Source organism: Centrocercus urophasianus, unplaced genomic scaffold (assembly GCF_019232065.1).
Source record: "Centrocercus urophasianus isolate 14NV4802_14NV808 unplaced genomic scaffold, USGS_Curo_1.0 seq_25, whole genome shotgun sequence".
Taxonomy (NCBI): Eukaryota; Metazoa; Chordata; class Aves; order Galliformes; family Phasianidae; genus Centrocercus; species Centrocercus urophasianus.
The window spans coordinates 8,874,306-8,946,394 of NW_024884811.1; the positions used below are offsets into that span (position 1 = coordinate 8,874,306).

The 72,089-nt window shown below is 37.3% G+C and overlaps 1 protein-coding gene and 1 long non-coding RNA gene across 2 annotated transcripts in view; one reads left to right on the forward strand and one right to left on the reverse strand.

Moving 5' to 3' along the window:
* Positions 1–19,570: 19,570 nt before the first annotated feature.
* LOC122164032 lies at positions 19,571–30,626 on the forward strand. Its single transcript, XR_006170113.1, has 4 exons — positions 19,571–23,094; positions 23,731–23,919; positions 25,227–26,231; positions 27,250–30,626. It is a non-coding gene; the product is annotated as an uncharacterized LOC122164032 (long non-coding RNA).
* Positions 30,627–38,632: 8,006 nt separating this feature from the next.
* The window catches only part of RAB3C (RAB3C, member RAS oncogene family), a 59,111-nt gene continuing 25,654 nt past the window's right edge, over positions 38,633–72,089 (reverse strand). Inside the window, exons 3-4 of the mRNA XM_042825997.1 lie at positions 40,679–40,797; positions 38,633–38,783 (exon numbers count right to left, since the gene is read on the reverse strand). Coding sequence (XP_042681931.1) covers positions 38,633–38,783; positions 40,679–40,797 — 270 coding nt within the window. The remainder of the gene's footprint in view (positions 38,784–40,678; positions 40,798–72,089) is intronic.

Consider the following 72,089-nt stretch of genomic DNA (forward strand, 5'->3'; position numbering starts at 1 on the left):
AGTAAGTGTGACAGAAGAGAATATCTAAAGATATAAAAGCTGATATTCTCAGTGTGTTTACTGTATTTTTTCTTATGCAGTTATCTTAGTGACAGTCTACTACCACTCTGTGGAAGAAATGTATACTAACTCAATTACATTCACTCTTGGGAATGCCCTGGGTCTGTGTTTAACACAATGCAATAAGAATTGGCATGTAATTCATAACTATATGATTCTGCATGGTGCCTAAGATGGGAGATAGGTGTCACTCGGGCTCGTCAATCAAAATTTTCTTTCTTTCTAATCAACCATTACTATCTGCTTACTATCTTTCCTATGGAAGTGCCTTCCCATCCAGAATCCTTTGCTGAATACTTAATCAAATTACATTTAATTTTTATTGTAATATACAAAAAATACTCTTAACAATACATGAATTAGTTTGCTTGTGTTTGTATGTACAGCGCTGTTACAAACAACAGCACTTAGTGTCTGTGGTCAGAAAAAGATTCATTTCTGACACTAAAATGCAAATCCACAAGATAACAGTAAATGATATCAAGTGAATATATTAAGGGTAAAAGATGGTCAGGTTCAAATTGTAATTTTTTTGTATTTCCATTAAAAGGACTAGAAACCCTCAGGGAATACTTAATTTGTATGAACCAGGTTGCAGATGTCCTTTGTTTTTTGCATCCTTGGCACGATCTCTGCATCCTGCTTTGTTCTCAGCTGTCAAACACACCTTGAAAGTATTTTCCAACACCAGAAGCACAACAGTACTTATTGCATTAAAAAAAAAGCAAAAAAAAAGCTATATGTCAGTACTATTCTATATCCTTCATCCCCAGTAACTGATTGCCATTTCTTTAGAAGAGAAGCCCACCAGCTCAAATGTTTTCCTGTACATACAGTGCCAGTGTTAGATGGTGTATTTCACTGTATATATTACATCAGGCAGACACTGCAAACCCTGGAGACCTTTTTTTCTTGGAGACAGATGACAGACAGATGCCCAGCTGCTCCTGGGCAATATGGACTTTGTCTGAAGGTGTGCGGATTTAATAAAAATATTTAATTCTCTATGAAAGCCAAGTGTAATTTCTTCATTTTTTTTGATGTGTAGTAGCACGCTGTTTGTTTTGAAAAGTTAAGCAGATGTTTACACAGAGTGGAGACTGTGTTAATGCATTAAGGGCAGAGAAATCTTCCAACCCACTTCTTATGTTTTGTATCATGACAAAATGATATAGATTTCAATATTTAGTTCTTATTTACAGGACTAAAAAATCATCTCCTACAACAAAGCTTACTTATGAGTAGACTAACTAATATGACACATTTTTCTCAGTGGGACTCAGTAACGGTACATGTTAATGAAGAGTACTTATGTCGTGTATAATGCTGCAAGCTGTGTCATACTGTGGGAGGTGATTTAGTAACTCACCACAGACAAAAGGCTGTACTTTTTAATTTTCTCCCCACTGAGAAACCTACCGTTAAGCTGTCATCCTTCAAAGCTACTATTTCTCATGCACAGTGCACACGATCAAAGATTAGGGTTTGAAAGGGGATGGAACAAAGTATTTATAGGGAAAATAATATCCATGGAAACAATAAAAGGCAACACACAGTCTGCACTCACGTATCTGTCCCCACGGTTTCATGTTCCAGATGCTTCGAAGCAAGTGATCCTGTTAATCACCACTTTATGCTGATTGCACAAACTGCCGCTGGAACTCTGATTAATGACCCTAATCAATACATCTGATCCAAACTTTTATATTTGAAAAAAATGGCTGTGAAAATATGGGAATACTGAAGGCATTACTAAACCAGCTACAGTGTCTGTTGGAGTACATTACACTACATATGTAAATGAGTGATTTGTTGTCACTCTAAAATATATTTATTTCTTTTGCCATTTTGTGTCCCTACATATATATGTAAAGAAGCAGATAGAAGTCCTGGTGTGTATGGGAACTGCTGAATGACGGCCTGAACCTCTGACTGATCACCTGAGGTGAGCCATGAGTCCGCCACGAGAGCAGAGCTGAAGGCAATTCACCTGCGCTGCCGGAAGGGGTGGAGCCTGGCTCCAGCTCTCCTAGACCCATTTAAGAGCTGGCTACCACCAGGGAAGGATCTCTTCTGGAGACCCTTCCTCTGTAGTTTTGCAGCAAGCCCAGGATATGGGTAAACTTTCTATCTATTCTCTCTTTCTCTCTATTCTCTTTTTATTATTATAATCTGTTTCACTAAACTCTCTTGTATATTTCATAATTATAACATCTTTATATTCATTGACTATACATGGTGCAATGCAATTAGCACTAATACTTCTCTCCTCACTGCATTACCAACAGTCTGTACAACCTTGGGTGGCCCTAATCCAGCAGTACCTGCAATCTCTTGCTCTTTTGGGCTTATCTGTTATCATTCTTCCACCAGTCCCACAAAACAGGACCATGGTGATGGTATTCTGGAGCTGGCAGATTTTTTTTTTTTCAGGTACAGTGAAGTTCTTTTGGTTTGTACATCATTGATAATCCTGTAACTGTAATTTAGGGCCTTAGAAAGTGATTTATTTTTCCTTTGTACTTTTTATCTTTTAAATAGAAAATCTAGATTTATATTGGCAATATATGGGAAATATTTAACAAGACTCCCTATTTTAGGAAATTTCCCATTAATCAATTCTTTGAAAATCTGGATTGACTCATGCTTTGTACTCTTCATGAAATTTGGTGCACATTTGTGGCCCTTAATCTCTTTCTGCCTATGTTGACAGGAATGCCTTCCAAGTTTCTTTTGCTTCTGAAGTTCATTCCATTTGATTTTATTTCCTTTATTATTTTTGCTTTCTTTTTCTTAAGTTTATAGGAATTCTTCTATTTTTTCTCCTGTATCTGATCTTATTAGAACTTTTGGTGCTATTTTTCTCATTCAGTGTTTGGCATAATCTTTTTCATAAGAACTAAGTCTTAATGTACATAAACAATGTTCTGAAATTTCTTGTCTTTTTTTTTTTTTTTTTTTTAATTAAAAGGATAAAAGAAAAACCAAGCTGGCCTAATTTTAATCACTGAAAAAGCTCAAAGGGTGACAGGAGTTGCTGTTGACAGATCATGGACTATCCTAGCAAGGATACATCCAGCATGCAAGCCATGTGTCAGGGCTGTGTTAAATGTGCTAAATTCATTAGACTTCTTGGTGATGAAATAGGTGGGATTATTCTACCAAAATATAAGGGATACACAACTTTCAAAATGCTGCATTTTACACCAAAGTATAGTAGTATAAACTCCACATATATTTTATCTCTAAAGTTACTTATCTTGTTCTGAAGGTAGAGCAAAACTCTATCTTTGTGAGTGAACCCTGAAGGCGCAAAACTGAGATTCCTTGCACAATGTCCGGAAGCAGTTTCCCCTTGTTGCTCTATGCTTGCTAGCACAAAGGGTTGAGCTCTGAATTCTGAGTCAGACTAGGCATGGCCTTCTCATACAGATACTTGAAATAGGATTGGCAAAATGGCAGCTGCCTTAATCCAGCTCCTAGCTGATACAGGTTAATCGATATTTTTATTTTGAGGCTTTGTAGGTATGTTTTTAACTACTATGGCCATGCTTTGCTTTTGGTACACTGCTTTTCAAAATTAATTTGTATGGATTCCGGGAGTAAAAGCAACCATTTGTCTATATCTTGCCAGGCACAGGGTGGCAGGATTGTCCTGTTGACTCATCCTACCAGCAAGGTTTGTATGTCAGGTTTATTTCTGCTGACTCACACAGCCAGATGGGAAGCATTAGGCTTTAGTTTTTGTTTCTAATATAAGAAATAAAACAAACAAGAGGCTTGTGTATTCAATCAGAAGGTCAGTAGTGCTACTGCCTGTGTAGATGTATACACTTGACTCTCAGTCCTTAGCTTTTGTGTATTTGAATTTTTGTTATCAGTCACAGTCCTTATACAAAAGCATCGTGCTTGTGCCTAATCTCAGAAGCCAGACATAAAAGAAATCCTGAATATGGTGGAAGCTACTGGCAATATACTCAAGCACGAATACTTAGCCGAGCACTGGAGATAAAATCTAAAACTTTTCAGAAGTTTTGAAAACTGAACACAGCGGGTATTTCAATACAATACGGTCTAAATTACCTAGGGATCCTAGGGATCATGTAGAATGGTCATAAATTAAAGCTTATCTTACACTGCCTCCATGAGCACTTTGAAACACACTGCTTAAACCACTTCAGACATTTTTAAGGCTATATCTTCTCTCCAGTGACAAAAACTAACTGTTGAAAATTGTCTTATGGACACATTGTCATTGACTTCCATGTGTAGAGACCACTTTCCAAGGACACGACTACGTGCAACAAACAGGTACTTTAGTAAGCAGAAATCTTAGGACAGAATGTTTAGAAAGGCTGGTGTGACAAAATGGGAAGCTCAGCAGTGAAACTGTTCTATATCCTCAGTGCAGTACAGGTCTACAAGAAGAAAGATTTCTGAAATAATGTACAAGAGAAAACAGAAGAATAAATTATTTCTTGTGCACTGTTCTGGAAGTGAAACTCTACTACTGAAAATCATTAAGGGTGAATGAACAAGTTGGACAGTAGGACATTACAAGGCATGGAGTACTGGCAATAACAGCAGCTGGACAGAAAGTATTTCCAGACTTAACTATGTCAACAAAACTGTATTTAATCTCAGGACTGTAACAAACTATCTTGCACTGCCAACTCTGGTCCGATAGGAAAACAAAATAAAGAAGTAAAACTTTTTCTCAATATAACTGCATCTCGATTACAGATTTCTCTTGGCAGAGCTAGACAGTTAGTCACAACTCTTCACAGCTCTGACAAAGATAGGCTGGCAGAGATCTTTTTGGGCGCAATTCATCTGGTCTATTCTAGACAACTATTTTAGAATGAGATGATTAATGAGCTAAAAGTGTCTGTTTCTTGCCATTGACTAAAAGGCACACATTTAATTTGGATATGGGTTTCTGCAATATATCAGCTAAATTTATTCCGAAGCTTTGGATGTTGTCAAGGTCTCCAAGGTTACAGAACTCACTAATAGACTGTAAGATTTGTCTATGGTATCAGGTGAAGGTTCCCCATAGACTTTTACTTCACAGATATAAACTAGCAAGCATCTCCAAATAGATTTATCTCATAACAGTGAAAGATTTCTGCAGAGCTGTAACACTCAGGAAACAGTTTTGTAAGCTTTACTGGTATGAAACATTTCTTAAGAAGCTGATTCTGAAAGGCATGTTTTCTACCTGTACCTCATGAAGAAAAAGCACAAGACCTGACTTGTGGCAGAGCATAGGAACTGCTGGATACATCTGTGGATGCGTTGCAGAATAGCAAAAGGGTTACAGACAGGGGTAAAATAGCTCCAAATCCTGCTGTCCAGGATGTTTACTTCATTGTTTTTGGTTGTACCGAGTCAATGACTGCTTCTCAAGATAGAGGGACTCCATCCACTGTTTTGGAATCTTTAATTTGCTATGCACAATCTCAGCATCTATTATTTCAGCATTCATTATTTTCTCACAAAGATAAAACTTCAGCCACTTTGGCATTTAAAACTACTGAAAATACAAATCCAGAAGTTATTAACAGAAAAGAAGAAATGTCAAGCAAGTGGTAGAGTCTCATTGTGGTTACACATGCAAATAATGACACTCAGATAAGTGGGCCATAAAAAGGAACATAAGTAATACAAGGTAAAGCGATGCATAGATGTGGAAGATTTCAGGGGGAAGAGCAGAAGAAATGACAGTGCATTTTTGTTCTTTTTTATGAGAGAGCCACAGAGCTCCTGGAGAGTGTGAAGAATGTTTCTAGAAAAGTGGGTCTTCCCATAGCAATCCCATGACTTCCAAGCATGCATTCATAGCTTCAGTCTTCCACAGAGCTGCACAGAGGAAAATCTGAACAAGATTTGAATCTATACTGCCATTTCTGATTCTTCACAGCAGTGCTGAATGGATCGATCATTTGGTAAACTAACTTCTGTCCTCTGGACATTTGCCGGGGTAGGAACTTAGAATGGGAAAGAGGATGTGGCTGAGAAGGAAATAATGAATTATCTGAAACCTGTCCAGTAAAGGAAAGTGGGGTATGCATGAACAGATGCTAAGTAATAATCAAATACATCTTCTGACATTTATGGCAGGTAATCTCAGAAGGTTCAAGTGCAACAATTTAACATAAGGTAAATCAGATTAAAAAAAGAGAAACCATAGAAAACAATACAAAAGGTACCATTAATATGTTGTCACCTGCATGTTACCTATTTATATATAATGCAGGGGCAAGTGAGCAAGTCTGAGTAAAAAAAAAAAACAACAAACGTCTCTAACTTCACTAAAACATAGAACAAAAATGCTATGTTTTTGTTAGTGGTAGCTAAATTTGAAATTCTTTCCTCCCTCTATTCAGTTTCGCCTTGAAGGTTTTCCTAAATGTGTTTGAACAGCACTCACTGATTCTAAACAATGGCTGCCTAAAGAGAAATCTGATGAATACCCAATACCAAACAAAAAGAAGTATCTAAATGCGAAAGACACTTATCAGTGATATAAATCCTTAATGTAACCAAAACACAGTTTGTTGATTCACTGCCCACGTATGCAGAACAAAAACAAATGCTAAAAAGCAGAATAAATTAAGAACATGCTCTCAATCAGCGTGAAAAGAACTTTAATATAAACAACTCACCTGAGGAGAAGAGATATATGAGAGGTAGGTAGCTGTTACATTACACATCAAAAAGCAGTTGGGCCTATAGCATACATAAGCAATATGCACAAAGCCATCTTTGGCTGCATTCAGAAGAAAGGCAGGAGTGTTGCAGGAAGATACCACAGAATCCTTATATGGAAAGAAGACAGCGTGGAGCAGCATGCAAAGCAGGATGAATTAAATGTGCTGATTAAATGAACAGCTTGCGTTTTGTACTTCAGTGAAGTTCAAAGCTTTCTGGCCAACCATTTTAAGCGCACACTGCAATCAAACAAATGACTTATGCTGTAAAACCGCCATGCAGAGAAACAGTAGGTGATGCAAAATTGATACCTTTCTGTGCTTCTATCTCTCACCTTTGTTCAGCACTTTAAAAATAATACATAATACTTTCTAATGTGGGTGCAAATGCTGAAGGTTGGAGAAAGGAAGTGACTCTTCACTATATGTCTGAGAAAGAATCTGAGGATATCCTCTCTATCCTGATACTTGTAAGGGGAGGCAGACAGGAATCCCTGAAATTATAGCTGAGGCATGCTGCAATCTCAGTCCTCGTGTTCAAATCTTTATCTAAAGAACTGGTGGTAAAATAGTCAAGTGTTGCCTGCCCAGTTAAGTGTATGCTTTTAAACAGCAGGACACCTGGGCTTTAATCCCGATTATAGGAGTATTTTATAGCTGACTGCAAATCTACAGAGGCAGCACAGGTGGCCCTGAGGACCCACTGTCAAGAGCAGGAGATATAACACCTTCAATTTCAAGACAGAAAGGAAAAGCAAAGATTTTCAGAACTTGAATTTTAACTCCTCTGACTGAAGACTAGGGGAAGATACGCATTTTCACTTGTACTCTGAAGTAATGACAACAAATCACTGACAGATAAGTGCAGCATTCTGTCGGGTTGTTGTTACGGCTTTTCCTTTTTCCTTTTTTTTTTTATTTTTAGCAGTATATTTTGTTCTGTAACACTTTAAATCTGTGAGAATAATTTTCAGGGAAATTACATTTAAAATTGGAAGTTATGCTGTTCTGAGCGTTGAATTCAAATGTTGAGTTCTGCTAAACCAGGCTTTTTGTTCAAGTACGTCAACGTGGATCTGCAAGCTTCTTTGCAGACTGCCATTTAAAAGAGTCACCAAATGGTTAGAGCAATGCTCTGCTGACAATTCGCAGATTAGCTGAATGATGTCTGCTCTATGCTGCTCTTCTTTCTGAGCTGTCCTAAAAGCAGTGAGAGAAAGCTTGAAAGACTCTCATTTTGAGTGCTTCCCAAACATCTCTAGGATAGTGCATGGGATTTGGACATCAGATAGCCACACATTTGATCTTGAGCTGAACTGGATCATTCTTTGACTACCAAATAAAACAAATGGGAGAAAGTTGCTCTTTGTTCTCTGAAGTCTCAGATTACTACTTCTGGTTAGAATGGTTCCGTACAAAGCACCTCATCTTTCCAGTATTTCATTGTGCAACCAAGCTCCATATCTGCTGTACTGGTAGCTCCAATTGCATGGCCAACATGTCACAATTTTTTCTACCAGCAACCTCCACACATTCTCCGAAGCTGATCTTTGAAAAAAGCTACATGCTATTATCCTCCTTTGTATCTCTTCTGAAAAAGCAACCTGTGTTGTGATGTCTATTTAATGAGGAACTGGCTGGGTTGCTGTGAGTGAAGTTATTACACTAATTCTCACTGTCATACTGGTGCACTGTGTATTTTTGTTTGTTTGTATCTTTATTCTTTACACTTTTGTTCATGCTTACTCTTGCTTTCTTTTTATTTTTTATTTTTATATTCATGCACATTAACATGCACGATTAACATGACTGAGTGTTGCCTACTCCTCCAGACTCAACAATAAAGTTGCAAACACTAAAAGAAAACCCCCAAAACTAAAGCCAGAGTGCAAGTTAGAATGAAGCATGTGGATTTACAGTATCGCTCCAAAAAACAGAACTAGATGAAGGAGGAAGACATGAAAATTTTATGGACTGATACATATGAGGACTTCTGCTCCTGCTTGTTTTTACTGAGTTCGGGTTAACACTAAACATGCATTTGTACATTAGTCACATTGTATTATATCTGAACAATAGAATCAATTTTTCCATTACAGAGAAACAGCAGTGCTAAAGGCTGACGGTCAGCTAACTGCATGGGACTAGAGGATACCAAGAATGATATTAGAAGAGCAATGCATTTATATGTAAAGCTACTCGTAATTATTGGTCCAGTGACAGTATGATGCAGGATGGTTTATAGGCATTGTGGAAGAACACTTTTCTCCTCACCTGTCTTGCACACAGACTTCATAGCGTTCTGATGCTTTGGTAACAGAATAAAAATATAATCTCTTGATGTTTACTGTACTTCCAAGGATATTACGTGTAATTCTACAAGGTCAAACAAAATAGCATTTATTTTGTCCAAGATATTAAGGACACATTTTACTCAGTTCAAGTGCTCTGAAATTTTCCATAAAACTTAGAAGTTGTTCTACTCATAGTTGAGAACTGTTTTGTTTGCTGGCCTGTTAAGAAGCCCATACAGAAGAGAATTTTGACACGTGAACTCCCAATGTCCTTTCTACTTTTACTGCCAGAATTTTAGTCCAGCAGATATTCACACCACCATAATCTGTACACTCATCTGCTGATGAACTGCTCCAAGCTGCGAGCTGGTTGATAGGCAGCTACATGTTTTGTTCTGCAGAGTTTTGTATAGGAGCAGTGAAATAGAGGAAAGCAGTCACAGATAGGCAAGGAAGGAAACTACCATTTAAGGCTCCCAGCTATTTTTCTAGTAAGCACAAGCGGAAAACTATTGTTCAAGACAAGCATTACAATGTCATTTTAGAAAAGGAACTAGTTAAGGGACTCAAACGGGAAAAAATCAACATTTAATTCAATGGGAAAAGTAGCAATGCCCACAATTTTTATGAAATGGTAGAAATAATAACATTCTGAAAAACAAGGTAAAATAGCACAGAGCCATGCCAGGATAGTAAGAAGTAAAAGCATCCAAATGCTAAAATGAAAAGACAGTCATGACTGGTTAAGATTCATGCTGATAAATTTAAAATGTGCAAATTGGAAGGGATAATCTGAACTACTCACCTTCTCTAATGAAGTCTAAATTAACCACAGTCGCTTAGGAAAAACCTCAAGTATCAGTGCAAGCTACTTAATGAAAACTAGTGCTCTATGTGCCACACAGTTAAATAATCAAGCAAAATGTTGTCTGGTATAACATGATAGAATACTAAAAATCTTCCTCCTGCCCAGTGTGGTTAGACAAAGTAAGGTTGTTCTAGACAGCGTTCTTCTTGTCCTTTTTCAATTTGTTTGTGTTTTGATTTTTTGTTGGAGAAACACTCCTATCTTTGATGCCGTTCTCCTAAATCCCCAAAACACACTAAAGGCTGAGGTCACAATGGAAATTAGTTAGGAGATAGTCATCTTTCTTATAGTTCCCAAACCTCATAAAACCAGCCTATTCCCCAAAGAAATCTTTGCAGAAAGAACTCCTTGCATCCTCTCTGAGGAACAGCTTTCACTATTTCTTCTCTTTTACCATTTGTCTTTAGGTACGTGGAATAGACTCCACAATATCTAACCTGAGATAGCTGCAGTATAAGTGCAATCTCTGATGACTTCAGAGAGCAATGTATTTCAGATGCCTGTTATAGGATGAGGCAAATCATCAATAGAACTGCCCAGTACTTTCACTGCCTGTAAAGTAAGCCTAGAGTAACTAGCACAGGGCTGAAACTGGCATGAGATCAGAACGCCAAACTTGCAGACTGTCAGCTGTCCTGATCTCACCAGCTCTAACAGAACTTGCAGCGATTTTCTTTCTTTTTTTTTTTTTTCTTTTTCTTGTTTTTTATTTTCCCCATAACACTATGAGAAACATATATTTTGGGTAGAAATGATGAATTTCTCAACAAGCTTGTTCCTTAAGAGTCATACTATTTTTCCATTGTTCTTAAAGACATATTGCCATCAAATCTGTAGCAGACTCTCACCTGACCCTCACCACAACAAACATATAACTCCAACATATAAATTGTTTGCAGGAGCCTGCTTAGAAGAAAATACTGAGTTCTAATTACTTGCACACAGAAATTCATGATATAAATAGGACATGAGAAAAAACGTGCTTTATAATACAAAAACCAAAATTTTTGTTCTCTGAATATTCAGTGCCCTGTGAACCTATCACAAACAATGGATTCATTTACATTTATTTTCGGTTCAGATAAGTGAATTAATTAGTTTCAGTGACAGAAGCATGTCTAATTCATTCTGCAAAACTATTCAGTTATTTTTGAAATTTTCAAAAAAAAAGTACTAAAAATTATTCAGTCCATGTCTGTGGACTGAATAAATAATACAGTATAGCAACCTAGCTCTTGGGTGAAAGCTCATCCTGGGATCTCAGGTTCATAGATGAAAGCTAGAATTATGATGAGTCTGGGGCATGTGAATGCAAGAAACTGGAATTCTTCATTCATTTTATTGTTACTCATGGACAGAAATAATAAAAAACCTTTATTTAATATGTAGCAGATGGAAGCCAAAACATAATAACTTTATTCCAGAAAAGAATATAAGACAAATCAAAAGCTTCTGAAAAAAAATAAAAAAAATCATAAGAAGAGTACTTAAAAATCTTTCCAGGCCTCAGCCTATTACATAAAATTAACTCCATTCTTCATGCTCAACATCTAATTTTTTACCATTAAATCCAATAATGATTTCCATACACAAATGGGTGATGTCTGCTTGGATACAGAACTGAGTCAATCAGGGTCTGCTGGTAAGTGTAGTTAATAGGGATGCTTTTAACTGTCCCTTAGCCAAGACAGAAGTTATAAAATAAAACAGCAACAACAACAAGCAAACAAAAGCACTGAAGGAAAAAGTCTGCAAAGAATTGTGGGTTAGTTTCTAAAAAATCTTTGAATTCACATTTAGCACAGATATCTGATGATGTCAGAAGATGTTACAAAGAACTTGAACAGTTTTCTGTGTCAGAAAATCTAGAGAGATGTAGTTAGTCAGTGCCTCATACAGATGACACACATGTTGGTATGAGTGGGAGTTATGGGAGTCAGGGAGACAGAATAAATCAGCCTTGCAGAGACTTTTGAGGGTCAGCTTATTTTTATGAAATTTTTACTCAAGTAAGTGGCATAGTGGGAAACGGTTTTTCTGATGTATTGTCTGTGTAAATAGATGAAGTATGACTTTTCTTTTTCCAGTTTTCCTTCCTTTTATATTTGTAATGAAGTTGTAAATTTTAAATATACCCATATCCTATTTTACAGTATTCTGATTTGAAACTGATTCAAAGCAGTCCAAAACCATCATAAAAGTTAATATAGTGGTGTCTCTCTACTTTACAGCTACACTTGCACTATTCCATATGAATTTTGGAAAATTTCATTTGTGTTCCGTATATAAAATCAGCAGATTTTACTCATTCCACCCTATTTTCCAGTTTTGACACAAGTGATTCACTGATTATATAAGGAACGAGGGAACAGACAAATGCATAAATAAAACAGATCTTCTGTGGGAAGACTGAGATATTTTGAAATCAGTATTTTGATGTAACATATGCAGTCTCTTTCCAAAATTATTTTGTTTAGGTTATAGCATTCCTACACTGAGAAACTGGAGGAGGTAGAATTGTGAAGCAGGATAAAGAGAGGTATGGCATCAACTTCAGATCTGTCATAATGGATATGTAAACAACTTCTGTCATACTGGCTGAATTATCTTCTTTAAAACAGAAATGGATGAAAAGATAAGCAGAGCAACAGAGGACTCAGAAGCATGAGCAAAGTGTGAGCAAAGTGTGAGTGAAACAGACAAGACAAGGCATTGCTGTCCTATCCATCTCAAACGTATATTCTTGTGCCAAGAATCTGAGTTCAAAGCATGGCCATTGTGAGTAGTCTTATTCAAAAATCAGTATTGTTACAAGCTTTTAACCCATTCATATTTTTTACGTTGAGAATATCTAATAATATAAATAACAATATTATTTATAAATAAAAAAACGTACTTAAAAAGTTGTACGTATGTTAGAAGGAACAGGGGAAATACAGACCTGCTGACTAGTGAAAAGAATCACGATGGCTTGAAAAAGCCCAAGCGTTCAATATCCTGTACTTGATTCCTTACTCAGTGTTTAGAATTTTCACTTGTAACAAAAGTTTAATAGCAGGAGAAAAGCGCATGCCGAAATAGAAAGAAAGATGTTAATGAATGTTCAGAAAATTTAGACATACTAAAAGTCAGCATAGACTGATAAAATGTGCCATAAGTAACTCGGGAAATAATCACTAAGCTGTTAGTGACAGGCAGGTCCAAAGAAGCTAAAGACAAGAATTGTTTAAAAACAAAGTGATACAAATGAAACCAAACAAAAGGCATATCAAGCAGGTGCTAGGAAATTATAAACTAGTGACTGCAAATCTTTTAAACCAGGTCAGCTTCCTGGCTTCTAAAGTGTAACAAGTTCTTAAGACATAGTCACAGTAGATGTCTCTCTGGCAATGAAAAGAATGTAAAACCAATCTAGTTGACTTCACTGATAGGCCAACTATTCTGGTAGGTACATTCAAGAAAGCGAATGTAAGGATAAAATGCAAGAAAAATTTTCTATACAGCAGCAAAGGAAATATGTGGAAGAGAAAAAGAGCCAAATTAAAATCTGTACTGAGATAACTTATGATTGATTGATTGATTGATTGATGAGCTAAATTATGAATGATGACAATGAATACAGTCTGCCAGTGCATTTCTTTCTGATGCCATGTTAATGACTTGGATGACCGAATAAGGAAGAATCTGAGCAAATATGAAGACACCAACTGGAGGGAACGACTTGCAAGCACTCCACAGAGTAGCACCAGAATTCTAAAAAATCTTGATAGACTAATAAAGCAATCTGGAATCTCTGCATGGGATTGAATTTAATATAGACAAGTGCAAACTGCTACCTTCTGGAAGAAGAGAGCAAATATACAAATAAAAGCTTTGGAAAAATAGACTAGTTGAGTCTGAGGTATAATGATCCCTCAGTGGGGTAATGCACTGATAAGACAACTCTGACTTGTGCTAAGCATTAAAAAGAATTGGCATTATTCATTCTACTCAGCATTTGTGGGATTGATGCTTTGTTCTGTTCGAGAAATGGAAAGACAAATCAGGAATCAGAGAATCACAGAATTCTAAGCTGAAAGGGACCCACGGGGATCATCAAGTCCCACTCCTTTCCCTACACAGAACTACCCAAATTCCAACCCTATGTCTGAGTGTTGTCCAAGTGCTCCTTGAACTTTGGCAGCTTGGGGCTATGACCACTGCCCGGGGAGTCTGTTCCAGTGCCAACCACTCCCTGATAAAGAACCCTTTCCTAACACTCCTCTGACTTTCCCCTGACCCAGCTCCCTGCCATTCCTTTGGGTCCCACTGCTGGTAATCAGAGAGAAGATTTTAGGGAAAGAAACGACACTTATCCGAGGTTTAGGAAATATGACTTGTGAACAAATACCGAAGGATTAAAATTTTAATTCAGAAAGATGAATGGTGGCAGAAGAAAAAACATGGTAACAGCACTCTGCTGCTTAAAAAACAAGGAGGAAGGAAAAAAAAATGATTGTCCCCAACTAGAGACAGATCAGGAACGCCCTTTCTTGTAAATCTGCCTAATTTTCAATGAAGTAAGCTTTTTGCTAATAGCATAAACTTCCAAACTGAGAGATTTACAATAAATGAAATAACAATTCATGTAAATTATGGGACCTTTTCTCTAGTGATTTGCAGATTAAGATAAGTAGGCTGTATTTTTTAAGGAGAAAGCTAGTCTAGTGATTCCTTACCTCTAGTTTGAGACTACAGCAACAAATTAAACACTGTAATTATGGCAAATTGTTCACTGCTGGCTTATGAAAGTCAATTACTTCACTGTGCTTTAAAGTTGAGTGATAAAAGTTGCAGAGCCTGTGAATAATTGTGAACATCTCATGGGGAATGTCGAAGGTTTCCCACAGACCCCACTGCAAAGAGCTTTGATTTCATGCTCTTAGTGTTGTGACTGAGGAGCTTGGCTTACTTATATTTATCAATAACAATTTTGATGTTAAGTCAGTTTTCTGCACTTCTTATTAGAGCCATCCAGGCATGCATCAGCTTATATCATAAACTTTGCAGATGTGCACTCTGTTTCAGAGAAAATTCCTTTGCATGCACCATCAGGTTGCCCAGAGAAGCTGTGGCTGCCCCATCGGTGAAGGTGTTCAAGACCAGGTTGGATGGGATCCTGAGCAGCATGAGCTAGTCAGTGGCAACCCTGCCCACAGTAGAAGATTGGGACTGAATGGTCTTTCCTACCCAAGCCATTAGATGTTACTTTGATCTTTGAATATATAAAGAGTCTCAGAATCCCCAAAACAGTCAAAGTACCACTGTAATATAATTCTAACACAAGATGAAACCAAGATATTCGAGTTAAGGATCTGTGCTTCACGCATAGAATGATGCCATGAAGTAGATGAAACAGCCATGTGCCTTTAATCCACCACCACTGTCTTTGTCTGTGAACAGTATACAAAGGAAAACATTTCCTAGCTGGTTAAATACTGTGTCTTGACATTTTGTTCCTGAATATCCACAATTACTTCACAACTTCCTCATGAAAGTGTAAGCAATTGAAATTCCATAATAAAATACAACAAGGTTAAGATGTGGCAATTTTAACTGTCTAGTCAGTTGCTTTGACTCATTCTATAGTTAATACAAAGACCTAAGACCTTGCAGAAAGCAGTTAATTCCACTTTGCAATGAACTACAAAAATTTTGTAGATGAATATCCTCTTACAGGTTCCTATTTCTATTCTTTCATTATAAATAGACCCACGATGACTGACTTAGATTGATAGCTAATTTAAAGTTAGGATAAATTGATACTATTTTAACTAAGCATACTGTTTAACCATCTGTATTTACATAGATCTGAAGGGCAAGACAAAATTGATTAATATGCAATATATACAGAAAATAAACAGCCTTTTCTCAATATGAAGGTTCTAGATACAGAGAGAAAGAAGAGTAAGTTTGGACTGGAAATCACAGAATCACAGAATCACAGAATTGTAGGGGTTGGAAGGGACCTCCAGAGATCAATGAGACCAACCCCCTGCCAAAGCAGGTTCCCTACAGCAGGTCGCACAGGTAGGCATCCAAGCAGGTCTTGAACATCTCCAGAGAAGGAGACTCCACCACCTCCCTGGGCAGCCTGTTCCAGTGCTCCGTCACCTCACTGTAAAGAAGTTCTTGTGCACATTTGTGCAGAACTTCTTGTGCTGCAGTTTCTGGCCGTTTCCTCTTGTCCTGTCTCCACTCACCACTGAAAAGAGTCTGGCCTCGCCAGTATGGCCCCCAAACTTCAGATATTTATAAACCTGGATCAGGTCCCCTCTCAGTCTTCTTTTCTCAAGGCTGAACAGACCCAGTTCACTCAGCCTTTCTTCATAGCAGAGATGCTCCAGGCCCCTCACCATCTTTGTGGCCCTCCGCTGGACTCTTTCCAAGAGATCCCTGTCTTTTTTGTACTGGGGAGCCCAGAACTGGATGCAGTACTCCAGATGAGGCCTTACCAGGGCAGAGTAGAGGGGGAGGATCACCTCCCTCGACCTGCTGGCCACGCTCTTTTTAATGCACCCCAGGATGCCATTGGCCCTCTTGGCCACAAGGGCACACTGCTGGCTCATGGCCAACCTGTCGTCCACCAGGACACCCAGGTTCCTCTCCGCAGAGCTCCTCTCCAGCAGCTCATCCCCCAGCCTGTACTGGTGCATGGAATTATTCCTCCCCAGATGCAAGACTCTACACTCGCTTCTGTTAAACCTCATCCAGTTTTTTTCTGCCCAGCTCTCCAGCCTGTCCAGGTCTCGCTGAATGGCAGCACGGCCTTCAGGCATGTCAGCCAATCCTCCCAACGTCGTATCATCAGCAAACTTGCTAAGGGTGGCCACTATCCCCTCATCAAGGTCATTGATGAAGATGTTGAACAAGACCAGACCCAGCACCGACCCCTGAGGAACACCGCTGGTTACAGGCCTCCAACCAGACTCTGCACCACCAACGACGACCCTCTGTGCTCTGCCAGTCAGCCAGTTCTCAACCCACCTCACTGTCCACTTATCTATCCCTCACTTCCTCAGCTTCGTTATAAGGATGTCGTGGGGGGACAGTATCAAAAGCCTTGCTGAAATCAAGGTAGACTACATCCACTGCTCTCCCCCCATCCACCCAGCCAGAGACAACATCATAGAAGGCTACCAGATGGGTCAAGCACGATAGAGATATAGATAGAGATATAGAGATACATATCATAATAGAGATATAGACATATATAGAGATATAGAATATAGACACTAAAAATAGAGATCAAAGGCAGAGAAATCCAGCAATGCACAGGGCAATTAACAAGACAAATGTTTACTGACAAGTTCCTAAACTCCTCTACAGTAAGAATTCACTGAAATTGAAATAAATATTCAACAACTTCTCTATAATCTAGGTAAATATAGAACTTTTTAAATAACTCCATTGATAGGGCTTTTTTTTTTTGAAAAGACCTAAACAGGATACTGTTGTATCAAATCCTTTAATTAAGAAACGCTATAATACAAATGCTTCAAAACTAAATATAACCATGGATAAAGAATGCCTTCTGATTTCCTAATATCTTCAATGAAAATGATCTCTGACATGTTTTATGCCTATTATTATATGACATTTTCCAGAAAAGATAGGAAGAAAAACTCTCACTCATGACTTTCATAAATGAAACAAGATTTCCTTTCACTGCTTCTCTGTGAGCTGTGCCGAGGCTCTGCAGATCTTCTGCTACAGATGGAAATGCTGCTGAAAGCTGCCATTGCTAGAGCTATCCAAAGCAATCATGAGCACTGAAGTTCACAAATACTGAAGTAGCTTTCATCTTCTGACAACAGAATACTTCCTATAATGCCTTCTCAAATGTAAGTTTAAGATGGGTTTGGTTTTGCAAATTAAATTGAAAGCATTTGAACAATGCTGTAGCCACTCACACATAGTTGAAGAGACTTTGACAAAAATGTATTCTGTAAATTACCTCTTTCTCAGATATGGGACACTGTCAGAGGTAGTATCTTTTATTAAGATGATTTATTTAATTGACACGACCACTTTTTGGATAGTGGATTAATTTTTCAAAAGATGCATAGAAAGTCTGAATGGCTTACAAAAGACTTAAACAAGGTAATTAGGCACTCCTTTTATTAAAAATATTGACTTACATGATTAGTAGAGAACTGCATGGGCTGCACTGGAAGTAATGCCTCCTATTTTTTATGTTGGCCCACCATGTCGGAGTGGATATTGGTGGTATGGCAGAGGAAGCTGAATCAATATTCCATTCCATTTTGTTATGTCTGAATGAGGTGGAAGTGCATATATGGTAAAGGTGTGGATCTGAATTCTTCTATGCAGAAAAAATGGCACCCACTGACATTTGCCAACACTTGCTGAGCATTTCTGGAGCCCAAGCAGTGGATGTGAGCACACTGTGGTGGTGGTGCTGCATTTCAGCAGTAGGGACAACAACTGTGGGTCACCTCTGCTGGTGAAGATTTTTTTGAGCATGGCATGCACGCTCTTGTTCACTGCTGGTGAAAATGCTACTGGATGTAACTTCATTAAAAATATTGTTTTTTAACTGAGATTTCTCTTTCAAATAGTGTTATTGTTCTCTTTTATCCACTGCAGCTTCATGGAAATAAATAGAATGCATTACTTTGAGAGACCTACCTAAATCTACAGCATTTTTACTGAAGTATCATATATCGTGTCCTATGTCACTATTAAGTCTTCTGCCAGGGTGACCTATACATTTGGTATATCACCTATTGCAATAGATGCAGCAATTCCTTTATTTTGCTCTGAGAGCTATTAAGGAAATTCTAAATTATGTTTCTAGTCAATATTTGAATAAATAAAAGACTAAATTAATTGGACATGCTGGTCTATAAAATATCGCCAACATTCAGAGTATTCTTAATGAGGCATCATATCCAAGCTTATTTCAGATAAAAGAATATATTTATTTCAAGGCTTTCTTCATTGCCTCTCTCCACTGTGTGATTTTCTGTGCTGTCCTGCCATACATTTTGTAATCAGTCCTTCTAAAGACTCACTGTCTCTGTAGAAAAAATCTTTTCAAGGAAAAAAAAAGGTATTTGAACAATTTGCAATAAATATTTTAATGTGTGTAGGTGTGGAACTCACAAATATAACTTTTTAAAATATTTATTCTACCTTTACCTTCAGACTTGCAGAGCAACCATCTAATGTAACAGAGAAGATGGCAATTAAATAGTAGTATTGACTATCATTTCCCTCTACTCACACATCCTTATTACCTTCCATAAAACACAGTACCCTTCTCAGCCAGCGCAGAGAGCAGAGAACAAAGGAAACTATGGTGGCCTGAAGTCCAGATACCCAGGAATCCATCCAAAATTAATCTGTCTTTCCTGGAAGAGCAATTTGTTCAAGTGCTGCTCAGCACCACTTAGAATACTCCTAAAAAGGCACTACTGAGACACCTGCATTAACAGTTTAAATATTAACCACCTTTTATTTACTTTTTTTATCTCCTTTGTTACAGGGGAGAGAAAGCAGCATGTGGTGTGTGTGTGTTTACATGTGTGTGTTAAAGTTCAAACTGTACCTCAGGAAATGAAAAAAAGCATTCAACTTCGCAAAACAGGTGGAAGCATGGCAGAGATTTATAAAGAATGGCACTGGTTACCCTGGAAACAGGTTTGAATGCTTTCTTCAAACAAGATGCTCACTGTTGACCTCTTTCTAACTGCTTTGTATGGATGTAAGGTGCAACTTTTTTGCAAAGTTTATTTTAAAAGGTTTGTGTACCACTTAAAGGCATTACTTTGTTTCCTCCTCACTTACAAGCTTATAAAGTGAGACAAATACTTGAGAACAATAATGCAGAAATACCAATCATCTGCAAATATTTGATTAAAAAAACCTTAACAAGAATTTGTATTGAATGCATTTAAAGTACTTGTGAACACAAAAATATTTTGGCCTACATGCTATTTTCTTCACAATAACTACTTTAAAAACATCAATAAGCTGCTGTTTATGGAAATAAGCCACCCCACGTCCTGTTACAGAATGTACAAACCTGAGATAAATTTCCACTAGATATATAACATTATTTTCTCTTCCTCACGGCCAAAGGTTTGCTTGTTTTTGTAAGAACTGACACTTTACATAACATTTTTGGACGAAGCCTATTACAATTGCCACTCAGTTCTGATAAGGCCTTTAATGCAGTGTATTAGCAACAGAGAGAAAACTGTGTCTAAATCAATCTACCTTTCTCATCATGTACTATTAAACTTCAGGGTACAGGAAAATGAAAACAGAAAGAATCATTATTGCAGGGATAATGCATGAAGCAGGTATAGAGCAACATGCATTGCTAATTTAGGGATAATCCTAGGCAATCTGGATGTCTAAGTGGTACAGTACATTCTAGCATCATATCCCAGAAGCAATCAGTGTTGCCTGGTTCAGTTGTCTAGCATTGTCTGATCTAACAGATTCTGGGGACATTTGGTCTCTGTTCTTTGACATCAGAGAAAGACAACATTGGGGAATGGGCAAAAAGAAAGGAAAGCCAAAAAAACCATAATCTGAAACTCAACTGAATCTAGTGAAAGAAGAAAATAATTGAGGATTGTAAAAAACTGTACTGTGCAAATAAAATTGGGTTATATTTGTAATGTACCAGTAGTTCACATCATCATGCTTAATTGGTAGTACGATTTTTAGACTCACTTTTAAGGTCACAATATAAAGCCTTCTTTCTGAAGCCTACCATTTTTTATTAATTTCTGGAGAGAGCAGATGGATTTGCTTGCACTAGGGAATCTTTCTTATGAGAAAATATATTAAAAGTTTCTATGTTCGCAGCACTCCAAGTGAAACGATTTCACTTATCTTAAAATTTCTCATAAATATTCAGCATTTTCTTTGAAATATTATCTCTTGAGATTTCGATGTTACATTTGTTTTTTAAAAATAGAAAAGGAAGATTGTCTCTCATGGTCCTGGATCAAGGCCTGTAAACATTCCAAACATCAAAAGAGGTTTAATTAAATGAACTCAAGTTTCATATTTCTTAGAATCCTAGACCAAGTTCACATACCATTCCTTAAACTACATAATGCTCTTCAAAGGTTATTTTCTATTTTCCTGTTTTACATTATGTCAGGTAGCAATGCCTGACATATTTCATAGACTCCTGTCTTTATGGAGCCTTTTAAAACTGACAGCTTTAGCAAGACGGACCATCTTCAGCAGTGTAAATACTTCTGAGCATCAACTTACTAAAGATTATGTTGACTGTGACAAGAGACTTAACTTTGCATTCAATACTTATTTGTGAAATGAACCTGACTTGTGAGACTGCTTAGGTTTTAGATTCTGGTTGGAAAACAACTTAGCTTTTCAGGGACTAGTGGTAAAAATTTGGAATGAGATTCCCTTCCCTCTCAGTAGGTAAATCTCCAGCACTACCACTATTCTGGAGTTAACAGACACTGAATGCACTTCAGAGAAAATGATTAACCACAGTCTTATTTGTGGCATTTAAAGTAATGTGGCAAATATCTTTGCATATCCTCCCTATGATGACAGGCAGTGTAAGTCAGACATGCCTAAAATAAGCCTGAAATATTTATTGGCATGGCAGGTTGCTTAACAACTTTCATTATAAATGCCTTTTTCCATTCTGAATTCATAACAACAAAGAAGACTCACACAGACACCATGGTACATGTTCCATTCATTCATTCTCCTAACACAAAATTACATATGGAATGCATCTTATTAAGAATCACATCAAATTTTCCAAAGAGTATGCAAATGTCCTGTGGAATATGCCTCAACATGACAGAACACACCACTGCGAAGCAGTGACATAGTAAGCTACATAGACTCAATGACTCTCAAGTAGAAAGGGGATGTAAAGCCAGCTGCTACATGTTGCATGGGCTCTACACACTACCCACTATATATAAGAAAAAGGACCCCCACCACCGAAATCGTGAGTTTAGGAAGATTGCCTAATTCCTTCTCTTTATTTCCATTATGAAAGTGCAGTTAGTAACAAAACAATCTGAATTCTTTAGCAAGCCACACAGACTCTTTCACTAAAAAGTCAATTCAGCTCTTCTCTGACCAGTTTCAAGAAAAAACAAGGTATTTTTTTTACACCGACTTTTCTCCCCAACTCTTACTTGGGTAAAATTATTCTTTAAACAAAGAGATGACTCTTGGATTGATTGAAATATTTTTTTTTTAGTTTGGCCACAGAAATAGGACATCCCCATCCCAGTGATGTTGCCGACTGCAGGTCAGATAGGATATGATGCCTAGTTACAGACAGGAACCTATTGCTTGTCTTTAAATGCTGGACACGGCAGATCAGATAATGCTGAAAATGATTATTAGAGCATTTATTTCTAGGTCCTTCTTCACTGTATGCTGTGTTCAGACTAGATAATTATAGGTATTCTTACAATAAAGTGTACAATCCATCACAAAAATCATTCATATTGACCAACTGTCAACAATCAGGCTATTCTCTCCTTGCAGTTCATAATGCTCCTAGAATTTCATTGTCTGCTTTTCCTGTTATATCTTATAATGGCATACGAGTATCAGTAATATAATTTACAGACATCATTCTCATATCTTTCCATTATTCAAATTAACTTTGTCTAGTTGAAGATTAACACCTTCCTTCTTAGGACACAGACAACAATTTTACTTGTTATAAATGTTTTGTAAGTTAGCACACTCATGCCTGTGACTGCATTCTTCCATAGCAGTTTTTTTCTTTTTAGTCGCAGCTCAGTAAAGATCAACAACAATAAAAGGTTGAAATGTATGCAGAAAAACATATATTGGACAGGCTGTTCATTCATTGTCACTGCAGTATCTCCCAAAAATTCAAAGCTCAAAGAAATAATCTATAACTCCAGATGTCCTGACTGAAATACCAAGAAAAAAAAATAAGAAAAATAGAACAAAATAGTTAGCTAACTGATTTACAAAAAAAGATTCCACTTCATTTTCTTTCTTTTGCTTTTTTCCCCCATGTCAAAAAACTAAGCAAAACTGAAAGACATTCCCAGCTTCATTGGTATGGTTCAAAAGTAAACCACATACTCCACAAAAAAAGGTACGTATATATTCTTTTCAGATGCTCTCTTCCTTCTCCCTTAGCTTCCTCAGTTTTTGTTGTTGCTTTTCAATGAATGGAGAATTAAATATGCTAATCAAAAGGAATGCTGTACATGCTAATTAATTCCTGAATATTAAACAAGCAATATTTCAAGCATTTTTACTTCTCAGGTACCTAATCAGGAAAGACTTGGTGATTTCTGTATGATGGATCTTAGCTATATCTGCTAATGAGAAAGCAAAAAACAATTTAAACTTGATTTTTAATACATGAAGGTGTTCAGCTCTGTGGCAAGTTCTTGTACATGTACAATGTTAGACATGGCTTAAAAATAGAGGAGAAAAACATCAAAAAGAAGAGCAACCAATGAAACAAAATGATAGTTTTCAATTAGATATACCTAGGAAAGTACCACAGTTTTTTCAGGATAAAAAAAAAAAAATACATTCAAAAAGCAATACAGTAAAAATGAAGTTAATAAAAACTGTTGTGAATGATTGCCTTAGAAATGCTTAAGAGGAAATCCAAACACTTGTAATTATGAGAATATTCCACTCCAAGAGTCTCATGTGAAATACATCAGTGGTTTTCTTTTTGTTTGCTTGTTTCTTTCTTTTGTGTGTGTGTTTACAGATCTCAACATGTAAAAAAAGAAGTGCTATGTTTCCTTGAGTTACAATTAATCATATTAAAGATCTCTAATAAAAATGAAGATATTTAAATACTGGAATAGTTGCTTCACGATGCCATTCGTTTCCTGATGCTTCTACTATCAGGAGAAGATCCTTTTTTTCAAGGTCTAAATGAAGATCTTGTTTTCAGGTCAGTTCAAGTCTAGGAGAATGCTGACTGCAGTACAAGACAATCCCTCTAACACAGTGAAAAAGCATACAAAATACAGGAATTGGATGTGAACATACATCACAGAACTAATGATTCAAGTATTCTGCTAAATAAGAATAAGCCTATATCATAATTTCCCTGCTCAGGTTTTGCAGTATGAAAAATTTCATTTTTATTGTCATTGTTAATGTCAATGTCGATGTCTTTTTTAAAAAAAATGAAATCTGGAAAGTATTTTCTTTTTCTCTTTTTTTCAACATCGTTTCATATCCTAGTTAGCACAGTTAAAGAGACATGGAAAGTGAAAAGTTGGTTTTCCTGAAGTCAGAAAAGTTTTCAACTTCGCTTTGCATTCAACACAAAATTTGCATGGGCTAGGATCAAGCTAACCTGCTTAAAAAATCTGCAATTTTTTAAAATCTGAAAATAAACATGGAATATACAACAGGAGAAAATAAAGCAGAAAAGGACTGGGTGTCCTAAATGATCTCAACTATGCTGGCTATATTCCACTATGAAAACAGCAAGGCAAACAGCATCAAATGCAGAAGATTTATTAGAATGTTAGAACTTTAGAATATTAGATTTGCATTTAATAAGCTGTAACTAGCAGCAGTGCAATATTCAGGTTTCTACAGTAATATTTAAATTCGACATGCACATGCAGTACAGCTTTACACTTCAAAATGCTCCCCTAGTTCCTCCTCAGCCTGATTGCCTTGGTGTGGGCATAGGTAGCAAGGTCTGCCCACACCTGTGGAATAAGATGGCTGCATGTGAGGCTGCTATAACCTAGAAGGTATAAAAGCAAACTCAAATGCTTTCTCTGTATATGAAAATAAGATGTAGAAGAATGGGAGAAAGTGTCTGGCTGCCTTCCTTCATACACCTCATGGGAATATGAATTGTCTTAAGCTACCCAATAATTTAACACAAAACTTTATTCTCATCACTTTTCTATAACTCATGGGATTAACTCTATTATTTGGACTTACTCCTTCAGGAAAGAACACAGGTTACCACCCAAATTCAGGTAGAAGGGATGCCTGTGTTTTTATGACAAGCAGGGATACCTGCACATTTCCAAGTAATCTCAGTGTTCTTTCCTGGGTAGCACAGTTTTCTGCTGTTTTAAGCCGACTGTGCTTCAAAAATGTACTCTTCCTTTAATGCTCAGGAAATGACTTTGTGGAGAAAGGGCTGTCATTAGCTTCAGTTTTATATTATGAATACACCAGAACAATATTGAAACCTTCGTTTTGTCTTTTGTGTCTTTTGCTGTACAGTTCTCAAGATAACTTCTGCTGTCAGAAAAGTCAACTTCAGCAGCTGAGTATATAAAAGCAGACTGAAATGGAAGATAATTGTATCATAGACTTTTGATCAATATGTGTCCAAGAGTGAATTCTCCTTTGTGAAAACAGAACCTCTCCAAGAATTGTTGAAATTTATTTTTCAAACATCCTTTAGCTTTATGTAGCATACTGAGACTACAGCAGCCTTTCTCTTCCCAGTGAAAGCCTTTGCTCCCTTCCAGTTTCATCACCTTCCTTGAAACCTTCTACCACATAAATGAAATTTTTGAAAGAGCAGTCTCAAGGTGCTCAAGAAGACCACAGTGAAAATGAAGATGTCAATAGGCATGGAATAGGGTATGGAAGATAGCTCAGCCACAGAGTAGTGAGAAATGATTTTAAAGAGCTTCACTAGAAACAAAGGAGATAAATCAGTATGAAGGGATGTATGAGTCAGGATCAATAGCAATAATAACAGATAAAGACAAGCTTCCAGCAGCAGTTTCCAGGTAGTTTTGGTCTGTCAGCCCTCCTGCACTGTTCCAATCGCAGTCTAAGAACTGGTGCTCAGGCTGCAGATACTCACTCACCGCCTCCAATGTGGGAATTTTCTGGCTTCTTCAGGTCCTTCTGATATCCCCTACAGCCCTGCAAATCCCTCCGTGAGGACTTTGCCTCTCAGCCTGACCTGATGCCCTGCACCTACTGTAGATTCTAGCCTAGGGAAAGCACCAAAGGACATCTGCTCACCTTCCAGTCTTTTCCTCCCAGAAGCATATCTACTTTCCAACGTAGCTATCACTCTTGAGAAATACCTTCGCTTCTCCTTGGCTGAATTTAACTTGGAGGACACATTGTTTAATTTGTTCCCTCTTTTGAAAGCTTCCTTTCTGTCTATTCAGGATTTTGCCATCCTGTCCAGAAAGGAGATGGGATCTCACATCATTTGCTATGTACATATGCCCTCCCTGCTTGCTGTGTGGGACAGTTCTTTCAGTAAGTTTAAGAGAGCTTCATTATTGTAACCCTCTCACGGTTTCCTTCTGTCTTCTAGGACATTTCATATTCTGCTGTCAGGACATCTCTTCTTAGCACAGTCAGTTCTGACTGGGTTTTCCTAGTATGACTTTACTGAGAAAGAGAGAAATAGTTAAGTGTAGAACTGGAAAGAAAATAAATTAATGTTTGGCTCAAGGCTTGCAGTTTTGATGTACCTATATAGAGCCTGCAACACGAGTCCTCTCCTGTGGGATGGCAAAAAATGAAGACATCTAAAAACTATTCAGATTTGAAAACCTTTGTTTAAATATAAAGAAAAGATTAGCTTTTGTTTTTTAAGAAATACTTGTATCTAAAAGACTATTTCATTGTGATTGATAGTACAGAAAGCACTTGAAAGCCCCAGATAAATGCAGACTTCCCCTGAAGCTGTAGTACCTATGTTTTTATTTATATATCTAAGCTTTGAGTGCAGTAACTTACGCAGTGATGAGTCTCCATGGAGACTGAAAAGACATTTTAAATATCCATGATTATTCCAGCATATAAATCTTTCTTAATAGCTGTCGTATGAATTTTTAGCTGGTGGCAACATTTGATGATCATTCTTGGTTGTTTGTGTGTTTTATGTAATCTATTCACAGAAATACACTTATTGACAACAAAACCTTGTGATGACTATAAGAAATGAAAAAGCACTTGTATTTAAGACCAGCTACCAATATTGATTTTATTTTTTTTTTAATCTATGAAGGAACTGTCTTTAAATCTGCTCAGAAAAATAAATTCAATTGCTATGAATTTTCCATTGAGCAAATGGAAAAAAAAGTACATTACTTTTTTGCAGTAAATAAGGAGATTGCAGTAAATAAGGAGAGACTCTAAGAGATGGCCAATTTCAATTTGTGCCTCTAAAAATACAACTCAAAAGAGGTATTCATTATTTCTCTCAACTTTCCCACAGCTTACACACACGCAATTTTAATTTATGCTTCATTTTGTTTTTTAATTGCAGGTGCAAGTTGTTTATTGGTAACTTTTCACTGGGGCTTAATGAAGTGTATTCTGGTTCTCAGCCAGCAACCAAAAGTGAAAGGTCTGATACTAAATATTGCATCAAAGGAAGGTTTGCATCACCATCCTTTCAGACTGGCTTATATTTTGTTCTCTTCTTTTCTCCCAGAGGCCATAATGCTCAATTGTATTATCTCATTGTTTTTAATAAAGGAGCTGTAATATGCAATCTCCTCTCAATGACTGGCAATAGAAACTGCTAGGGAGTCCCATTCTTTCTTCAGACTAGATCTGGAATCAAATTTATTTGTTTCTTTTTTCTTTTTTTTCCTTTTTTTTTCCCCTTCCTTTAGTTCGGTTTGCCTCTGCTAATATCTATCAGTCAGAGTGCAAATTTCAGTTCAATTAATATGGGTTTCCTAAAGAGTTTTGCCTTCCAGGTACAAGAGCAAAAAAAAAAACCTCACAAGGCAGATACTGGTTGTACTATTTAGAGTACATCTGAAAGGCATAGTTTAAAATTTAGGTATGGAAAAACTGGTGATATCATGCAGATTTGTCTCTGTCAAGAGAGTAGGCCTGAAAAAAGAAAAAAAATGGCTTTCCAAGGCAGATATTCCATATAAATTGTCTTTTAATTGATGGAACACCTTTTTGCTTGCTGTGAACAAAGCACTTTAAGTAGAGACTTATAGTGCATGTGACAGGAAATAATTCAAGATAAAATACACTGATTTATTCTTCCACTTGTAGTATCCTGCTCTTATGTGAACTCATGGCAGAGGATGGCTGCTGCAAGTAAAGGGGAGTGGAGGCTACGAAAGGCTTCCCTGCTGCGAACACCAGGCAGTTACTGCTCTTTTCTTGATTTTATGTGTGAACTAAGTCTTAGTTCCAACGGCAGCAAAAAAATAGGAAAGGATGGAGGGAGGTTCCTGTTCTTCCAAGTAGCTAGACCTGTCCTGACATACCTTTGTACATTTTCCTTGGTGCTCCCAGGAGTTCTGCGCAGGCCTTCTGATTGCCTCTCCAGAACTCCATGGGAACCATAGTTCATAGTCTCCTGCTAAGGCAGTAATGTGCAAATGAAATACCTTTCACATGGTGACCAAGCTGCTGACCCCTTCTGCCCAGAGCTTACAAGGAACACCCCTGAAGTGCTTAGGCAATGTTTGCTGGGCTTTGCCCCTCTATCCTAGGGAGAACTACAATTATTTTGCAGGAATAACTGGTGTTTAAAGTCTACACTGCATAAGCTAAGCACTGCACAGTGATATCTTAGTTCAGCAGGAGAAAATTAGCAAAGAATTGGAAATGGTGATATTCAAGTCCTGATGGAGTGTCTCAGTCAGCTTGAAACTTTGTGCATCACTGCACTATAAAGCAAAGGCATCCACAACATATTCAGCCACTCAGATGGTCCTCTCTTCTTCATCAGCCAGCACAGAGGAGGATTTCTGTGCTTGTACGCTGACTGCAGCCTCTGCTTTCTCTCTGCTTTCTCTCTGCTGGTTCCCCTGGGGACTTCTCTAAGCAGGTTGTGACCTCCTGGGCTCACTGTTTTCACTGCTAGTTCTACATGGGTACTATACAATGCCTGGAGAAATTACATTCTGTAGAAGTATATTTTCCTGTAAAGCTTACTAAAACACAAAGCCTACTAAAGACACAGAACCTTTCTCCAGTATAAGATAGGCTTTTCTGTCTTGCTTATCCTCCAGAAAGAGAAATACTAATGTCTCTCACACTGTGAGAAAGAAGAGTGAGCATTGGGTAGAAGTAGAATTCATATTACAACAATGTTTTCTTTCTTTTTCCTTATTTTGCTATAAATTTGCCTTCATAAACCTAGAAACATGCATATGAAAAAAAAAAAACAAACAGATTTTCTAATGGAAACTCTGCTTTGAGACTCTGGCTTTGAATTTATTTTATTTTACAATCATCAAACAGAGCTAGGTTGTGAAGCTTTTATAGGTCTACTAGATTTGCAACAGACATCCAGCCTATCCAGAATATATCTGTGTTCTAAGCTTCCATAGAAGTTGAAATATACAGTTCTTCAAGTATCCTGTAATTTGCTCTGGCTGCCAGCTGGAATCTATCACCATAATAGCTTTATGGCCTGTTTTAAGTCACCATTCATGTCTTCCTTGAAGCTGAAATTTCCAAAAGTTATATTTCATATTGTTCATGTTCTTTATATTCTTTGTGTGAACTTGGCAGCGGCTCAAACAAAGAACAAGACTGATGAAACTACACTTTTTTTTTTTTCTTTTAATTGAAAACATTTATTATTAAGCATTCATTATGAATGCCTTTGTTTAATTTGCAGTCTTGCAATATTCTGACGATGGATACTCTAAAGATTGTTTTCTTTGCAGACCAGACCTAAATAGCATGAAGTTACAATTAAAAAAAAAAAACAAAAAACCAAAAAAAACAAAAAAAAAAACTGCTATTGGATTATAACTGCTATTCCTTTGCAGTTTGAATCTTGACATAACAACACTGATGGCAATTCACTTTCTTTATTCGTGGGCTGAATTCTAGTGAAACTTCTTATACTTGCTCATATATAGCCCATGTCACACATAGCTATCATTCTTTTGAAACTGTGAATAACTGACATTTTAAACAAGTTGTACTGAAATTAGGCAAAGATGAAAGTGGAATCAAAAACAGTAGCAGAGGTGAAGGAGCTAATAAGGGAGATAGCACTCTGATAAACTTCCCTCGCAATACCCACAAAGGCATATATGGCATATATGCTACTGGCATATACCTTGTTGTTTCTGTTGGCCTTTTAAACAGCCTTCAGATTGCATGGATGAAACCAGCATTTGGTGCTATTGCCATTATCCCAATCCATAGCAGCTAACTGCAAATCTGAAATCTGTAACAGGAGAGGCTTCTTCAGTGTATCACAAGGTTTGAGCTTGGTGCAGTGCCCCAATATTTCTCCAGTGCTACAAATAACCAATTTAGACTACTTGGGTACAGAGAAAAGTAAATGTTCTGCAACTTGAGCTGAGAGTGGGAACAGTTTTAGGATATTACTGAGTCAGTGATACGACTCATACGTTGTTGGCTGACAGCAAAGCTTTCATTTGGGAGTGCTGAGCAGCAGTGTAACATTGTCAACCTGCTAGACTTGAGGAAGATAAAAAGAATGTATTAGTTACTGTTCAGCCAATAAAAGCTAACACTGCCACAAAATTATATGACATTTACTACTAGCAATATAAAATATTGTATGTTGATGATAACATACCAGTTTTTGTTTAATTTGCTGCTGGCTGTGACTCTCTGTAAATTAAAGAATATTCTGATCACTGGAATCAGCATTTCATACGCTCCCTTCAGCATATAGTTGTATTATCACACCAAAGTTTGTTTATTTTCCTAAAAAATTCTGCCAGTTCAATACTGGCATTTTCCACTTTTTGAAAAATTGAAGTGTATCATCTGGTCCAGGAAAACAAATGATCAAATGGTATTTTTCATTAAGAGTATTATAGCATGGTTTAAATAATGAATATTGGTTAAGCACCGCAGCATTTAGATGTTAATCTGATCTGATTTGCTTCCACCTACGCCAGTGTAACCCCTAGTGCCATATCTGAAGAGAAGAAGGATCTGGAACAGAAGACAATTCCTCTGCTTAATATCTGAATAGCTGAGCATCTGTATTATCTCATCAATCACACAGTGAAAGTCCACTGTGACATTTCTGGTCCAACAAAGCAAGTTTATTTTCAGACTGCCACATCTGCACTATTGTTATTAATTATTGATGCTCAGTTCACTTACCAGCTGGGAAATAGCCAGCTACAAAGCAGGTATGTTCTGCTTCTTGCTGTGCATTCATAAAGAACAATGGGCAGGAACCCAAAAACTACAGGGTAATTCTGGCACATTCTACGTGCTTTTGAAAATGAAAACTGAAGTATGTTAAGGCAGACTCTCTTCTCACCAAATGTGGATAGTAACCATGCATGATCTGTCACGTTTTCTCAACTAAAAAATTCTAGTGTTTCAAACTCATCAGGACTTCCATGTTTTTTTTCTGAGTGAAAGAATATGGCGTAGGAAAGGAGCAGTCAGGATATTCTTACTGCTACCCAGTTCTAAAAAGAGGCTAAATACATCCCTCATACTTCAGCCCTGATTTGTAGGGGTGCAAGCTGCAGAGGCACTACTGCAGTGATGGAACAGCTGTCAGTTTGCAACTAGTGCTCAAGGACAGGCTGCAGTCCACAATCCTGCCCTCTGTCCTGCTTCTCTGCAGTTAGATGAGTCTAGTTATGACCAATGGCAGGCCTAATCAACTGCCATATGAGACAGGAATGAAAAAAACTAACAGACAAACATTTAAAGTCCTCACACAGTCTGTTAGGTCCAACGGAAGTCAAAGGTGACTTCATTCTGCTGGTGAATTCCTGAAGCATACCAGTAAGATTAGCTCCAAAGAGGAGCTCTACTCAGCCATCAGTAAACTAGCAGAATTGGGGTGAATGACTGCTACCACATAATCATGAAGGAGAAGAAAGACATGGAGCAATCTGAGTAAATTCTGTCCAGACAATATTTGCTCCCTTTTCTGATTAGATGCCGTGTTTTCTGCATTAATACATCTTGATACAGTTCAGCAGAGATAAGCACAAACACTGATTCTTGGTAGCAGATTTATAACAAGAAGATGGCACATACATACTGAAGTAGGTTCATGTGGGTGCAGGAACTTCTGCAGAAGCTCTTTGTCCCTTGGCAAAACGAGTGAAAGGAGAGGCCCACAGGACAGAGAAGCAAACATGGATAATATCAGTCCCATAAGTATTTTTTCTCTTTGGTTGAAGAACACAAAAATAGAAAATAATGAAAATTGTCATAAAACTTAATAGCAGTCTTTTCCGATTAATTGCTACAATGCATGAGACAACTTCTTTTTCTTTCTTTCTTTTTTTTTTTTTTGACAGTACATCTATTGAAAACACTTTCTGATGAGGTTTGAACTTTTAAATCAAAGGTTTACTATTTTCAAAACAAAAACAGTTAGACACAGATTTTGCATACATTTCCATAAATAATATGCATATTTTAGTTCAGGATTTAGCGGAAAGAAAATGAAAGAAAGTTATCTTCATCAAAGCAATGTCGTCCAGGCTACCATAATGCTTAAGCCTACTATCATATATGTTATCAGAAAGAAGTACTTTTTCATCACCGAGAGCTGTTTTCCAGGCAAACCTAAAATCTTGCATTTGGAAATACCAAAGACAGGAGAAAATAACATATTCCTTTTTTTCAACTTAACAGATAAAGATTTTTTATATTACAAACTGTTTGTTGGCCCACTGTAAATGTTAAGGATGATTTGCTGAAAACTGTAGAGAACTGAAATTAAAAATGGGAAACAATCAATTTGCAACATTCTCATCATGGATTCCTTTCACTTTTGGAAGAAGCAGTCTCTGTATATGCTGTTACTCAAATCCTTTACTTTAATGTAGTGTAGCTCTTTTTTCTCATGTACTGGAAGATACACGACGGCAGACTTTGGAGTGGGTCTGACAAACTGGAAAGCATGTAGGTGGTTTAAGCTATCACTAGCTTAGCATATGTGATCCAAATTATGTTTAATGACAAGCTCTTGAAGAAAAAATGACATCTTTTCACGGAACTAAGTTTTCCATATGCAATGTATGACATCAGGAATTCAGTACCAAACAATGCATGGAAAACTGTTGAGCAAACTGACCTGGAATACAGAATATTGTTTAAACATTTTAATGTACATTTAATTCACCAGCAATTACATTTTTTTTACAAATTTTTAGATACTACTATTAGTGGGAAGAAAAGCCTATTTAAGTAGCTAATTTTCCACTCGTCTTAATTCTTCTTTCAGAAATAAAAAGTTAGAAGCAAAAAAAGTACGATATTTAGTTTATTAAGAACAAAGAATTTTAGTGTTGTCTTGTGCGTAATAGAGTCCACTCCCAAGAGTGATCATCAAGTCGAAATTCCATATATTTCTGTTTCCTGTATTTACGTATGTAAAGAATATGACTCCTCTTAATGCCCATTCATTGTGCAGAAAGAAGACAAGTGAAAAAACACACTAAATTGATTATTCTGAAATATTCATCCTTAAATTTCATCCTGTTCTTTTCACGTGATATTATTTATGCAACATTAGTGTCTCATTCTTTTATTTTAAATGGGAGTGACTATGCACTTGGCTGAAGACAACTTCAAATAAGCAGGGAATCTACTAATATCTCTCCACCCAAACCCAAGTTAATATATGCGCTACCAGAGAGTAGTGCTCAGAACACTTCTCCAGCTGGCTGCTGTAAGAAGTAGGCTTGTAGCTGCACGGCAGACTCAGTGCTGCACATGGATCACTGTGGACATGCTGCAGCTCATGCTGGATGTAGCCCCTTGGGACAGAGCTCCAGGGACACACAAGGGAAGTGGCACATGCAGCTCGTGTCAGTGCTCTGCACAACAGGACCACACAAATGGTGCTGTCGGGTAAGAGCTTTGGCAGACAAGGAAGGACTTTAACACTGCCTGGAAGTACTTTCAAGGTTTCCTCCCCAGTACACAGAATAATGGATTTTTCTTAACTCATAGAACTAAATTCAATATTGAGAGGTAGAAGAAAAATAGCTTGTCTGTAGATCAAGCATGCCCTGCGCATGATTATTAGGCTGAAAGTTGAGAGGTGACAGCAAAAAGAACATATGCCCTTCAGAAGTGCACATAGCAGACATTAATTTAATGGGCCTAATTTGCTTTGAGGCTTTTTACATTTGTCCATTAACATGCTAATGTATTTTCCAATTTTATTTTTTCTCCTAAAGACAATTCAAAAAATGCCTTCATACCTCTTAGGGACATGTGATAGAACACAGAAAAAATAATAATTCTAGTGCACTGTAGCTGTACCTGGTAGCTTGTAGTTCATTCAGGATGATGAAAGTGAAAGCACTATTTGAATGAACTGGGCTTTTTTTCCACAGTGCTGTCCAGAACAACAACCATTAGTGGCATATCCAGTACATTCAGTTGCCTAATGAGATGGTGAAATTGAATGTTCATATTTTTAAGCCATAATTCTGAATATCAGACTGTGTTGATAGTAGCACAGTTGTTCTTTAAAGCTCTGCTCTGAAGATATCTCAGATGGTACCATGAGCAATCAATCCTAAACCAGGTATCCTTCAGGAAAAAAAACATCACAGTTTCTGGTAATGGCTTAACTCTAACATTTCACAGCTCAGGATCTACTCTGCTCTTACCTAATTCTACTATTCTTACCTAATTTCTATTCTATTGTCTTTGCCCAGACCCCACTCCCAATAACATCTTCATGTGTTATGGGCACAGACGAATAACACATGATTAGTATTTTATTCTGTTGGCTTTTACTTGAAATTCACTACATTTTCATGTTACTTCAGGCAAGTTGGTTAGCACTAAGTTCAGCTGCAAGTTCCTACGGAAATATGTAATAAACACAGCAGAACAGAATTGTTAAATCTTAAAAATTCTTAGAAATTTCATGCTGTATGCTAAGCCTGTGTCTCCTTCATAAAGTAAGCACAATATACACAGTCTGCCAGCTGATACATTCCTGAAGATGCTGAACTCGAGCATACTGAAGACGGTAAGCTATTTAAGTTGCACCAGAGGGAGGTGGAAAAAAAAGCCAACAAAAAAAAAACACAACACACAAGAGAAAAAGAGGAAGGGGAATCATCTTTCATGGAAAACTCTCTGAACTTCTAGAGAGATGTAATTGTACATCTTTCCAAAGGAGACAAAAAAATCATCCATACAAAGCTTTTAGTCTCCTTCAGCCACGTGGGTCACCTAAGAATGCATTCCTTGATGTGAGACTTGAGCAGTGCAGTATTCTCAAATTTTGAATTCATCCACAAGGGAGCCCTCTATGGCAATGCTTTCAGCAGTCACCAGATAATGGCAGATACTGACAGACAAACACTTTGAGTTGGGACAACCTTTTCATTGCCAGAGTAATGACCCAAAATGAGTGTACTATGCAAAAACACCCCTATCTAGCCTTTGAACTTTGCAAAGTGTGAAGTCATTCAGCTGGGTTTCAAACTATGACATAAAGGCCTAGGTTTTTATATTCTGTTTCTAACCTAGCCAGAGTCACTGCATTAGAAATATTCTGGGTATAAATAACACCTCAACCTCAAAACTGTCAGTAAGAGGATAGCAAGGTTGTATTTAAAAAGTGGTTTATCTCAGAAAGATTTATTTTTGTTGCACGTCTATGGAACTCAACATACTGAGTTGATCGCATTTTAAAAAGCATACATAGCCTTCACATTCTCCTTTCCACTGAAAGGAACCAGATTCATAAATCTATGTCGACTGAGTCACTAAGAGAAAAGGGATCATAAAAGCCCCCACAGAAATGTAATGATGATAAAGGCTGAGAGCTGTAAATTCTGCAACTGGCAGTAGAAAAGAGTAACTGAAGCAAATACTGTGGCATTATAACCAACTACAAGACATATGACTTGAAGTGGCATAGACTCATTCTTAACACTCATTTTTTTCATATTAAAATTTAACAGGAAAAAGAAGGGAACATAAAAGAAAATGAGACTAATTACTTGAAACGTGGGTGCTATCTAAGAGATTTACCTAAAGAGCATGGTTTGGTTTTTCCCTGTTTCTAACATAGGCTCTAGACCAAGCAGAGAAATGATGCCCTCCAAGTGGTTCCTATTTGTTGGAAAAAGAAATATACATTCCCCAAATCTTTGAATCATTTTAGGGTGGCATCACTAACATGCACAAAAGCAAGTACACACCTTGTTATTGCAGTGCCAGCTGCAAAAAGGCCTCCTCCTAAAGGCAGATCCAAAATCTGGGCAGAGCTCCTCAGGAGATCTGCTGAGTCAAAGCATGTTTGCTCTGCTGTTTCTGCTAGCAGACAGATTTTCAGCACAGATTCACTCTCACTGATTAAACAGAAGCTGTCTGTCCTTGGGAACTCCTGAAAGTCTATATCTACAAAGGAGAATATTGTTCAGGGCTGTGTCTACTACCAACAAATTCAGTGATTGACCTAGTATTGTTTCTTTACCATCAGTACTGGTTTGTTTGAACTCTCCTGTGAAAAGGTTCACAAAAAGGTTTATGTACTCAAGTTGTGCACCCAACCTGCTACGAGGGGCACAAGTGGGAGAATCCAACTTCCTCTGAGTCATGCCAACACATCTAATAATGATTCTTCATGTCTGAGGAAGGCATATTCTCTATCCCCGTTTTACCTGGACCTACAATGTTAGTTTGGAATTTCAATATTATAGTTCAATATTGCTTTTCTCCATGATGCAAAAGTTTATGCAAGGACAAAGTATTTCTTCAGTCTTGATACAAGAACCACTCCAAATATTTCACAAAAAAGAAAGTAAAAAAAAACTTTTTAGTAACAAAATTCAAATCCAAATTCCTTCTGAATTCTAGAATAGAAAAGTATTTTTGCCTCTGTTATATTATTACTCCCATTTCGTTTTAGTTCTGTCTAAATATTTCAAAATTTAAAATTAAAAATATAGTCATTTTAGAGAAGAATGCACTGCAGAGATGAAAGCAGGTGACTGATTCTTTTTCAGGAGAACTAGCTGGAAGATTAGCAATACTCTCTAAAATAAATTATAGAAACATTTTAGTCCTTCACATGGATTAAACCTGAATTAGCTCTTGACAGAGAAAAGGAAAAGGGTTATAAGCAATAAATCACTGGGTCCACATGCAGAAAACCTACTCAAGATTTCTCAAGCCAAATGTTTTTGCGTATATATAAAAAAATATTTATTTATGTTACAGTTTTTGTTGTTACTATTATTTGTAATCTTTAAGTTTTTAAATTTTACCTATGAATGTAGAATATGAATGTTTCCTGAAGTATCAAATGTTTGAAGTTTATCAGACTTTCAAATCCTTTAGCCAGGCTTTAAGACAGAATGATTTCTCAGTCCCACAGAATGGTAGACAAATGCTTGCCTGTGGTGCTGCTGTGTTGCATATCTTGGTGCTAATAGGTTTAGACAAAAATACAGACACTGACTTTTTTGTATGTAAAATGTTAATGGTCAAATTAGGTATAGCATATGTCACAGCTGGGCAAAGTCAAGCTGACCTAAGCATGGCATACTTGGAAATATGACAATCCATCCACTCCAATCGACATTATAAATGGGAGATGTCAGCCAGAAGTCAGACTGAAAAAAAAATGCTTTTTAGTACATTACAACAGCTTTGCATGAAATGCTTTTAGAGAATGATCTCTGCACACATTTTAAACTGACATTCTTTATCCAGACGTAAAAGGTACCTTTAGATTTATTGTACTGATTGTAATGTAGTTTCTAGATGAAGCCTTGAAGCTGATGGTCCTTGAGCTTGAATTTGACCCATTGTGCACATACATGAAATGCCACCACTGCCATCAGAGGCAGTTCTATGACGGGGAAAAGCATTTTAAGTTCCAGAGGGGCTTAAAATCTGCTGCTATTTTTTTGCCTCTGTATCTTTCACAAATGCACAGACACACACACACACACATCTGGTCTCCTGGAGCACTGGTAATTGTGACATTTTTTAAAATTCTTTCCTATTCAGAAGCAAGCTACAGTTTTAGAGCATGGGCTAATGAAAATCAATTATCAACCCTGAGATGGGGAGAAAAAGCAAAGAGGAAGAGCAGCAAGGCAGCAACTGGGCTTATGAAATTAAAAATGAAAATAAAAGCAAATCTGTTTCTCATCCTGACAAATGAGGCAGGACTGCCTGTCTGTCATCCCATTCATCATGCAGATGACTGCTCAGCAGCTCTAGGCATGTAATCATGCAATCCCCTTCCCCAAATTTCTACAGTTGTTGCCAACTGTTTGTAAATATTCTAGATAAAAAGTGTGGGAAATTGAACTTTACAAACCTAAAAGATCCATAGAGTTTAAAAATATATTTTTTTCTTGTTTCATTTTAACAGAGATTTTTTTGCTTTAACTGTTACGGAGCCGAGCTGTTTTTCACCAGGAGAGAGAAAATGGCAATGATACTAGATCTAGGAGGTTGGAAAACAAACAGGTGGTGAAAAATTAATAATAAGTACTCATCTTTACTGTTGCTAAAAAAAATCTTTGTATCAGAGGAGACTCAATAATACATGGCATGCCATCTGGTTTGCCCACAGACCGCGGCAATGAGATTTGCAGATTACAGCTGGCTCCTCACAGCCACTGTCACCCAGTTAACCCAGAGCTTGAATGAAAGCAGCCTATGAACAAAGGGCAGCAGAACCTTCCTTTCTGAAGGAAAATCTTCAGCTAGCTGCCCCAGCAAGCTAGCTGCCACAATTCTAGGCTCAGTGTTTGAGGGTGGTGTAATCCTTTATCTTGTTTTTGCTGAACTTTCAGAGCAGCACCTTCAAATAAAGCTTTCGGTTGCTCCTGAATAGGCAGGAAATTCTGTCCCAAGCTGTTGAACAGAGCAGTACTTGCAACTGTGAGCAGCAAGCCTTCAGCATGATACTACCAGCTGATACAAAAGACTCAGAACATCCCCTTGTCTTAACAAGTTGCAGTGTGAAAATCCATCTTCCAATTTGAGCATCATGTAGAGACTCCACTCAGATTAGCTCTCTTGTCCAAAAGCTCGTCATCTGGTCTGCACTAACCATGAGAGCTTATTCATTCTCTAGAAAATAGAGAAGGATCTTTCATAAGAGCAGTTCAGTTTGGAGCTCAACAGCAGCAATAAGAGGGACATGCTCTGGAGCTGTCCTTTTCTTTGGATGACTGAGTACATCACTGGTGTTCACAGAATCACAGAATCAGATCACAGAATCACCCGGGTTGGAAGGGACCTCAAGGATCATGTAGTTCCAACCCCCCTGCCTAGCAGGGCCACCAAACACACACATTCAGATCAGGTTGCCCAGGACCCTGTCCAACCTGGCCTTAAACACATCCAAGGACGGGGCATCCACAACCTCCCTGGTCAGCCCGTTCCAGGGCCTAACCACTCTCCTTGTAAAGAACTTCCCCCTAACATCCAACCTAAATCTTCCCTCCTTCAACTTGGATCCATTTCCCCTAGTCCTGCTGTTGTCAGCCCTTTTGAAGAGTTTACTCCCCTCCTGGGTGTAGGTTCCCTTCAGGTATTGATAGGCTGCAATGAGGTCACCCCGCAGCCTTCTCTTCTCCAGGCTGAAGTCAGGCTGTGTTCAGATTACTTGAGCAACACAAGATCTATTTCTTGTAGAGCAGAATGAAGCTAAGTCCTCTAGTTCTTATCTTCTGAGTGCTGAATGTCCAGACTCAGCATACATGGATCGAGAAAATCTCTATGTGTGGAGATGAAATGTGCTCCATGGGTTTAGTGGCTTTTTCTGCCACAACAGGTTAAAAAGCTTGACAGAGAGAAAAAAATTTATTAGGCAGCTTGTGGCTGGGCAGCAATACTCACTACAAACAGCCATCACAACATCACTGACTTTTACTTCAAATGTAAAACATGTTTGTGACCTTGTCTGTGTGAAAAAAGTACATAGTAGTGCATATCTTAACCAAAGATGCGAAAAAGAAATGCACTGAACAAATCACACATTTTGTTCAAACTCTGAACTAAAGCTTCAAACACAATTCTCCCACGAGGATACAATGCAAGAGAGCACAGAGAGCACACAAGACAAATGCTAAATATATCATCCAGAATAATGCTAGAAGGCTCTTAGGTATGAAAATACATCTTGGAAGATAAGATGACACAGCTGAGAGTAATTCTAGCTTTCCTTTTGGATCAGCTGTTCTTTAAAAACATTACATTTTTTTGGATCCTCATTTCTCCTTGTCTGGTTAAAATGACACATTTTTATGGAAACATCTTGATACTCACAAAATATATGGTAATATAACCATCCATTTTAAGTTCTATAACTCTGATGAAAGTTTTCTTCATATTTTTTTACACTTGAGCCAGATGGATGAGAAATCTAACCCATTAAGGTCAAAAGCAACATAAAAATATTAAAAGACAACCCCACTCATAGCATCCCATTTTTTTCATTGAGTTACAGTAATGCTTTCAGGTAAGTTAGAAACTACTCATCAGATTGCTCATTTCTGTGGAATAATCCACATTCACTGACATCACAGAAAATACAATGGTTGCTATAATTCCTATGGAAAGCATTTTAAAGTATTAACTGTCTCTCCACAAAATCAAAAATCCTGCCTTTGGGCATAGGCAATGTATCCGGAAATAAATTTTTCAAGATAATGTACACTATCAGAACAGTTTAGTGATATCAAACATTACCTCTGATAGCTAATATAAATCTCAATAGCAAATATGAATTTGAATTTACTTACCAATCCTGCACAGCATTGAAGGATTCTTCATTTGTGATGTCATACATTAAAATGAAACCCATTGCACCCCGATAGTAAGCCGTGGTAATTGTTCTGTATCTCTCCTGACCTGCTGTGTCCTGAAACAGTAAAAAAAAAACCTTTTACATACTGTAGATAAACAGACAATTTTTTTTCCCCTTTCTTTTATAATTAGAAAGAGAACTAGCAAACTAGCAATGGTCACTGCACAACTGTGCAATCCTATTCATAAAATTAATTGAAAGGTGAGGAAAATGAGAATAACAACAGAAAGGAGTATTCTGCTTTGGATCATAATAAGAGGAACATGTCCATTCTGCAACATAGTGAGTGGTAAAAAGCAGAAAGAATGTTTTATATCAGAAGCCATTCACTGCTTCATATTGTGCAATGTATTTTGGATGAGAACCTTGTTTTCTACTCCTGTCTGAGAGCTTCCCATTTTGATAGAGGGGAAAGGTAAGGTCTTATGTTCTGAAGAAACAGTTGGGGCAAATCAGCATCCCTAAGACTTCTACCATAAGATCAGTATGGTTCTTGAAGTCTGTGGATGTACTGGCTAAAAATCAATGTTTAACTGCTCTGTTCGTATGATTTTAAACCACTGAAGTTCACGTCAACTTTAGCAAAAACAGAAATTTGTGCCGACAAAATATAGGGCTGAGATATTGTCCTTCTAAAATAAGAATGATCTCTGGCAAACAAAAGATGGCTACTACAGACCAGTTTTCTCCCTCATTCTCTGTATTTCTGTAAAGTAAGGAATGAAAGTTTTCTTTTTTTCTTACTCCTTGCTTTACTTATTTCCATTAAAAAAAAATCTTCCCATCCGGGAGCATTTGTTACTACATTTACATGCAGTGTCTACCATAACTACCTGTACCGAGTCTGTACTGAGACTATGAGATAAAAGCAATAGTGAAATTACAGGAAGAGCGTAACTATATCCCATTCCAACAAACCTATTTAATATTTTTATCTGTGAACCTTGGAAGCTTTAGGTGAACCATACATAACATTTCTGTGTAGTCCTCTAAATCTCTAATAGACAAGCTGTATATCTTTTTTTTTTCAACAGACTTTGAGTCATAATTACATTATTTCAGATATTTTGGGTAGATGAGAACCAGTTTATAATACGATCAAATTTATTTGTCTTCCTGCTGAAAAAGAGAAATAATTTGAGGTAAACAGTGCTTTATTTAGATTGTTTTCTGAAAGGGTTTCCTGTGTTAGTTGCACTGCCTTATGAAAAGGAGAAAAATAATCAGGCATTCTTTATGCATATGTCATGCATTCTATAATCCAACAAAGTAAAAAAAAGAGATTCTACATGTATCAGAAACTACTTATTGAATAACAAATATAATAAGACAGTTGCTGAGACCAAACAAGGATATGTCTAAAATACATGTATTCAGTACATCCTGGTTTATGGCTGCTATTGCCTTGATGTAGTTTCAGTGCTCCAAGGCTAAAAGAGAAGTTAGACACTAAAAGGCCATGTGGCTCTGCCTGTGTGAGAAACATCAGACAGGCTTAAACTTCTCCTGTTTGCATTCTGAGCTGGCTGACACTTTTCCACATGAAGTCCAGAGGCAGGATAGCTGTTCTAACTGCTACAAATTTTCTGGGGGTACTCCTGAAATTAAGGTATTAAGACTCTTCCACTAAGCCACTGTACATTCTAACACACATATGTCAGTTCTCTCTCAGTAGATTGTGCTCTGTAAATAAGAGGAAAATTACCATTGAAATTTCAAGGAAAAACATTATTAGCAGGAAAAATGCAACCTTTCATTGTAAAAAAAAAACACACATGCCTTCGTATTTCTTGTACAGAGTAAGTTTCATGTTTCACTGGCTTCATTTATTTGATTTGATACTTAGAAAAAGAGCTGGGAGGGATATGCTACAGTCTTACTGTACAGAACAGATGCAATTTCTAAACAAGTTTTGTCAGTGTCTGCTTGCGTGCTTGTCTGTCAGTGGCATGTTTGGTTGGCAATATGACGCTGTGACAAGCAGAAGGCTACTGTTACTGAAGCAAGTCTTATTTTGCTGTGGGTAATATCTACTGAAACCTGTCTGCAGATAAGAGTGAACAGTGCTCACAATCGAACCAGAAGGCACTGAGGCTCCCTAGCTTAAGACACTAACCACTTTGCAGACAGTCTTAAAGGGAGTCAGTATGGACCTAGGCATTCTAATTACAGAGAATAAAAATGAGTGTAAAGTAAGACAAAGAAAGATAAAAGTTCTTAAATACTTTACACAAATGGAAGGATCTGCAGATGAGGATCCAAACACAGACAGAGTGGACCAAGGCACTGGGTTTGACTTGGTCAAAGGAAGGAAGCAGATATTTGGGTTTTGTTCTCTATACAGCAAGCATATAGTATATGCCTGCAGCTAATGTGACAACGACAAAAAAATTCATAAATGGTCTGTCAGCATATGGCATAGATGGATGACCATTAACAAGGCGGAGTTTAATCGGTTCATATGTTGATAATCACATTCATGTTGGTGTTATTACCAGTGCACTTGCTATAAAAAACCACAATTTTCATTGCTCTAATGTACAGATTATGTGCAGGAGTGTTTACGGTTCTGTGAGAAATGAAATTAATACCAGAAATCAGTTTTGTCAATGTTTTTGTGTTTAAATGTTCATAGGCATTTCCTCTGTATTCTGACTACAATATATTAAAAAACACCCCAAAGATAGCTCCTTATATAGTATTGCCAATTAACAGCAATAGCATGTTGGAGGAAGTAGTACGCTGAAAATATGAAATTCTTTAATATTAAGCAACACATTTTATTATACTGGTTTAATGTATCTGCATTAGATACTGCAGTAGTGTAAGTGGATTTTTCTGTTTATTAACTTTTATTCTTACAGAAGAACTGAGCAGAAAAAAACTAATTTTCACATTTCACCATCTTTATATCTGTAAATCACTGTGATTTTTATCCTGGGGTTAGGTATGGCAGCTGACTGCTGTTATTTCACTTCAATCATCTTTTTAGCAAGACCATGGAATTGAACTGGTGACCATCTTTTTAGGCTTATATTCTGAAATATAATGTTGATATATTGCACTGATGTTTAGTTTAGCAAACTAAACAAAATAAGCCTGAGGAAGAATAAAATTTGACCTACTAATGAATGGCATTTTAACCAAGGCAGTTCATTTTCATCTTTGATGGGAAGAAAACAAGACACATGGATCATCCTGGGGGCTCTTTCATTCATGGGAATAAAGTATGATAAGGACAATTGACTGCTCATTAAAGAAGTAGAGTAGAAAAACCAAAGAGGATGAATGACAGTGAGGGAATGCTCTAGGACAGCAATGGTTGCAGAGGACTGGGAGAGCTATAATGTAATAGCCATCTGCGTAAGCAGAAATATGTAGAGACAGCAGTCCAGCTGGCATAGAAGAAATAACCTGCACATAAAGATAAGCATTTATGGAGCTAGAAAGTATCAAAACACAAAACACAGAAACCCTGGTTTTTATAAATATTTTGAAAATAATGACCATTTAGGCTTCCAATATAGAGTTAGCTGAACTAATTTAGCAGAAGTAAATCACCTTTACCATCAAGGCCTGCTAAGGCAGATGTCATCCAGAATGTCTGCCACATTAGAACATATACTTCAATTATACCAACGATTTTGAGCAATGCATTAAATCTGTGCCTTTCTGAATTAATTTGCTGTGTGTGCAGTCCCTATCCCTTGTCTAGCACTTCACCACTGACATGAAGAATACTTTATGTAAATAGCTTCTAAGTGGAGTAACTTCTTATTAATGCAGACAGTTTATAAGGTGAAAGCAAACAGCATTTGGCAGCAAAAACTTTTAATGAGTTTGTCATTATGGAATTCAGTCTGGAAAACACAAACTGATTTTACAACACACTCGAGTGACTCTATGCCTCTGTATTTCTACATTGTATGCAAAACATACAAATGTCATTTTACATTACTTTCCCCACATTTTAAGTTTTACACATATCGGGCAATCCCAGGTACTGGGGGGTCCTGGTGCTCAAGCAGCTGGACATGAGCCAGAGTGCGCGCTTGCAGCCCGGAAGCCAACTGTGTTCTGGACTGCACTAAAAAGGGGTGGCCAGCAGGGAGAGGGAGGTGATCGTCCCCCTCTACTCAGCTCTTGTGAGGCCCCATCTGCAAAACTGCATCCAGGCCTGGGGCCCACAGTACAGGAAGGACGTGGAGCTCTTGGAGTGGGTCCAGAGCAGGGCCACTAAGACGATCAGAGGGCTGGAGCACCTCTACTATGGAGAAAGCTTGAGGGAACTGGACCTGTTTAGCTTGGAGAAGAGAAGGCTCCGGGGAGGCCTTATTGTGGCCTTCCAGTACTTAAGGGACCATATAAACAGGAGGGAGTAGCTGTTTGAAAGGGTGGACAGTGATAGGACAAGGGCGAATGCTTTTAAACTGAGACAGGGGAGGCTTAGGTTAGATATCAGGAGGAAGTTTTTCATGCAGAGGGTGGTGAAGCACTGGAACAGGTTGCCCAAGGAGGCTGTGGATGCCCCATCGTGGAGGCATTCAAGGCCAGGCTGGATGTGGCTCTGGGCAGCCTGGTCTGGCAGTTGGTGACCCTGCACATAGCAGGGGGTTGAAACTGGATGATCGCTGTGATCCTTTTCAACCCAGACCATTCTATGATTCTACGATTGTGCCAGAAAATTGGCAATACTGGAAGATTTCTTTGACAGCATCTATATCTCTGGTGAAGATCATTTGAAAAGAGGCAAACAGAAAGATAAAATTAGAAATGTGAATTGGGTGAATTATCACTTTACAGGTCAATATTTTCTGTGAACTTAAACAAAATTGGCAGAGTGATCAAGAATGGCAGCTGCTTTATGAGTTTCATGTTTCTTTCCTGCTGTTGCTTCCCAATGGTTATTTATACATTCCATCAAAGAGACTGTATGTTTCCTTCTTTTCCTATGTTTTTACATGAAAGGACTTGAGGCAGTAAGTGAATGAAAATCTAAACTGGCTCTTTCCTGAGCAGCTTAAAAGACATATCTCTGATCTTTCCTCAGGGATCTCTGTGATCTCAATGAATAAAGTATAAAAAGGGAAATATGACAAACACAAAATCAGTATGTACACTTTTCAGAGAGGGAGAGCCTCTGCAAAAATCATCTTCCTCCGGGTATGGACAGATGCAAACCCATCCAAAGCCTACTGCCAGCCACCCAGGAAGAGTAGCTGCAGGTCTACAGCAGAAGTGACTGAGAAGGGCACAAAAAATGAGAAAAGAGAGGAGAAGCATTGCAGCAAAATGAGAGACTGCTCTGGGTGTATCACTTCTCTGGAAGCAGCACTTCCAACAGAAATCACTGGGCCCAGAGAAGGAAACATATGAACACTTACTGATATGAATGGAAAACATTTCAAACCTGTTTCTTCAGCTAAGGTATGCAAAGAAAATACAGCACTGTGTACGGCCAATTCAGATCTTGATTGTGGACCTATCTCCTCCCAGCAGTTCCTTCAGAATTCTAATGGCTTTGGTTTCCCTGGAATTCTGTTCTTTTATATAAATACATTTGTGTGTGTTTGTATCTACCTAAGTACATATATATTTAAGAAAAAAACAAAAAACAAAACACATTTGGAAGTTAAAAAGCCAGCTACTCAGCCTGCCTGTACATGTAATCTAGTGTATGCTAACTAGTATGTATGTTGTATGATGACTGTATGCTAGTCCCTATAACTCACCGTGAAATCAGAGTCGGTAGGTCATTCATCATATTAAAAGGCTGTAAGTATGGCAGGGCCAGCTGGAAATAGCTGGGTACAGAGCTGAGGAGAGAGGCAATATTCCAAATGTACACAGCAAAACGGCTCCAGGAGGTTTGTTTGGGTGGTGGAAGGTGGGGCAGAGCTTCTTCTAGAGGAACAGTTTAGTCCCAGAAAACCCAGGCCACAGTTGTAAGAACTTTGTTAGATTTGCTTTCTCTCACCACATCCCTGCAGCTGGTAACTGTGCCTGAAGTTGCTATCTGTTCAGATTTCCTATTTTCCTTCTCTCCTGTTCTTTTTTCTTTTTTTTTTTTTTTTTTTTTTCCCTGTACTTTTTTCCTTTATTTTTAAGACCTACAGAAAACTTTCATTCTCTGCAGTCCAGATACCACCCCTCCTAAAATACACAGCTTACAAAAGTCATTGAACCACTGCCTCCTTCCTAGCTCAGCACAGCTGCTATTTGTTCTGGAGCCATGTTTTGAGCCTCCCTGCCGTATCAGTAGCATGCCTCCGTCTTTCCTTACCATGGTGAAATCAGTGAGTCTCGGCATTTTCTTCAAAAATAAAAGAGGTGAATTTGATTCAAGTACCACTTTGTTCTTTAAACAAGCTTCATGTTATGGCCTAGAAAGTATTTTTCTTTCTAGAAATGCCCAGGTTTTAATTTTAGAATATATTTTCTTCTATTCTAAGGAGAGAGTTGCAGAACCAAACTTTAAATTCAGCTCCAAAAACATGGTGGAAATCAAGAATTTACAAAATACTCTAATTTGCAATTCATGTAGTAATGCAAGTATTTTTTTCTGATTAAAATTAAAGGGCAATTAATATTATTAGTCTAGCCTGTAACTGTATCTAGGGAAAGATCGGTTGAATACTTTCATATTTCTAGCATTACATTTAATTACTTGTAAATCAGGCTGTAGATATTTCTTCATAGTTTAAAAAAAAAAAAAAAGAAAACAGAGAATCACGCTGAAAAAATTGTTACATACAAACAAGATCAGCAAAGCTTTGATAAGAATCTTTGTTCTAATAGGCAGCTATTATCACTAGGAAGGAAAACAATAGGATATTCCTAGTCTTGTCTTATTTTCTTTTTAAAGCCCCTGCTCCTGGAATTCTGTGACTGTGCAAAACAACAGCTGAATTAACAAACCAATCCAGTAATACTAAAACCTAGCACTGATTTCTGGTGAAGCTTGAAGGGGTCAGAGCAATCTGCTTTTGAGTAAAAGGAACACACAAAAAATTGCTGTATCAACAATAATGTTTTAAGAAACAGTTATCTTAGAAATCTGATACTTGAGTATATTATTTGCAATTTTCAGACTTGCCAGTAAGTCTCCTTCCAGGACTGTACTTGGCAACTGTGAAGCTAAGCAGTGTCCATCATACATACAGTACCACAAGGACAGACTTTGCAGCAGACTCAGTCCTAATAATATGCGACTTATGCCTAATTGCTATCTGAGAAGCAGAGTTGTTTCATGCACTGATGAAGGAGACAATAAATAGTCCTAATCTCTGCTTTGGTGACTGCTATTTTGTATTTACAATTTGACTGTTTCAAAACTGGCTTTTCAAAAAAAAAAAAAAACAACCCACAAAGCAATTAGTCTCCTAAAAATGGTTGTGTGCCTGCCCTATGACAAATTTGTTGTTATTTCTTTATTTATTTTACAGTGGTGCCAAAGCTTTTACATCTTGCCTGATTTTTCATCATTTTTGAAAGGCATTTGCCTTTCATTTAGCAGTGAAGGTAAAAAGCAATGGACTAAGTTATACATTCAGAAACTAAGCTGGCTGTTAAGACACAAACAGGCAGCATCACCTACATATATTGGAATGGCACTACCTTCTGCCTCTTCCCACTTTTATACTTTGATTAGATACTTATACATCTTTGGATTAATTACTTCTCTCTAGAACTTGTTATTCACAAAATATGTGCATGAAGCTTTCAGATTACTCTCTCCTTTATCATTATGTCCTATTCTGCACCTTGAAGACAGTATTCTACTAATAGTACTAATACTAATACAAATAGAATCATAGAATCATAGAATCGCAAGGTTGGAAACGACCTTCAAGATCATCCAGTCCAACCACCCTCCCATTCCTATTAGTACCACAAGCTACTAAACCATATCTCGTAGCTCCTCATCCAGACGCCTCTTGAACACTGGCAGGGACGGTGACTCCACCACCTCCCTGGGCAGCCATTCCAGTGCCTGACCACCCTCTGAGAGAAAAAGTTTCTCCTTATGTCCAACCTAAACCTCCTCTGGTATAACTTCTGGCTATTTCCTCAGGTCCTACTATTTGCCTGGGAGAAGAGGCCAGACCCTTTTACATAACAATCTCCCTTCAGGAAGTTGTAAAGTGCAATGAGGTCTCCCCTGGAAATACTACTATTAGTACTCATTACTCAGAGTTAATCAACTTGCCCTTCTTAATCGGGATGAGGGTGAACTCCACGGATACAGAGAAGTTTGGGCAGCCGTTTTGATCAGAGCTCTATGTCAGCAGCTCATTGCACTGTACAAATTTGCACAACACCATCATCATGTAACAAGATTATGCAAATCCTTGTCCACTGATTAGCTAACGGTGCTTCAGCTCTTAAGAGCTATGAACATAATTCTATCCTTATGGCAACATGAAGCTTAGCAGATTTTTGTTCTGGCAGGTTATTTTATGAGCAGAGTTTTGTAACTCTTTCAGATAAAAGTCTGAATTAGTAGTTCAAAGGACATTCTTAAGCCACAAACCACACTTTCCAGAAAATGTCTCTTCACCTCTGCTTTTCCCTGTGAAAAACCCACATGTTTAAGTTGTGCAAGAATGTTCTTATTAAATATTAATGATCTTTTAAACTTTCCCAAGAGTAGAAGAATGATTTTCTGTGCAGAATATTAAGTTCACAAAATACATTTAAATGGTCAGCAAAATTACTATCAAGTCAAGCTTTTCACACAAATTTCAAAATATCAGTTCAATTTCAGTTAACTAAAAAAAATAAAAAGAATTGTTTTATCACAAAACAAGTCATATTCTACCCATTTCAGGCAAAAGACTGCAAATGTGCTATTTCTGGAAAAGTTCAGGCATGGTTCAAATTCAATCCCATTGAGATATTTTTTTGAAGTTTCTTTGTGTAGTGAACTCTCTAGGTGACTTCTATATCACCTCTTTCTATGGTGTATTGGGATGCTGAGATATAAAAGGAACATCAGTGACTTTCAGAGAATCATTTTCTTTTAGGACAGACATCAAAGTTATCTGAAGAAATTCTGGTAAGTCTTCATATGTAATATACTAGGAAGATGCTTTGAGATTTTAAGGCTTAGATAAAAAAAAGAGCTGCTTTTACAAGACAGCCTTCATCAAGCTCTCCTTTCTTCCCTTCAATGTTAACTGCTTTGCACTCCAAAAATCTGTAAGCACCGAACTTGCTTAATGTGGTTTGGGGTTAGATTGTTGAGTTTCCCACCAACAGAGCATTTCCTGCTTTAACTTTTTTTTTTTTTTTTTTTTCCTTCTTGGTTCAGATATTTTTGATTAGTAATTTACTTCTGCAGTGTTCAGTATTACACAGCATGGTCAGGTAGCCAGAGTCATTAATGTGCCAGGTGAGTTCTTCTGGTGTCATTCAGCTGAGGGTGTACAAAGTAGTTCTGTTAAAGGGAAGGATAGATAAAGGACGGGTAGCACAGGACAGAAGACGTCAGCCATCAAGAACTGAAAGGGTTTTTTATAGCGTGGGACTCCACCACTCTGTCCAGACAGCTATTGAAACAAAGGTGATACATGGAAGACCAAGAAACTGTCCCTAAACCTATTATATACTCAGTATCTTCTTTAGCTCTTTCAAAGTGTATCTTCAATTATCAACTGGTACAGGACTCGAAATCTGCTATTGCCTGCCTTGAAATTAATCACATTAGTTGTGAGAAAATTAACACAAAGATATCAATCACTAATATGCTGCTTGTACTATCAATCCCTAGGTAGGATTTGTCTTTTAATTTTAGGAATCTTTAAATTGTTTTGAAATCACAAAGAAAGATAAGTGTCATCAAAGCAGGATGTACCTCTTAGATAAACCAGAAGGACTGTGAGAATCTCTTCAAGGAAAAAAGAAGGTTAAAGATGCTAAATGGAAATAAGAATGTAATCCACAATGTGATTTGGTATGGTGGATTTTTGTTTGTCCTCTTATATAAGGAAAGAAATACAATTCAGAACAGCACAGGTCACTCTGACAAAGAAACGCTTATTTACCCTGAAAACATCTTAGGAGCTGACATAATGTAAAACACGTCAGCCAACCATGAACTTTATGTTGTTCCCATATAAAGCAGTAAATTACTAAAGAGAGAGCTGTAAGTAGATGTTAAAAATGTCATGGGGAGTTCTGACATAAAGTGGAACAATTACAGTAGATTTCAGCTAAATTGCCTTGTAATTTGGCCCCTAATCTCTTTTCTTTTTTAGCTCAAACTGGTTGAGAGTTATGTGTTTAGCATATGTATAATCATATTTAGCAATTCTAATGAACTCTGTAATTTTATGCTCAAACTTTTAAGAGGAACAGTCTCACCAGAAAGCATAATTACCACATTACCTGATGACCTATTAATATTTTGTATTTTTTCTAACTAGAAATTTAATCTTTTTACATACCACATCTATTTCAGAGTCCTGATGACAATAGACAAAGATACTATAGCTGTATCCATCTCAGCATTATGGCTATTGCAGTTTGTATAGAAAGGGAATTCAGAACACTGTATTTCTGTTTCTCTCTCAGACATGGTCAAAATCAGTCCCATTCTGAAACAATTAGGACATTTTCTACAGATTAGAAGTTGTTTCCCTGATCAGTGCAAAGCTATTTTTTGGGTTTGAACAGTTATCCTGCCTTTTTAAAATGTTTTTGAGTCCTATCACACTTATCAAAAAAGCTATGTAAGTTTTGTTAGTAAAGATTTGGCTCTATGTGGAAACACCTCTGACAAAAGTCTCCTCTGACAAGAGTGGTCAACAAGATGGATTCCAATTTTACCAAAATATAAACATGTAAAGATACTAAAGACATTTATGGGGAGATATTCGATGCACCATATTTTTAAATGCCTAAACAATTATTCTACTTGCCTTAAACATATGGGAATTTACTTTCTAAGTACTTGAAGACAACACAACTTGTCCCTTGAGAAATAAATTGCAGTAAATTTTTCTGTGCAAAGTCTAAAATTTATGAGAAAAAAAAAAATTGATGTGTAAGTAGGTACGAGTGTGCAAATTCACAGGCCTTAGCAAGCTAAAAGACGGGAAGTGCTTACAGTATATTTATGTGGAAATACACTTAACTGTTTTTTAGCCATTTCTCTAAGCATCTATTACTGGCAACCAGCCCAGAAAAACTGGTGGACTAGCTAAACCACTAGTCTGATGCTATACAGTCATCCTTACAATCTTGCAAAACATTCAAGATGGCTCAAAACTAGAATTTAGTATCAAATTTTGTCAAAATATTTCCAGAAAAATATTTCTAGAAAATATGACATACTTTTTTTTTCAAAGTACAGTAAACAACGTTGGTATTAACAACACTTTAAAGAAAAAAAGGATATGTTCATTCAAAGTTTCTTAGAAAAGAAAAAAAAAAAAAAAAAAAAGCAATATATGAAGAAAAGAAACAGTTTCACAAGAAGGATATTACCTACCTCCCACGTATATATTCAAAAAAGGTCAGGCATGCAAAGCAGTAGCAACAACTCAACACGCAGAGAGAGTTCAAAGCTTTATGAGTACCTGCTTGTCAAGAGAGTTTACAAACAACTCTTCAATAAGCACAAAGCAAACATTATAAGTGCATGGGTAGGTCAGTGCACTTTGGGAAAAAATTACAAATCCAAAAGTCCTCATTCAGGAAAATAACTTCCAATGGAAATTCAGACTTCAAGGTACTTTGCTGGATGAGAACTGGAATAATGCCACATTCCAGAATAAATTCCAAGTGAACAACCATTATTTCTTGGACTTCAAAAGAAATTTGAATTTTTCAGACTTATGCAGAGAAAGAGAGGTGAAGGTTAACATAATTTCTAAAACTAATACTTTGTGTTTATATGCTGGGAAAAAGCATGTGAAACTTTTGATGCTCTACCATTTCTAGGTGATGATCATTTTTAGCTGTCTTGCATGAAGTTTTCTACCTACAAGCATGTAGTAAATGGGGGAAAAAAAAAGAAAAAAAAAAAAAAAAAAGAAGTAAAATTTGTGCGTATTAAGAATAGTAATTGAATCAAACTCATCAAGGAACTTCTGGCCAAAACCATAAAACAATTGCCACTAGAAGCAGGTACTAAATCATAGGCTGTAGAAATGCACGGAGAAACAGAATCATAGAAACATTGTGTAAAAGAGACTGGGACTTGGTGGACTTGACTCTGAGGCCATTTCTATTTCACATTTACAGAGTGTAACACACAGAGGCACAATAATTGCCATATCCCTTATATCCAAGAATTTATGTGACTATTTTTGAAGCTTTTCTTGATCCTTTCAGAACACAAACAGTTCCTAAGTTTTCTGAGGAACTCACAGCAATTCTGATTTTACAAGGTGATTTAATTTGGGCATATTTTTTTAAAATCAGCATGTGAACCAGTTGTTTAGGCATTCCAACCACATGAAATTTTCAAGCAGAATAATATAAGAAAAAAAGAGTTCTTCAGTCTGTAACTCTAGTTCACAGAACCACAGAATTACAGAATCACAAAATCATGAAGGTTGGAAAAGACCTTCAAGATCCACCTATCACCAACAGTACTCACTAAACCATGTCCTTCAACACAAAATCCAAGTTACTTTAAATCTATGCTGCTCTTTCTCTTAAATAATAAAATCTATATTAACTAAGGAGAAATCCTACTCATATAATTAGTAAATTAATTAACTTTCCAGAAAGATCCAAGCACATTTTTGTTGATCTTAACATAGACAATTCTATCAGTTCTGAAATCAATTACCAAACAAAAACATACGAAAAGATCTTGATGTGTTAAGGTAAAAAGCTTGATTTAAATTCTTATATTTATTGCCAGGTGAATTGACTGCTATTGGTTATTTGAAAAGACCTCAGTGCAAATATTTTAATGAAATACAACAGAAGTTATAAATAATTTCTAACAGTAAGATTTAGACCACATATATTGTACTGTGCTTCAGCTGTGATTTTAAAACTACAGGTATTTTTCCAGTATTTAGAGTTATTCTTTTGTAATGCATCATATAGAAGTAGGAAATTACAGTCTAACGGAAGCAGAAAAATAACCAGCTGTGAAAACTGTAGCAAGCATTACAATCAGAGCTAAATTAAAGCAGTAACTATTACAAAACCGGACATTGGGATTTTATGTAGTCCAAGAACAGTCTAATAATTTTCAAAGGGCATTCCTGCCTGCAGTGAACCACTGACACCATAGAAGATAGTTCTTTGATGACAAGAACTGTACTGTAGTTCACACATGGTTCTATTTCATCTTTAATTTTAAAAAGTCATTAAAACAAAGATGCAGCTTCCTGGAAACCATGATATTCCACTACAGCTCTATTCCATTTTTTGCCTGTCTTCTATCACACAACAGTGGTTTTAAATCTGTAGAAGTTTTCACTAATTTTTAAGCAATATATTCACACAGCTGCATATTTCTATGTTTATACACAAAAGTACGTATATAAATACATATGTACACAATATGACCATAATTATATATAATATTCATATTACAATGCAAAGATGTATTTGGGAAATCTTTTCAAAGTACTGTGTCTTTATATCAAGGATAATGATAGCAAAATTGTAACATTGTGAAATCTTGCCTATGCTTCCAGAATTCTGACTCCCCTCATAAGGTCATGATGAGAAGAAAATAAATCTAATCACAATTGCTCCCATAGATATTTACATTTCACCAAGCACAAAGAGGAAAATCATTTTCAGAGGAGTTAAGCTATGATTCATTCTATGGTTTTTAGGAGTAGGAATGAAAAAGCAAACATAATAGTCTATAGTTATTTCAGATTCATGTATTATCTCCTGAAAAAAAATTTAATATGAAATTAAATGTAAAAGATATCCAATCAAAGGAATCTGTTCTAATAGCAAATTAGACTTATCTAATGCCAAAATCCAACTTAGTGCCTCAAAAAGGAAACCAAGCAGTCTTAACATCATTAAGGTTCCCTAACCATGCCTCTCCAGGCCTCTTTCATAGAGAGGACATCAGTTGGGGTGGTTGAGTATTTTCTCTGCATGCAATCTCTGCCTTTGGCTGCTGGAACCTGAAAAGAAGCCCCAGAAATCTTTTCACTGAATATAACACTGATCAGCATGTTAACTGGAAATTACATTATCAGACTCCCAATCAAGTATAGTCTGAATCTTAGATAAAAGATGATAATTATTTCTACCCTGATTTGATTAAGCTGTGGGACATGTTCTCTTTTTGTGCAAACATAATTGAATGATCATCCATCAGCTGACAGAACGCCTCTGAGACAGATACGAAAGTCTGATGGCAAAAGAGGAGACTTGAACAAAAAGAGATGAAAATGAGGATTTTGTCCCAGAAAGGACTTCTTTCCTGGCATATCCTCAAATATACTGGGGAAAAAATGTCTGAATTCAGATGATTTAATATCATAGAATCACCAAGGTTGGAAAAGGCCTCCAAGATCATCCAGTCCAACCATCCACCTACCACCACCATTTTCCCACTAAACTATGTTTCTTAGTACAGTCTCCCTGGACAGCCTGTTCCAGTTCCTGACTCTTTCAGAGTAGAATTTTTTCCTAATATCCAATCTGAACCTCCCCTTGTGCAACTTGAGGCCATTCTGTCTAGTCCTACTGCTAGTTTCATGGGAGGAGTCTGATTCTGACTTCGCCATAATGACCTCCTTTCAGGTCATTGTAGAGAGCAATAAATTCTCTGAGCATCAGCTCCCCAATTCTTTCAGGCTAGTGCTCCAGTCCCCTCACCAGCTTCCTTGCCTTTCTCTGGACACACTCCAGTACCTCAATGTCTTTCCTGTATTGAGAGGCCCAAAACTGAGCACAGTACTTGAGGCGTCAGCAGTGCTGAGTACAGAAGGATGACCACTTCACTGCTCCTGCTGGCAACACTGTTTACAACACTGATACAAACCAGGATGCCCTTGGCCTTCTTGGCAGCCTGGGCACACTGCTGGTAAATGTTCAGCCAAGCGTCAACCAACTCCCTCAAGTCCCTTTCTTCCAGGCACTCTACCCCAAGCGTGTAGCGTTGCTTGGAGTTGCTGGCTTATATACAGGACCATGCACTTGTTATTGTTGAACTTCATCCCACTGGCCTCAGCCCAGCTATCCAGCCTGTCCAGAACCCTCTGTAGGGCCTTCCTACTCCTTGAAAGATTGACATTTTCTCCCAGCATGGTGCCCTCTGCTGACTTACTGAGATTACACCCAACCCCCTAATCCAGGTCAACAATAAAAACACTGAACAGGATTGGCTTCAACATCAACCCCTGCAGAACACCAATTGTCAGCTGGATTTAACTCCATTCATTACCTCTCTCTGGGCCTGACTTTCCAGCCAGTTCTTCACCCAGCAAATAATGTACCTCTGCAGGCACACATGGCCTGACAGCTCCTCTAGGAGAATAATGTGAGAGACAGTATTAAAGGCCTTGATGAAGTCTAGGTAGGCTACATTGACAGCCTTTCCCTTATCCACCAGGCAGGTCACTTGATCATAGAAGGAGATCAGGCTGGTTGAGCAGGACTTGTCCTTCATGAATCTGTGCTGGCTGAGCCTGATCCACTGGTTGCCCTTGCGTGCTGTGTGATCTCACTCAAGATTATCTGTACCATAACCTTCCATGGCACCGACGTTAAGCTGACAGGTCTGTAGTTCCCTGTATCCTCCACATGGCCCTCCTTGTGGATGGGAGTCACACTGGCAAGCCTCCAATCCTCTAGGACCTCTCCAGTTGACCAAGAACACTGATAGACGGTGGAAAGCAGATCATTAATCACCTCCATTATCTACCTCAGCACTCTCATGTGGAAACCATCTGGTTGCATGGACCTGTGACAATTCTGATAGACTACTAGGTCTCTAACTGTTTCCACTTGAATCACATGTGGTTTATTTTGCTCTCCACTCCTACTTTCAGGTCAGGTAGTAGATAACTGGTTTGATAATAAAAGACAGATGCAAAGAAGGCATTGAGAACCTCAGCCTTATCCTCATATTCCATGATGGAACATCCAGTAAATGACGGAGGTTCTTCTTAGACCTCCTCTTAATGTTAATATATTTTTAAAAAAAGTCTTTAGTTCCCTTTTACTACTGTGATCAGTTGAACTCAAGCTTGGCTTTTGCCTTTCAAATTTTCTCCTTGCATACCCAAACAACTTATTTCTGCTCTCCCTGAGCTGCATGCACCTTCTTCCACAGGAAGTAGACAGTTCTTCTGGAGCCTCAGAAGAAGTTCCCTGTTCATCCATCCATGCCAGTCTTTTTCTTGTCCAGCTAATCTTAAGACACACGGGGACATTCTGCTACTGTGCCTCTAATAAATTCTTAAGAGCATCCATCCTTTGGACCAATTTACCTTTCAGGACTGAATTCCAAACAACCCTCCTTACCAATGTCCTGAATAGTTCAAAGTCCACCCTTCAGAAGTCCAAGGTAGCAATTTTGGTGACACCCCTCCTGAATCACTGAGAACTGAGAACTCAGTGTTTACAGAATCACAGAACTGCAGGATTGGAAGAGACCTCAAGAAATCATAGAGTCCCACCCTCCTTCTAAAGCACGTACCCTCTACCATTTCACAGTTGTTCTCCCAAGACAGCTCCCAACCTCTGCATCTCCCACCAGTCCTGTGAACAGCAGGTCTAGCAGGGCACCTCCCCCGTAGGATCTCTTACCAGCTGCATCAAGAATTTATCTTCCACTCACTCTAGAAACCTCCTGCACTGTATTTTATTTCCAGTATATATTAGGGAAGTTGAAGTCTACTTCTGACAGATGCTTATAAAACACCTTGTCTGTCTCTTCATTCCAGCTAGGCAGGCTATAAAAGAGCTTTGCTGGGATATCAGCCTAGTCTGCCTTTTCCCTGACCATTACCCATAGAGACAGCCTTCTAATTCCCAGCCCTGAGCTCAGCATTGGAACTCTCACACGCAGAGCCATACTACTGACCCTCCTTCCTTGCTTGCCAATTCTGAAGAGTGTATAGTCATCCATTGCAGCATTCCAGTCATGGGAGCAATCCCACCATGTTTCAGTGATGACTAAGTCACAGTTTGCCTACTGCACGATGGCTTCCAGCTCCTCCTGTTTGTTGCCTGTGCTGCATGCAATGGTGTTGATGCTCTCACCCTCATACCAGTCAATATTTCACCAGACTCACCTTTAGCAAGCCTCATTTTAACCCTTTCCCTTTTCATACCTATTTTAGAGACCTCTCAATTATCCCGGCTAGCTTCTGGTCTAGGATCCTTTTCTCCCTTTGAGACTGGTGAGACCCATGTGCAGCCATCAGGCCAGATGCCAAGTAAACCACAAACACGTAGGACTGCTCAAAGACTTCTGCTTCAGAAAACTAGGAGGAGGATAATTTGCCAGAATTGATTATTAGTCAGCTCCAAATAAGCTCCAGCAGGTTCCTGATTCAGTCCACAGCACATAGCTCAAAGAGAAGTTGATTTGGCTAAATCTACCTGATGCTGACTTGGAGGGGAAATAGCCCTTTCCAAACATCTGTTATCAAAGAGACCAATTTCACAAGATGACAGAGCTCAGCATTTAAACCTGGGTATTATACCCATTCTTAGAAACACTGAAATGTACTTCGGGTTTCAAAATGACTTTTATTTGACAGATTACAAAATGAATGTGTGAAACACATGATTTTTCTTCCCACTTTTTTTCTTTCCCTTTTAATCTTCAGCATTATGAAAGTATGATTTGTAATGACAAGCTATTTTAGTAAGAGGGCTGAAGTAAAATGCTTTGTTTCGTACATTTTCTTTTTTGCCAGTAAAAGCATCTAGTAACTCTGAAGGAAGTTACAGATTCTCCAAATTTATGAAAATTAAGCTTCTTTCCTGTACCTGGAGTTCCAGGTACCTGATGTGGTAATGTAGTGTTACATTTATGTTTCTCTATGTTTTAAATATATTTATCTCATATTTCATTCCAAAGAAAACATGTACCTTTTTTAATTGTCTATTTCAGTTCTAGGTTTTTCCCAAAGCTCACCTACTAGGAAGAAAAACAATTCAGATATTTATAGAAAGATTGCACAAACTCATCACCAGAAACTCTGAAGTCCAAAAGTGGTTCCAGTGTAGACATTTCCTAATAAGCCATCACACATATTTGCCAATGTAGTGTTGAGAAATAGTAGTCAATCAGTGATTAATTAATATTTTTATATCACAAATTTACGGTAACTAAAATGCACCTAATTTAGTCACTCCACATATTAGCAATATTTTAATCTTACAGCAGAATTTAATTGAACTTGAAGCACAATCACTTACCAAAAAAATGACTCTCTCCTCTCAAATGTTTTAATTGATATAGCATATGCTTATTTAAAACAGAAAGTCAGAATAACTTGGTATTTTCTAGAACATGCTGTGAATTAACAAGCTGTTGGAAAAATTCCTGTACCCATTACAATAATAATTAGCAGAAAAGTCTATGTAAACAAATCTATATTTTCAACTTATTTTCATTTTTTTCAGAAGTCTAAAATAAATCCTTTCCTTAAAATGAAGGCATATGGATTCAAACATAAAATCATATCTTCATATATGATAATTTAGGCTAATGTCTCTCAGAAAAGTGTATAGTAGAGAACATAATGTCTAATGGTATACTTTCAACTAGTAAGGCCTAAAAAATCATCTGTCTTCTCCTTCAGAGATGGCTCCAGAATCCCTGTACCATGATTAGTGTTAGTGAAGATTCAGCTGGCTGAAACTTCGTGAGGCACTGGTGGTAAATGATTAAACATGTCCTGACTGGTGGCTTAGGATCATTAGTATGCCATAATCTTGGTGCAGCTAAACTCACTTAGAATGTTTAGTTATGTTTGTTTGCTTGGTTGTTAGTCTGGTCTTTTTGTTTCTTGGTGTTTTAATTGTGCAAATAAAATAGAAGTTACAATGATGAAGACTAGAGCAAATTTTTTTTCTTTTGTTCTTTATTTCTTTCTGTCTCCCTCTCTCTTTCTCAGTCCTCAGTACAACAGCTATGCTTTGCAGTTTAAACATGATGCATTGTCCTTTCTGTCTTCTTTCTGATTCTTAGAGGTCCTTTGCACATGTTAAATCCAATGCCTGTTTACCAGATCAGCTTCCCTTTTCCCTTGCTACTCTTTCTCTTCCTGAGAAGGCTGACTGACAGATTATTTTCTCCTAAAACAGTAAAAATTTCTTCATATATGGTCATGACAGATCTTTCCTCTACTACAGAAAATGCAATTGTAACATAATAACTAATTGCACAACAATGATGTCTACCACTATTGTATTACCTACGAAATACTCTGAGATATGTAATGGATAATTTTCATGGGATTGTATAGCAGAATTTGATAGTGTTTATAAAAACTAATTAACATAAAGAAGGAAAATATTAGTTAAAAATGCTTATTTATGCAAAACCATTGATAAGTTTTTCTAATAAGTACCCTCCATTTCTGCATTTTAATTTTTACTAACTACATGGAATACTTTTAAGTTAGATCCACGTCACTGGGAAACAACAACACAGATAATATCCTCTGTTATTTATTGTTTAAATGCATAATCCAAATTTAACCTATACAAAACCAGACTAGATAGCTGTTTATTTTCAATGAATTTTTGAGAATAAATTATTCTGCCTTCATTTTTCTCATGAAAGACGTCACATTGATTTGCATTTTTTTTTGAGTGCCAGCAGGAATTAGATCTGCAGATTTTTGTGTGGATTCAGTACTATGAATTTAAATGAAAATCCAAAGAAACATTTACACGAGTTGCTGAAGATTGAAAAACTCAAAATGATAAACTTTACTTTCAGAATATAATTAGTAGCTGCAGTAAAGAAGAGGTGTTGCAGTGTGAATTCTACTGCTATCCTCAAGAGGAAGTTATACTTCTGGCTGCTGAGGCTTCCTTTTTTAGTTCCAGTGTATGATCCCAGACTCCCAGCTATGGAGGAACTTCTTCATTAAATTTCAGTTTCTGCTGTTGGTGCTGACAGCAATTGCTCATGTACGACAACTCAGAATTTCTCAGTTTGGGTAATGTCACTTGGATACTGTAGATCGGATTGCACACCAAATGTCACTGAACTAAGGAAGGAAAGCTATTCACCTCACAACACCAGACTGTGATCAGCTTGTTTACTATTATGACAGTTTGTCCATTTGTTCATCCACAGAATCACAGAATACAATCACAGAACATCCTGAGCTGGAAGGAACCCAGAAGAATAATCAAGACTAACTCCTGGCTCTATACAGGATCATCCAAAATCCAACCCCATGTTTGAGAGTAGTGTCAAAGTGCTCCTTGAACTCCAGCAGTTTGGCGCCATGACCATTGCCCTGTGCAGCCTGTTCCATGACCTGATCACCCTCTGGCGCAGAACCTGTCCCTAATGCCCACCTGCCCCTCCCCAAGCACACCTCTATGCCATTCACCAGATAGCAGAGCCCAGTGCTGTCTTCTGCACCCTGTGGGAAGCAGAGGGGACAGCCCCTCCCCTCACCCACTGGCAGTACTGGGTCTGAGGCACACCAGGGCTGCCAAGGCACACTGCTGGCTTGCATTCCATTTGATGTCACCACAATCTCCAGACTCCTTTCCATAGGCCTGCTCTCTCTCCAGCCTCTGATCACTCATCTGTACATATATCTATGATTTTGCTGACATAGGTGCAGAATAAACTTCATGTGGTTGGTGATTTTCCAGCCCTCTAATTCATCAAGATTTCTCTGCCTTCAAGGGACATGAAATCTCCTCCCAATTTAGTATTGTGCTGGAATATTTTCAACACATCCTCTCATGTCTTCTTCCACTACAAACAAGCCACAAGCTCAGACAGAATCACAGAACCACATAATCATAGGGGCTTCAAGCACACATAACAGGAGAAAACTTATCTCCAGCTTGTGGCTTGGAACTTCTCCATGAAGATAAGAACATTGTCTCTGACTCTGGCAGCAGTGAGCATTGAATTCTCCCATTTTGGTTAAACTCTTTAGCAACGATCACCTCCAAAATATACTGGTTTTTCTACATAGATAGATAACACAAGAATACCCTAGTCCAGCAGATGATTTAATGTGGTGAATTTCAGGCCCATCTCCATTTCCCATGTTTCCTATTGCTGTTTTACAAATACCAGGCCTTCAGGCCAGGTATCATTTAGCTATTGTGAATTCTGGTCCCATGTGTTCAGCTCCCTGAATGTTGCCTAATATAGGTGTGGGATTTCCACTCTGGGAATTAAGCCTTTACAGTGGGTAGAGTGTATATATAGAGTATATATATAAAGGCAAATATAACTGCCTTTATAGATTTGTAACTTAGTGAATAGGAAAAGGACAGGCAGTAAAATCCCTAATCCTAATAGACTGTCAATCTATATTAAAAAATGTATATATATCAATAAAGAAAATGGAGTGCATAATGAATTCATATGAACACAAACAATAAACAAAGTAATAATAAACCTCTCTGTTGTAAAATCCAACAGCATTTGATGCAACCTATACACTGGAGGACAGCCACTGAGCTGCAGACAGACTGTTCACAATAACTGTAAAATTGGCAATATTTTCCCCACATCTGAGATGCGCTTCTGCATCCTGGTTATTTAAATTTGGAATAAAAGCAAAATGAGCCAATCTGCAATTTAAATCTGTAATCAGGAAAAAAAAAAAAAAAAAACTAGATCTTGAATTTTTAACAGTGATGTGCTGACTTAGAGAGAAGCAAAACAGTATATAAAATAGACCAAGATTTTAACTGTTTGCTGGGACATGAATTGCTGTGCCTGAAACTTCTCTTTTATAGATGGACATTTGGGCCCAGTCCTGGGCTAGCACTGAAATTCACAGTTCTGTAAGCAGACTAACTACATAAGGCTGGACCTCATTGCAAGTTAGGGAAATACAGATAGCTCATCAAATATCTCTCTGATCTGCACTTCCAGTAGAAGCCTTTTTTTCTCTCCTTTTCCAGAAGCTGCCCAAAAAATACATCTACTAGAGGACAGATATTGTTTCTGAGAAGCATAGCAAACACAAAGAAGCAGTGGCAAAAAACTGATCAATAATGACTGCAGCTGGTTCCAAGCATTCCTGCTGTTAAAACCTTGCCACAAGGAAGCAGTGACAAAAAACTAATCAATAATGACTGCAGCTGGTTCCAAGCATTCCTGCTGTTAAAATTTTGCCTGAAATTATGCAATCATTCGCTTAAAGAAAAAAAAAAAAAAAAGAACAAAAAAGAAAAAGAAATAAGAGAAACAGAAAAAAGAAAATGCTTTTTAGAAAAAAAAAAAAAGCATTTAAAAAAGCACTTTAAATATAAAGAAACAAAGAAGAAAACGAAAGGAGAGATTTAATGACAACACAGGTCAGAACACACAGATTACTTCCACATGAAAAGCATAGCCCCAGTTACATGAAATGCAGCTACTGTTACCATCTCTGGATTTGCAGAGAATTTCAATACCCATTAGAATCCCTCATCCCTTTTCAAATGCCTCTTGCCGATCTGCAAGTTACACTGCTCCTGCTGGTCAGGAGATCCTGGCACTCAGGGCGATTAGTTGCTAAATCATCCCTTCCAGCCTCATTTGAGCATTAGCTTCTGTATTACAGTGTGCAAACAAGTTAAATGCCATGCTGGAGAAACAGCATTTCTCAGATTGAGGGATAGTCACAGAATATGCCTCTTTTGTTACTGGAAAATGAGCTAAGTCTACATTGCTAGCAGCTTCTTCTCCTAAGCATAATTCACCATCTTAACTGGATTTGTTGTCTAACCAACAGGAGCAACTGAATTCAGTTCAAAGACTGGGAGTTTGAACATGTAATTACTACTTAAAACCCTCAAAAATTTCCATCAGCAATTTGATTTTTAACTGAATGGCAGCTTTTAACAACAAAAATGGACTCCGAACTTAAATGACAAAGTTAAAAATACTTTTAAAAATACTGTTAACAGACAGAACAGGCTTTATCTATACCAACCTGTGTTAAAATAAATATGGATCTGTTACATGAATGGTTTAACTCATATTTTTCAGTCTTTCTTCAGACCTTTCTATTCTGCATTGTACTTTCAGTTGATTTTGTAAACAGAATGCCTTTCTGAATGTTGATAGCATCCAAACAGTGCATAAATGCACAGTGAGGCAGTGGCTGGTGTATTTCAGCAGTGGTGACAGTGGGTTACCTCTGCTGGTGCAGACTTTAATGAACACGGCATGCAGGCTTTTGCTCATTACTAGCAAAAACACAGCTAACAGTGGTGACTGTTGAAAAACGGTATTTTGTAGTTGGGGATTTTCTCTATCAAATAGTTTTATTGTGCTCTATCTGTCGTAGTTTGTATGGAAGTGGGAGGCACTATGTTTGGAGCAACTAAAGTACTATAACTTGTTTGACTGAAAACTTCCATTCTACACTATTACAAACAGCTACTTTTCCAGATCATGCTTGAAGAAAAAAAACTATATGAAAGGCAAATATAATGGCTTATTTAATTCATCCTGTATGTACTCTTCTCTGAAAGTTTTTTTAGGAAATAATTACATTTCAAACCCACAGAACGACTATTTCCAAACTGAAGTAAGCACCAAACTGACGTCTTGCTTTTGTTTGCAACTCTCCAATTCAGTTTTCCATGTTTTAAATGTGAAGGCTTTCATCATTCACATTCAGGTATTTTATTACTGTTCTGCAGAATTATAAAAGAGGAAACTGCGTAAATAATCCTAATTTTAAAAGGCTGTTCCTAAACAACAGGTGCTCAAGTCAAATGATCCTGCTGCTGATGTAACGTTATTCTGACCTGAGCTCAATATAGCACAAAGCTATCAAAAAAACCCCACACCAACCCTCTGCAAAAATTTATCCAAGGGATTTATTTCCCATCTAGTCAAAAATAAAAATGTCATTAATTTAACCATACACCTAAATTTTCCTAAGAATGACTAACCAGGTCTGCTATGATTGGAAGCATTAAAAAAGAATACTTCTATTTTCAGAGTTTGCTTTTTTCTCTTTCTGGAGGCCTTAACCATTCTGAACAATTTATTTTTATTGTTTGCATTTGGAAACATGGCATAGCTAATCCCTCTCGAAGCTCACATCTCTCATTTAACATTTTGCCCTCTGTAAGTATTCTATTTTCTTGCTCGGATGAAATATTGCAAGGTTTTATATGCGGACTGTTTTTTTTAGCAAGACTTTCCTCTATTACACTAAAATAGATATGTACATTCTTAAGGGCTGTAGAATTGGGTTTATATGTTTATAGCACCTTCAAAATCATGTCCTTTGCATTATTTTATTTTATTTTTCTTTCAGCAGTTAGTCTTTTGTTTTCTCAGAGAAGAGATCATATGAATGAGAACTCTAGTATAAAGCACTAGTATTTTACTTGATCTACTTTCCTACTGGCAATTTTGAAGTGGAAGCTACATGGCAACAATTGCATTACTAAGGTTCAAATACCTATTTTAACTTGACAAGAACATCCTTTATTTACTGCATGTTGTGTAAATCATTATGGAAATCATCTCGACATCAGACACTTAAAGAAACAGCTTTCCATGTCCTTTACACTAACTGTAATAGGCTAGTTATCACTTATCAAGATACAGTTATCTTGATAATTATATATGACAAGAAAAAAAGAAGAAAGCATCTTCATGGGAAGAGATTCACTTCTCTCTATTCTGAACTCATTCAGCAACAGTTCAATTTCTGTTGCAGGGTTTTCTTAATTTGAGGCACTTTATGTTCAAGGATTTTTTTTTTTTAATTTACTTTTTAAAATAAAAGGAATTCCTGGGTTTGTTCCAGTATTTTTTCAGGTTGAGCAGGATTGATTTATTCATTTTGCAATACATCTATCCATCTAAAGCAAGCTTTGAAGTGGACAGGTGATGGCTGAGATCTCATTCAAATTAAAAGGTTCTCTTGTACAGGTCGTGCTGGGCCTGAAAAAAACTGTACGAAAAATAATAAGAATGCATATGGATTTGTTCCTGTGAATGCAGAAAACACCTAAAGAAGATCTGGAGAATACCCAGATAATTAATACATACATGCATATAAACAGTTCTTCACCACTCAAATTTGTTCAACTTCCTAACCTGTATTTACAACAGAGAGGAGAAGCAGAAGTAAACTGTGGCCAGATCAGAAAAGGGAAAAAAAAAAGACAAAAAGTCAAGCAGGAGAGTGAAAAAAGTGATGAGAGGTCTGGCTAACGTGGAAAAGCATAGATATTCATGCAATCGTGTACAGAAAGTTTGAAGGCAAGCAAAACCTTTTGTTTCAGGAACAGAAATGACAGAGAAATGCAGAGTCCACAGCTGGAGGCAGGTGTGACAAGAAAGCTATTAAGAAAGGGGAATCAGGATCAGCATGATTAAAACCAAGATCAAGAACAAAGGTGAAGACAAGAACTAAGCTAGTTTGTAGAATATGATGGAGCAGTTCATAATACTGATCAGGTCTAGAAAAGATAGGGGGCGAAGAGAGGAGTAGTAAAATAAATGCTGAAGATAAGACATTTCAGGAACTGGGATTCCCTTATATAAAAGCAGGGAGGTCCTGTATAGGCCAGTCCTGAGCTTACTGGCGTTTGTGATGCTCACAATTACCAAGGATGCTAACTGAAAGATGCTCAATTGACAGCTGATTCAGAATCTGATGAAGACAGTCTTTAAATAGAGGAAAAAATATAGCATACAGCTTTCATGTTCCACAAAGTGTTGTAGAATTATTCTTCTGAGAGCATCTTTTTATTACTGTAATAAAACAAGGATGCTTTAAAAACAGAACGTCATATCCCATTATTAAAGTCACTTCAAAGAGCGATGCTGTTTCATCTTCAGCCCTGCATATTGGCTGCATTGTGGGAAATGAATGCCTTGCATTAACTAGTCATTCAAAAGCAGCAATGAAGTGCCATATGTGCAAGGTTAAAGGAGAGGAAGCTCCTGCTTCCTTGGAACAGCTGGCAGAAGAAATTCTGCAGAGAAATTCTGGTGCCTCTGAAATAAGGACAAAGTTTTAACTGACTTCAGAGGGTAAGCATATGCCTTTTTGACAAATTCAGCTATCTGAGAAGAGTTGTATGTGCCCTGATATTGTAAAATATGTGGAGAGAAAATGTTCACATAGTATTGGCTTCTACTCTTGGATAACTCTTGAGCTTGTTTAGGTTGGAAAAGTGAAGTGAGGAGAGCCTCACTGTGGCCTTCCAGTACTTAAGGGACCATATAAACAGGAGGGGGGAATGACTGTTTACGTGGGTTGATAGTGATAGAACAAGGGAGAATGATCTTAAACTGAGACAGGGAAGATTTAGGTTAGATATTAGGAGGAAGTTTTTCACACAGAGGGTTATGGCACATTGGAACAGGTTGCCCAAGGAGGCTGTGGATGCCCCATCCCTGGAGGTATTCAAGGCCAGGCTGGATGTGGCTCTGGGCAGCCTGGTCTGGTGGTTGGAGACCCTGCACAGAGCAAAGGAGTTGAAACTAGATGATCTTTCAGGTCTTTTTCAACCCAATCATTCCATGATTCTATGATAAGATGATTATTGCATGCATCTCTCTTTCTAATGTTACATATATAAAATTGGCTTGGCCCTAAACCATTGCAAGAACATGACTTATTTTTCTTTATATATTTGAACACAAATAAATATTAAACATAATTATAAGTATTTAACTTTTTATCTTTGCTCCAGGGAGCCATGCTAGACCTTCCTGAAACTCTAGCAGTAGTAGAATGGGTGCACAAGGGACTAAAATACATGATTAACAGGCATTAGCAATTGCAAGCAATAATTTAGTCCATAAAGTGGAAAGTGACCAAGTTACTAAACAAAGCAAGGAAGAACTGCCAGGGCTAATATGCAACTTCTCACAGTTAGAAGCTTGTTACCTTCACTCAAGCATCAGCTATTAAACAGAGCTGATTGTGAGAATTAAGCACTTGTGATTTATGGTCCTATTGTTTTGTGTGCTACTCAAGAGTTAGAACAATAAAATTATGAAATGATAGAAGAATAGGGATGGAAAACTTTTTGTAAGAGCTGTGTATTCTCATTTTTCCTGTTCCATAGGACTGTAAGAAGCTCAAAATTAGGGTGAATACAACTAAAGATTAGGTGTTGCAGCCATACCATCAGTGTAGTTTACAGTCTGTCTGTCCCATTGACTAGGTTTTCACAAGACCTATGGTATACTCTCATATACAATTTAAAAATAATTATTTGGAAAAAATGTGCTTACTAAACACGGTGAAGAAATAAGGCAGCAACTCATACAAAAATGGATAGTGAATTCTAAATATATTTCCTCTAATTAATACCATATTGCTAAGATTTAATCTGTCCCTCTTTTCTTCTTCCTTTTTTCTTTTTTCTTTTTTTTTTTTTTAACTGGCTTAAGTCATACCCCTTTATATGCTCTACAGAAAGAAACCTAAAGTCAATGTTGACATAGGATAAAAGAATCTCTACTGGAGATTTCCTTTGTACGACAAAGAATACAACTTCACATTCTTTGCAAAGCACAGCTTTCCTGTCACATGGCAAAGGAGAGTGGTATGCTGAGACTATTCATCAAGAAAGATCAGAATGACATGTCTTCCAGGGTGCACACCTAGACAGTGTTAGGAAATCTAAACCTCAGCTCACATCATTTTTGCAAGTTTGCAAACTAAGGTTAAGTAAAAAGTCAATTGACCTCTGAGACCTTCCTTCTCAGATATCAGAAACAGTTTCAGGATCTGCTGCTTCCCATTCATCTCAGCCGCTTACAGGACATGAATAATTAGTTTTACATCCCTCTCTGCCAGAATAGGCAACTATTTCCTGTAAGCTCATTTTCCACAGGGACATTTAAATTCCAGAAGAGTTTTTCAGTGTTTTTCCACTGAAAGGAAATAATAGCAGTTCACAGTGGAGATGGCCATATGTAGATGCAGAGGCAGCACTTAACTTTGCAATATACACATATATTAATTAAAAGATTAGGACCTTTCTTAGTTGTTAATTACTTAGAAGCAGATTTGGAACAATTGTGAGAACAATTAATCAAATTAAATTAGATTGGAATGCTATTGTTTCTCTCCTTCCACCGCATGATTCACTAATGTCCCCAAACTTCTTTTTCTTGGAAAAGAAACATGAAAATATTGCAGTGTCATATATGTACAAGTTAGGAAACTATACTCAAATATGAGCTATGACAGTGCTCACTCAGCTAGCTTTGTTTATTCAGGACTGCCTTCATAACAAAGTAACCATTTGGGAAAAGCAGCTCTTTACCACCACCTCAAAAGTAAATAAGTAAATAGATACGTAAATAAACAAAACGAAAGGAAACAGGATAACTTCAGAGAGAAGCTGCACATAGGTATAATTATTTTAGGCATGAGCCAGAATGACACAGAATCTTAAGAATTCAAATCCATTTTGTTGTTGTAGATCTACAACAGTTGATTTTTAAGCAGTGATGCCTCATGGGATGATGTTTGCCAGCCAGAGAGTAGAGGTCACTAAGAGTATACTTGGGGTATTTGAAAACAGACAGCATTGTTCAAGAAATGAGATTTAGTGTAGCCTACAGCGAGTTTCCGTTCTAAGTGAATTAAGAACATTAATTTCACTGTGGATCTAGGGTACTTCCCAATTATTTATGAATGGGGCTTGTGAAGAATCTATTTCTGGGTCAGAAAACCAGATGCAAGTATACTTTTAGAAAGATACATTATTCTGAGTTGAACACAAAAACACGGGGGTTGGTTTTCTGCACCCCAAATAACTTCTCTGCAATAATTATCAGCAAGATCAAGACAGTCATAGATGAACTAACATGAACAATGCTGGCTTTATTAAAGCTTAAGTTTCATAAATGTGAAAAATACTAGATACCCAACAGAAATATTGATAACTTAAAAAGAAAAAAAAATCTATTGGGGAAAAAAAAAAAAAAAAAAACAAACCTGTGTATTTTTAATTCAAAGAGTCCCTTGTAACAGCAGATAAAAGTGAAGAGAAAATCCATTGTTAAATGTTTTTTATTTTACCAGGTAACATTAATACAAAATAGTGTATTAATGTTTATTTTTTTAAGAATTAAAATTCCCTTCATTTCTGGGGCACAAATGCAGTCAGTGATTTAGAGTATAATTTTATCTGATTGCACTGTTAGCTGCTTGCTCTGTGTGAATACTGCCTCAGAACAGCTTTCTGACATACTGGGATTAGCTTGGCAAACATTTTAAATGCAAAAACATTTTTAGTTGTAAAGCTCAAACAATTACACTTTTATGCAGTGTAATACAGTACAGCACACAACCTAAACATACTCAGATGTATAAAAAATTGAAGTAAGTCACAAGTCTTCAGAAAATGCATGAAAATGAGGAAATTAAAAAGAAAAGGAAGCAGAGTTACCAAAAAAGTAGGTTTTTAACAGGCAGAGATATCAAGCAGACAGTTTAATCTTTCCTTGTTATTGCCTGCACACTCATGAAGAGATTCTGTAGTGTTTGGGTCTTATTTTCTTGCTTTCCCTATTTTTTTCCTTTATCTTTTAACACTCAACCAAAGTATGTATCTTAAACAGGGACTTGGTTTTAATATAAAACTCACAGTTGTTCTGGCTGCACAAACTCTTTCCACAAAAAAAGAAAATGTTTCTGAAATGTGTGAAATTCATATAACAGGAATGTGCAAGGTTCCCATATAAATGAGGAGGAGAAGATAAAATTTATTCCAAGTCATATGCTCATGTCAGGTGATGCAAAGAGCATCAGCGTCATTCCTGAAGGGGTAAGGGAGAAAGGGCAAAGGGTTACCATAGATTCTGTGTAACAGCCATTGCACAGACCACAGATTCTATGCAATAGCCAGTGCACAGTACAGCCATAATTCTATATCTGTCATATGTACGCAGTTGTACGTCCAGCATTAGTAAAATGTTTTCCCTCTCATTATGAAACTTAATTCAGGAAACAGTCTACGACTCATAAAACTTCTGTTTCAAATTTTGACCAGATGAACCCAAATATCCCCGTCTGAATTAAATATCAGGAGATAAAATATTTAATCCATCAAGAAAATCATAAAGTACCATCAATATTTCACTTTGTCTACAGAATGAACCCAAATTCAAATATGATAAAAATACAAAAAACACACAAAAAAGCCCTTCTGCAGAACTCCTTTCCATACACACAGCTACCCAAAGGGCTTACCTGTTGGCATACGGACACTTTCTTCAAAGGAATAGTTTTTAACACAGAACAGCTATATCTAGGATAGGAGTACTGCTGTGATATTGATGTTAGCTGAGAGTGTGGTAATAAATAATTACTTAAATTCTCAGCCAATAGAACTACATCATGAAAATTTTATAATACACAGTCAAGGGAAACAGAGTTAGTGAGGCACCGCACTTCCAGCTTTACACAAATTTATTCCAAAAGTCTAAGCTTTGCAGGAATTTAAATCCAATTGCAGCAACTATTTAGCAGTAAATCACTTCTACAGACTGATGATTATGTGATAGTCCATTGTAGCAAATTCTACTGTAATAGAATATTTAAGATCAGAAGGATCTTTGGGAAGTCATCTAGCCTTGCCTCTAGTTCAAGGAAAAGTCAGCCATAAGATCAGAAGAGATTGCTCAGAGTCTATTCAGTTGGATCTTGAAAACGTTAAAAATGAAATTATAAAAGCTCTCTAGCAACCTGTTTTGCTGTTTGACTGTCCTCATGGTGAAAAATACTTTTCTTTACATTGAACCTAAACATCTGTTCACAAGTATGGAAAGAAAGCTCTGAGATCCTTCTGAAGTCTTTTCTACTTCAAGACTGAGCAAGCCTAGATGCCCCAGTCTCTCCTCACAAAGAGCTCCAACTCCCTGAACATTCTAGTAACCTCTGCTAAACTTGTTCCAATTCTATTACTTACTCATTCTCATGTGTTGGGGGGATATGGGGAGGGCAGGGGCAAGCTCAACATAGTATTTTAGATGCAGCTTAATGAGCTTAGTAGTTAGGATATATAACAACTTCAAGCAGTTAAGATGCATAATAACGTTAAGATATTAATTAACTAGTCCACTTTCAACTGAACCCTCAAGAACTTTCCTGATCATTATAAACATACTGGCTGGGATTCAGCATGCTTGGCTACATTATTCCTCCTTGATTTTTCTTTCTTTACTCTATGAGATAGATAGGAAT